Genomic DNA, 60,948 nt, shown 5'->3' with positions numbered 1-60,948 from the left:
ATAATAAATATATGTTCTTCTCTTCTTGCTTATAATTTATCGTTCCGTAAACCTATGCTAAATAATAATATATATATACGTGTCACGTAAATTTGTTTCCGGCTTTGCGTGTGTGTTTGTCATCCGTCACACGCAACCATTCGATACATAACCCATTTCCGCTTTTCGTTCATAACGAATACATAACACAAAAATCAGTTCATTTTTTGTTCTTTCGTGCTCCGTTTACAATTTTGCCAAAAGTTTGATAACATTTTTGTGGGGGAGAAATTGTGTTTTCCTTTTTTCCTTTACGTGCACAATGTAACAAACCGCATTAAAATAGTTAGTGGGAATAAAATCGATCTTCTAGAGATAGTTTTACAGTTTTAGCGTACACATGTTTGGGGATGCTATGGAAACTTGCACCGTACCGTTTTTCAGTCCCAAATTCAACATCCTGAAGCTCTAATTTTCCGATCCGGGCACAAACTTACATGGAAGAGATTTTCTACCTTGTGTTTATCTTTTCCCATTATCATTCGTTTCCTAATGGAATTTAATTTGATGTGTGTTGAAAATGGATAACCTCTATTGATTGGCAAGCGGTAAAAACTGAAAAGAAAGTAAATATAAACAGATAAAACGGTAGAACGATAAAAACAGTTAAACAAAATCAACAATATAAAACAATACACAAATGGTGTTGCTAATATGGTATGTTTAATGAGAGAAAAAAATTAGGCAATAATCCTTAAAATAGTAACTGCTTTGAAATAAAACAAAACCATAACGTAAATTAAAATAGTAAGTTTGTAACATGATTTAAAACAAGCTACGGTAAAATCGGGCAACATTTTCCCAGCCTTCTACATTCCGGTGGCCAGTAAGCTTAACGGACATTTGCAATTGCTTACGCTAATAATGAAACGAATCAATCGAACGTAATAGATTGCTAAAGCAAACAGATGTTCACGCAACGAATGCAACTTTTCAAAGCCTTAAGCACTTGTGAGGTTTGATCTACGTCTCTTTCGTCGGTTTCGTTCCTGGTTGCTTTTTGCCCACTGGTTGCTTAATGTAAATCCTTAAGACGATTGATTTGTACATTGTTCATTTGGGAGTTGGTAGATGTTTACGAATCCTTTTTGCTGCAACGTAACTGTCGTTTGATTTGCGTCTTTTGCAACCACGAGGGATATTTCCGTTTGTTACTTGAATCAAAATTGAAACCAAAAAGTAATTTTTGCATTTTTTTCTAATAATTAGTACGAAAAGTTACACACACACAACCAAGGCATCAATTATATTCTACCAATATCCTACCTGGAATGGTTTGTATATTTTTTTCTTACACGTTCATTTGCAACTCTCTCTCTCAAGGTCTTCATTCTTCATTGCCGTTGGAGCGATTTGATTCATTATCCTTTTCGTTACTGTTGGTCCGTGTGCTATTTACGCCGTTCTATCTAATGGATGTTGTGTTTGTGTGTGTGTGCGTATGTTTTTTTCCTTTTGCAGTTTTCTATTCCATTTTTACCTTTCTGTTTTTCTTCGTTTTAGTTGAAAAGGTTTCTTAGCGAAAATATAAGTATATGCGTGTAATGGAATCCTGACACACTTGTACAGTAAATGCAGCTGCGCTATTTTGATTCTATAATTGTTGTTCGGTTTCTATTGTTCGTTTGACCGGCTTTGTATTTTTTGCTGTTTGTGTGGGTAGTTATAGTTTATTATTTTATTGTTGTCTTCAGGATTCGGTAATTCGTGAGGCCATTAAACAAACTGCAGATATATTAAATGCTCATTAAACTCAATTTGAAAACATAATAGAATGTAAAAAAAAATAAAACTTATAAAACATGCCGCAATAATGACCGCTTCGGACAGAAAGCGTAAACATACTGGTTGTTGATTAAAACAACAAGAAAACATATTAAAAACCAACTCAGAATTTACTGAAATTGCGTACGTATCTTTTATGGCAGATTAACACACGTAACAAAACAAAATGCGCGATGAAACTGCATCGCTGCACGATGGAGAGCCTCATAATTAGGTTTACAGCATATCCTCATCGCCATTATGAAATGTACAAGCAATATCGTTAAACCGTGTGCACTGTTCAATAGTTGTATATAGATGCGATTTTTTTGTGGTTTGGTTTTGCTGTTTGTGTTTGTATGTGAGCGCGTGTGTGTGTGTGTATATATAGGATTTGGTTATTTATTGTTATATTCTGCAACACACAACCAACGCCACCACACGCCTGTTCCGCACTATTTAAATAGGTGTAGGAATGTGTGTTGGTGCATATTGGTGTGCCTGCGAATACCAGTTCACTGTAGAGAGTATTTTTGATAGAAAAAAATGCCTTCCAAAAAATGCTACTTGAGTTCGTGAGTTGCACGTTTTGCTTATTGACGTGGGAAGATACTTCCCTAGGTTGACGACAGACGCCGCCTGTTATCCTTCATTCCGTTTTCGAATTACTGCGGTTTTGCATATTTTTAAGATGTGTTTCTCTTTAATATCATAACTGATTTGCCTGAAACAATTGTCCCTTTGCTGGAACTCGTACAAATGCTTTCACCTCTCGCTACTCGGCTGTACGGCCCCATGCGATAGACGCACTATCGTGGCGCAGTGCAGTGAAAGGAAATACTTTTGTAGCTTGTCTCGAAAAAATGCCATACAAAAATGTTTGTATATTATTCACATTCACATTCCTTTTCAGTCAACTTCTTGTTCCGAGGTGAACAAGCTTCTTTCCGGTGCGCTTTTTGTTTTCATAACGGTTCTAACAGAGCTACCATGCGCTATCTGATTTGCAAATTACAATCAACATTTCCTTTTAAACCGTAGTAATATCTACGCAAAACGATTAAAATAAAGACGAAACATTGGACGTTTGCACTAATGTTTTCACTTAGTTGTTTTCGCAAGTTACAATCTTGCAGTTACACTCGAAGGAGAGATTGTAAAAAAAAAAGGATAATGGCCACAACGAACGGCAAAACAAATTGTACGAATCGGTTTGAAAAGAAAACAGCACGGTTATGGTAATGCGAGCTTTGCTAGCACATTTTACTCCGTAGCGGAAGCGGTGACCGCGGCACCTTCTACATCGACAGCATCGCCATCGTCATCTTCCGGTGTTGTTTTAAGCGTCGGCAACGGTTGCAGCGGCTGGAATGCGGATCCTAGCGATGGTTTCAGCTGGAATGCGGTAGTGCACGGTTTGAAGCAGGCCGTGTTTGTACTGGTATCGGCTTCAGTGAGTTTTAAATTAACCTACAAAAGTAAGCCAATTAATGTAGCCACCTCTTCCACCAACTCGTTCACCAGCAAGCTGTTACCTTTTCACAACCATCCGGTGGTTCGCGGGCTAGGAATTTGTTGATCCTAGGCGATGCACTCGTCGTGACGGCACCCTCATCCGGTGACGTACTCTGGCTACCATCGTCCGAAGACAGCGTATCCCCGAGCGGTGTTTGCGTGTTGACCGAGCGCGTATCACCGGGACCGCCGACCAGCGAAACGGCCCCAGCACCATGGAACAGATCGGCCAATGGTGCACGATGTCCTTCCGGAGTGCCGCGCGAGTACTGGTGGAAGAAAATATTGGGTTTAATTCGTTGCTCATCACTTTTTTATTTCCCCGATCTATACGCACCATCTCCAGCTCGGCCCGACAGCTATGCTGCTGGCCAGGATACAGGACCAGCTTTTCAATCTCCTGGTTCAAACCTTCGACAGAGTTACGCATCGGCCGTATGTGTACGGGCGGACAGGTACGTGTTGGTATCGACACTGGGCTTGCTTTTGCTAGGTGGAAAACAAAAAAAAAAAACAACAGAAAATCAATTCTCGGTTCGCATCCCTCCCTGTAACCGGGCTTACCATGATTAGGGCTAAGCGTCTGGGAGCTAACGGAATGTTCACCGCGATGCGTACGCTGCAGTCTTTGTCGTATCACTTTCTCCATCTTCAGATCAGTCGGGGTCGTCGCATCGGTACGGGTAATTACCGGCGACGACGAGGTGGACGACGGGGACGGACCGGCCACGTCGGACGCCTGTGCCGCGGACAGCATCGTGCCGGTGGTAGCGCGCGTTCGCTCGAGAAACGATTCCTCCGTCTGGGTTGCTTTGTCCAGCTGCAGAAGGGTCGGCGTTATCAGACTCCAGGCCGGTGCTGGACGTAGATAAAGTGCATCGAGCGATGCCGTGCGTCGTATGCAACCATCGTTAAGAATTTTTCCTAAAAAAGTAAAAAAGTAACTTCGTTTTAGCAGTTGGTAGTAGCATTTTAAATTTATGTATTTATTAATTATGCATGTAAGATAAAGAAAGAGCAAAAAAAAACACACACATCTCACAGCACCCTCTAGCAGAGAAAAACCTTTTTTGCACGCTTACAGGGATAATCGGTCTAAAAATATGCTCAAACAATTTAGCTAGAAAAGGGTTCGAAGAAAGCCACCCTCTCGGTAGAATGATTTATATAGCCCCCCGTTGCACACGGCACACAGTGTACCGGCATTGCATTACGACGAGTGCCATGATTTCAAGGATAACTGTGCTAATGGTATGCATGCGTACACGCGCACCGGTGTTTCTCGGTGTCGGTGTAGTAGTTACTACACGGAACGGCGCTGCGAAGCAACTGCACTTCTCGACGACCACCTTTATGTTCAAGCACCGGGACGAGCAAGCGTGCACCGGTGTGCGCATGCAATGGCAGGAAATGAAAAACCGAATCGATTAGCAAAACCCGGGGTTGCGGATGGTGGTGGTGGTAGTCAGCGCACTCGCGTTTAACAATCCACCACTACCACCCGGGAAGGTGCGCTCGGGGATGTGGGTTCCCGAGCTAGGGGCTTTTAAAAGGTTTTAATACAAAATACAGTCTTGTTCGGGCAAATCGTTCCCCCCAAAAGCGTAATAGTATCCTTCTCTGTGCATGGTTGTAGTGATGATAGTACGTGTATACGCTCTCACACACTGATACGCGGGTCGCGTACTCCACCAGGATATGTGAGGAATCGAAGAAAGGAGACAACCAGCTTTGCCAATCCGAAGCGGTGGGAAAAGGATCACATCAGGTTGTGCTTCATTCTGCCCAACGGAGAGGACACAGCGTAGCGCGCTACGATACGCGCGTGCATTCAATTTTGAAGATCAAGGACACTATTTATGCGTTGATTGAATGAGTATCCTTGTGGTAAGCAGTGCTCTTTGTTCCGTTCTCTCTCTCTCTCGATTGTTCGCTCGAGAAACCGATATTAACTGGAAGTTCCGGTACGGAGTTTGCCTTTGTGTTTTGCGAAATCAACAACAGGCGCTAATGAAGGAACTTCTTCTGTTAAAGCTCCCTTGCCTTTCAAGGTCCAGTACGTGCTTGCAATGAGAGGGTTTGGTTTCCGTTTTTTTCTTCTGTCCCAAGGGGTTGAAAACTAAAATGCCCTTTTCCTTCTTTCGTCCTTTAACAACTTTGGGTGACATTTGCAAACAGGGCCTAAAATAAAACAGAAACCCAGAAACGAGACTATCAATGCTTGACATTTTCTCCGACAAGTATCGGGTTAGGCGTTACTCGGAAGGGTCACACGTATTATTACACAATTTCTCGCGAGGGTTTTCCTTTTCCAAGTTCAGCTTCCATCCCACCTAGGTACACCAGTGGTGGTTCGGTTCTATTTCCAGTCGAGCATAGAGGCCTCACCGCTATATAAACGCCTACGTCGCCGCTTTTGTGAACCACCGGGTCCCCGTTTAGAGCCAACACGGTAGGCCCACCGGGTTTGTACACAATTTCCTGCCACAAACACACCGATACGTTTTGGAGGGCCGGCCGGGGAACAACAACAGCACCAGCAGCAGGACCGACACCACACCGCCGAGAGATGGAGCGTTTGTTTGCGAGAGCAAGAGAAACCAACCGGAGCGAAATTCCGGATCGCTGAACGTACGGACGGTTTTCATTGATAAATAACATGAGCCTCTTGGTCGAAGTCCTTGCGTACAGCCAGAACGGGATAATATCGGTCCCCTCCTTGCGTCGTAGCATGGCGTTGCGGTGCGTAACAATTCTGTGCGTTTGTGTCTGTGCGCTTTCGCACTAGCAAATGCCGGAATTGGATGGTTTATGTTCAAAATTGTTGGAAATGTTAAAAATAAATGCTAGCTGGAAAGCTGAAACAATGTATCAATTTGATTGATGGATTGTGTGGATTATGTATGGTGTGCGCGACTCTGCAACAGAAGTCAATGGCACGTACGCTGGTATCGTTGAGAAAAATGTACAAAGGAAAAACATTATCTCAACAACGAACTGGATAAACCCGCAGTATTAATCTAATATAATTTCCCGAAACAAGGTTTGCGAAATATTCGGTAGCTTCTTGGAAATTCCTTCTTCTGTTCAAGGCAAACTAGGTACTAGGCGTCTCCACGGCACAGGAATCATTATGTGAGCTTTTCCTTATTTTACGATATAAAGGACATTTCTGAATCAACAACATTGAGCAAGCTTTACTAATTAGCTAATAAGTAAGTTGATTAAATACGTATGTAATATACAAAAGCACAGTGAATATGTTTTTATTGTATAAAAAGCAATCCAATTGCAATCCATATTCGGTCATGCTTCCAGTAACGATCTTCCCACGCACAGCACGATGCACTTCACCACACTGTGCGTAATTTTTGTGCGTAAAACATTATGCGCAGACGTTAGATATTTCTAGTTCCACACAAAAAAAGGACAAACATTAATGTAAAATGCGACCTGTACATAAGATGTCCTGTTGTTAAATGATAGCATATCACGCTGATTTGCACAAATCGAGCTGCAGCTGAGAAAATCTGAGCTTTCGAACGGTAATGCGGATTGCATACTTATAGGCGTATTACTGTTACTGCTACATTTAAATATTTCCCACAAATATATGTTTTTTTTCTGATATGTTTTTGGTGATAAAAGTGTTACATTTCATTAAATTGAGAAGGCACAGCTTTGCTATCCTATTAGGATAGGCACGGCAGCTCAGATACCGGTCGGTAATGCCGGCTGCCTCGTTCCGACACTACGTAGTGGGCCGTAAAAGCGGGGAAAAATTACGCCGCGTAGTAGTAGAGTGGAAAGCCCGGGGCAGCGCGGAGGATGGTACTCGCTTTGGAGTTTTGCAAGTGCTACTACGATGTCGATTGATGCGAATGATGGGATATGCACCTTGGGTAAATGCGAGTACAAATACCGACATAGCACCAGTCAAAGAGAGCCTCCTCTCAAGCGAGAGCGAAAGGAACATCCCATTTTGGTGAGTGTAGAAACGGGAATGTTTTCCGAGGACGATTTTCGCAAAGGATTGTGGCTTTGTTTGCGTAGCGGACGGACCCACACAAAGAAAGGGGTTGGTTTTAGTCGACAAAGGCCGAGGAGATGGTTTGCTAAAAAAATATACCTGTATGTAGGAAACGCATAAGAATTGGGATGATACATAGCGTCGTTCATACACAGCTATGGTTCCTTGGATGCATGAATTTTCCTCCTCCCATTCCAACACCCTCTTTATCGGCCGATGAGAAGAATTCATTCATTTCCGCCTTTGCCGGGATGTTCCGGAAGGGATTACGGGGAATAAGGGGGATGGGAAAGGTTTACCTTTGCACGTCAGTGCACCCGGGCTCCGATTGCCACAGATGGCATGTTCCGGTGAGATGTGCCGGACGGGTGGGGACAGCGTGGCCGACAGGGACTTTCCTGCTCCGGTGGCGTACGATGTGCTGCCGCAACCGGAACTGGCCGCACCGCTAATGTTGCTGGGACTGCCGGTTTGTTGGCCGGTAGCGCTCGTACCGGAACTTCCACCCGAACAGTGAATGGATCCGGTGCCTCTCAGCAGCAGGGAGCTGACGGGCACGAATGCCTTCATCGGTTCGTTGTGTTTCCGCACACGGCTGGACATGGTTGTGCTGATCCGAAACAACCGGTGGACAGGTGGGTTTGAGTGCGTGTATGGGTTGTTGCTGCTCCTGTGTTACTCTGCTTTCCACTCCCTAGCGGCCACTGCCTCCGATCACCATTGGCCGTCTGAGTTGCTGCACCCGGGCACGGAACCATGCACGGTGCATCCGGAACCGGGTGCAGGGGTTGCTTTTCGCGCTACGCGCAACCGGAACCAGATTTGATGGACAAAGAAAGCTTCAAGATGCACTTCACTAGTTCCCTCCAAACACCAAACACAACCGTGCCCTTTCACACTGCTTATGAGACAAAATCAATGTGCAGCAATGCACCGGAGAGGGTCGCCCTACACATTCACACACACACACACACCCTCACACTCAGTGAGTGGAAACGTGAAATACGATACAACACACACGCCTGCACAACTGCAGATTCTCGAGATTCGGAACAATTCACTGCGAGCAAGATTTCAGCGACGAATTACGGTACAAATCGCACAACATTTCATTCTTACCACAGATTAGTCCACCAGTTTGACTTCACACGAACGTTTCCAACAAGTGAAGGTTCCGAAAAACTCGACACAACTTCTTCACGCGACCATTTCAACCTCTCTGTTCCAAAGTGGTGTAGATTATATTGCCATGATAAAGTGTTCGTAACAAAATCCGAGCCCTTCCACAGTGCGATGTGTGGTGCTTGTGTGCGTAAAGGGCTGTTGTTTTGAGTATTTATTTTCATTGATTGTCAAGCTGTGTATAGGCCAGAGTTGAGTACTGGGGGTTTGTCTCTCGGTACCCAAATAAACAAAATGTTGAGAGCTGGTCTGATAAAGAGAGAAAAGTAATGTACTAAATAGTTTTAGTACATGATAGGGGTATGTTTTTGTAGATTCCTGTGCGGAAGGCGCATAAAATATTTCTGGTTGTAAAGGTATTTGAGGTGATTTCTAGCTTTCTTTGACTTTATTCACCCGTAGCTGTATAGCCAGCCCTGCTTACGAGGGATGGGTCCGGATGGGATTTTAGAACGGTTCTGTTTGAAACGTATTTTTTATAAACATTTATACGAATCATGCACATTTTTCGCTCTGATAAATGCACATCACCGGAACGCCATCTGAAGACAGCACAATCTGCGTTCACGAGCGGGAGATCACGACACGATTTGGGTGCTGTAAAAATTGTTCCTTGGGTCCATCTGTTTTCCGCTTGAAGGGCTCTCACAACTTTTCAGCTGTCAACAGAAATGGCAAAAACAAGCACCTGCCATAAATAAAAAGGGATAAGCACACAACGAAAATTTTAGCGTTAACAACTTGTTCAGAAAGAGCATCGGATTGTTCAGATATCGCTGTACTAGTTGCTTTCGAATCCGGCAATTCAAATACCAGATTGTATATTGCGAATTGCTTGCAACTAGCTTGACGTTCGTAACATTCAAACCGGGTCCGCATGAGTGATACAGGTTGGTGATACACAGGTGAAGCAGAATTGTAGGAATTTCAAGAATGTCTCTTTCGTGATGCACAGATAAGGAGAAAATGGCTAAATCAGATGAGGTAAAGCCAGCGGCTGAGCCAGTCGAACCAACCAAACCACCGGATATTGATCCGGAAACGACTGCATCGGCAGCCAACGCTGTGGAGCAATGGCGTAACTACCAGCAGGCTTACAGTGCCTACCAGCAGCAGTGTGCAGCGTACCAACATTATGTACAACAGACGCAGTTCGCTCAAACGGTAGAGCAGCAACAGATGATTTACAATCAGTATCTAGAGCAGCATCGTCACTATCAGTATCAACTGCAGCAGTACGAGCAGTACAAGCTCGGGAATGGTTTGGGGCCATACGGTGGCACCCTTAACTGGCAATCGGTCAATCCGATGCAATCGTTTCCGATGGATCCAGGTATGATGCAGCCCGAATTTCAGCAACCGATAGGACCACCGTTGGGTCCGTTAGCGATGAGACCTGCTAACGGCAACTGTCCAGTAAAGGCCAAAGGTGCACCGGATGCGAAACATCGACGTGATGCAAAAACGAAACCGAAGCAAAAACCTCCTGTCCAAGAGAAGAAGAATGAGCTGCATACGAAAACCGTCATATACTGTACGTATAATGTAATATATCGGTCTTTGTTTCGACCTTTCTCACTAGCGCTCCCATTTCAGTGAATCCGGACGATGAAAAGCTACTGCCACAGGAACTAAAGCAACTGTTCGGAGACTTTCACTGCAATCTCTGCCGCACGCGCATGAACTCGCACATCTCGGCCAACATCCACTACCAGTCGAAGGCACACGAGAAAAAAATTAACCAGTGGTTAAAGGAATATTGTGTGGCCACGGGCACACCGATGCCGGTACGGCAGCGGCCAGCACTAGAGCTGGCCGCAGACACGGCGTCCATCGGAAAGTCGGTGTTCCACTGTGAGGCGTGCGATCTGGTACTCACCTCGGTGCAGCACGCAAACCAGCATTACACCGGCAAACGGCACTGGATGGTGGTGAATGGGAAAAAGCTCCCATCCGGCAACGGTCATTATAATACCGAGGGCAAATGGATCCGAACGTAAGTAGCTGTGACCCGGGAACGAGTGTATGGAGGAGAGTCTAGCGGGCGTCGTCGCTACAATCTGTTACAGCACAGTCTGTTCCGCAAGAGCATGTATACGATTTGAATTTTTGATGGTATGTTTTGTTGAAAATCAACCATTTTTAACCATAAGCGACAATGAAGCTGATTTCTTCAGTTTGGGAAACTGTGCTTCACTTTGGGATTATGTTTTTACAGTTTACTATGCATGCATTACAACTGATCTGCTTGTTTTTCCTAAAAAGTTCATTCAAATAGTGCTCTTAATTGAATTGGACCTGTATACTTTTGATCGCTTTGATCGCAGATTGCATGCATCCAGACAAATATATTCGTCAGCTTTACAGAAGGGGCATGTTCTAGGAAACAATCAAGATAACATATCATCAAAAAACGTTGTAACACTCTGATCGGAACAGATTGTCGATAATCCTACTGAACAAAGGTTCTATTTCCATTTTCAACCTCGCTAATGATCGTTACGGTACACGCAGTTACGATCGGGTAGGTTAGACTTCCGCAATCGAATGGAAATTGGATCCACTTGTTCCCAACAGGACAATGGGCGGCCTGGAATTCGCGTCGATAATCTCAACAGCTCTGTCTTATTTTCCCTTCCCACGATCGTACTGTACTTCGTGCCATTTCTCACACCCGTTGCTCATCTGAATCTTACGAAACCGATGCATTGTCGGTTGTCATTATCCATCTTCCTTCCCGTGGGTCTGAGGGTTGTAGACAAAAAAAAAAAAACACTCAAAAAACGGAAGCACAAATGTACGAACGGTGAAGCGAAAAGGAAACGGGGATGTGCAGTATTCCGTTTTCCGATTGGGCACTCCGTGTGCCGGGTGTTGATCCTATTCGATACCGCTTTTGTCACGGAATGAGCCACTGGAAACTCCACGATAAAACGATGGAATAGGATCAGTAATGAAAGCAATCCGAAAACGAAAGTGATTGCACGATTGGAGTCGACCGCGCACGTGTCCAGCACGGTTCAACTAGACACACAGACAAACACACACACACTCACATACATGCGCGCGTTTGCGTTGGGTGTACAGGTGGTCCAAAACCAACTCCAGTCCACATCGGCTGGTATAAAATAGCGGCAGGAACTGAACGACCATCTTCTTCCCGCCGTGATGTATCTTTATTTCAGCGCATCGTTGGGCGTATTCTTACGGTGAGATGTGCTTCGAAGCGAAACAATGCTGCAGCTGGTGTGGTGTCCTGTGTCTCTTAACAAGCGCTAACTTTACGCCAAAAACGGTACTGGGAAGGTATATATTGAAGTAGCACACGGATTAGAACAGGTGCGGGTGAATGGGGGAAATGCTGGGCGATCGTTTTCCGGCGCAAAACAATGGAATCGATCGGTGTCATTTGGTATCTACAGTGATTTCTTTCTTATCACAATACATATTATTATTATTGCTCTCGGGAAGATATTACATTTTAAATGAATTTCCTTTTTTGTTGCATCACTGTGTTTTGTTTTGTAGCACCAACATTGTGACGGATGTGGTGGTGCCCTCTGCTGCTGAAACGCCATCTATCGAAGCGCCATCCACTGCAAAGCCTTTGATTAAGAAGCGACTACTGGAACCGCTAGATGCGAACGAAGATGCGACACGCAACGGAGCGAAGAAATCTCGCCTAGAACCACCACCGGAACCACCCCAGGAGCTGATCGCGCAGGTACTGGCAGCTGATACAAATTTCGCGAATGATGTCGTTATCCCTCCGATCACCGAACCGTCGCCCGTCGTTGTCACACCGGAGGTGCCGAAGACCGTGCTCCCAACGGCTCAACCCATCGTAACGATCAATGTGGATAGCGATGACGATGTGGTGGAGATGATCAAGGCTCCCTCTCCACCCGCAATGCCCGTTACATTTCCACCGACGTCGGCCAAGGTTGCAGAAACGACGCTCGAGCAGGAGCTTCGCAAAAAGGATGGTCTCACGTGTGTGGATGACACGGGCACGTTCTGTTTGATTTGCGAAACATCCGTCACATCGCGCTCGGAGATGGTGACACACCTGAAGGGCGCCAAACACGTGAAGAAAGCACGTGCGATGGGTGTAATCGTGCGGACCACCCCGTACAATGCGTTCGACACAATCCTGCGCAGTCTGTCGGTGCCGGCCCGCCAAACGGACTGGTCCCTGTACCGTATGCCGTCGGGGAAATTCTACTGCAAAACGTGCAACCTGATCGTGTCCGACGAGAAACTGTTCGGTCAGCATTGGTACGGCAAGAAGCACAAGTTGAAGCTGCGCCAGGAACAGCAAGCCGAAGAGGAAGCACGAACGGCAGCCGTTAATACTACCACGATAACGGGCGGTACAACAACGACCACGGAAAGTCCGTTCGTGGAAGACGATCATGATGTGGTGATACCGATGGCAGCTAGTTTGTCAAACCTGGCTGGACCGGGTCATAGCGTTGGTGGTGCGACCGGAACTGGTCGCAAAAGGAGACCATTCAGCAAGAAATGGTTATACTTTTACCGGAAGGCAAAATGGGCCCAAGTTAACAACAAGTAGATGAATTGTGCGAGTGACTTTCAAATGCAGTAATGTGTGCTCGCTTTTTAAAAATAAATAACATATTTAATTTCTCGTATCTAATATCGTCATGTTTGACGTCTGGCCTTGTTAACCGGATGACATATTTCCGTTTTTCATAGTAGATTCCGAGAGTAATAGAACAATTTTCAAAATTTTTGATAACAAAAAGAGCCATTCGTATGAAGATACCAACTGGACCTTAGCATTACAATGTAACACGAATTTATTTTACAACGCCCAAAGGGCAATCAGGATGGTTGGAAGTAAGTGAAAAGCCATCGAATTCACTTAAAAGCCATTAACTGCTAGGCCTGGGTGAAATTTGATCAAAAGGAGAAAAAAGAGGCTAAAGGCAATCTCTCTCCATTACGGTGGACGAGTGAAGAGGTTCATACTTCCGAACGAATCCATTTGCTTTCAAAGTGCATTGTAAAATGTGCTTGCAGCATGTAATGTAACACGGTGATCATAATAAAAACTAGAACCTCTTTTCGGGTGCTTCAAATTAAGAGAAACACAAAGCTTTATTTCACCTACACATGCGGTTAAGGGAAAGCAAAGCAGCAGGGCAGAGAAAGCATTTTTGCTACACCACCTGTACACCCGGCACACGGCACCGTGTTTGATTTAATGCATTATATTTCGTTGGGGTTTTTTTTCTTCAAACGTATAAAAATGTAATGAAACACAGCGAGTGTGATGGAGGTATGAAGAGGATAAAAGCTTTAACCCGTCAGTTCCATTACACTTCCGAGCTTGTTGGTTGGTTGATATTGGAGGTTTATTGCCGTGTCATGTGCACCCTGGCAGCGAGGCTAGTGGCAATGACGGTATTGTTATTCCTGCCTGTGACGAATGTGACATATTTGGGGGTACGGTAAATTAACCCCGAAGAAGCTTTTTCGGGGCACTGTAATCCGTGGATCCGTGGCTGTCAGGATGGATTACACGGTGTTAAGTTGTTCGTGAAAGTTGTTTTTATTTTACTTTGCAAACAATTATGAGAATTTCGCTGTTTCATAGAGTTGTGCGTCGAATTTGGCATGACACGCCACTATGCTATGATGTTATGGTTTAAAAAGGAGTGGCTTAGTTGTTATTAGGGGACGGGGACTAGTGTAAAAGGCAGCAGTATGTCGCTCTGTTGAAAGCATCACCACCGATACTGGTTTGAAATAGAACGTCACATTAATAAGAGTCTGTATCTTTGCACAGAGTAAATCTTCTATTCTCAAATCGACAGTAACGATTGTAACTGGGGGCTGTGTCCAAAACCAACCAATGTTTGTCCAATGTAATCCCTAGCAAGATCCCCAGTTTAGTGGAAGTCGAACGTTGAAGCGGATTTCGGAATCTAAAGGTAATAAAAGCAAGAACATAAAGCACGCGAAGCGCAGAAGAATTAGGGCAGATATGTTATGACCATCCAGTTTCGAAAGATGTCTTTAGATGCTTTTTTTGTTTCCAAGTGCATGCTTTATCGCCCATCGCCTAGGCAAGACATGTGTTAAATTCGAATTAAAGCATAGCATTTAAGCTAGTCCTCGCTAGTTCCAACTGCTCCAGATGTTTCCACCCGAAGATGGAACGCCATGATGGCGGAACGATGGGATGAGTGCATTTGTGGAATGTAATAGAAGACCGTTCCATTTGCTGATGCTGGTGATAAGTAACCCGTATACGGTTGCATGTCCGGGTTGGTGCAATTTGTGTAAAGTGCTACCCAGCTCTATCCGATGTTTTACTGCCATTCCGATGTTTCTTTACCACCATCTCAGTCATCTCCAGGCGAGCTCACTTTTCTGCTGGCCCAATAAATCTACCGATGTACTTGAGGAAATCCCAAAACAAACCACAAATTAATTCTCCTCTAAGGTGCATCAAATGCACCTGATACACCGCTAGAGACAGCTCGACCCGTTGCCGATCATTGCCCATATAAGGTGCTAACGTTTTCATCCATCAATGGAAGATTTGCTGAATCAATTTCCTACCCAGCTCAGGCGGCTGCTGCAGTTGATGAAGCGGTGACTCATCGGTGACTGACTAATTGACGACTCACTCACAGCTCCTGTCAGCTAGTTCCGGTGATTTCTACGCCGTGTACAACCCCCAAACGTAAGCCATGCTTAAGAAGCTGTCATCAGCGAAACAGATAATGAAGCCGTCGATGAGTTGCACTTTTGTCCTTGAGCGCGGCATGAACCTGGAGATGCGATGTGCTAATTTCGTTGCAATGCGCTCCTAGGCGTCATCTGCCCAATTCACCGTAGAATCGTTGTCTTCTGATTACGTCCAATTCCATGTTTCAATAAATTCGCGAAGAAAAATGTGTAGCAGCGCCTTCGCGACTAGCCACTAGTCCACTTTGCATAGCTATTTCGCATTCCTCCAGTTCAGCCGGGAGGTGTGTCCTCCATGCACACTTAACCGGTGGGGGCTTGTAGTGCATTTTAATCGTCCAATCGGAAGATTAGTATGCAAGCGCGTGTGGTGTGATTCATGCAACATAAAATCAGCTGTTCAGTGCCGCGGCTCTCCACTGGGCAAGACCTTCAGTCGGGCGATCGGACCAGAGTACCGTGAGTCAAAGTGGAATCTGGAAGTGAGGTGGGAATTTTGTCAACTCGCGATATTTCCAACGCGATAAAGACGCATTATTATAGGTGACAAACTAGTAGATGTTCAAGAAGTCTTTACCCGAAATGACCTTTGCGACGTATGATAGCGAACAGGTTTCTGATATCCGATAGCACATTTGGATTTGTTTTGAGGTGTAGAATGAAGAACCGAACAATATTCCACCGTGCTGCTGCCTGAAGCTGAGGCCGTATTGTCGTTAGCACATCGGATGCTGGATATATCCGGCTAATCAAGCTGAACCCGGTGGCGTATTATCAGTTTTGTGAACCGGTTCCCCGATGTGGGTCACGTCGTCCACGGAGGCTCGCACTGTTGTGTTCCTACACCGGGTTGTATATGCATCTGTTGTGACTCACTCCTGTCTCACTGTGGTGCTGTCGCCCGGTTATTGAGTCATATCGTGTGGGGCTCCCTTCTATATCGGGTTTTGCTCGATGGACGTTTTGTTTCTCTCGCTATCTCGCTTGTCCTGTGTTTCGAGTGGAAAGGGATTGCTTGAGTCGCGTGGCACCAAGGTACCAAAAGCATGCTGCATGCGCCGTAAGATGATGCGTAAAACATTTCGATAATTGCTCCGCTCGATCGTCGACGCGGGTTTGATCGTGGAGAGTTGCGTTGGGTATTTCCTTCTACCTCGACGGATACACGGTTCGTTGACGACGTCCTCTCGATCGATTAGTAAGAGATAGACGTTAGCGTTAGCCGAGCGGAGTATATACAACTCCTTGACGGGTCGCACAGCGGCACAGTACTCAACTGACTCTGCGACCTCATAGAACTCTGCAGCATCTTTAAGCGGCGCCTTATCAGTGTTACCGTATCGCAAGTGAATATTCTGCACAACGACAAACCACAGAATGGGAAAAGTTGAACAGAAGCGTAAGGGATGTTTCGCCCAGTGCATGGAGCCGATTCTTTGTAGGTTAGTAGAATTTTCCTCGGAACGCACCTTGGAACCAAAGTGAAGTGGTAAACGCATGAGAGTAAGTGGAGCTAAAACAAAACGTCTCGTTTGCTTGTATCTTCCAGCTGCTACGGCTGCATGGCACGGTTGCTGACCAACGTGTTCCTGGTCGTGCTTACGTGCTTTCTGGTGTACGTCGGGTTTCTGCACTTTCTACGCGGGAAGCAAGCTAGTGAAGCGTTCAAGAATGCATTCCAGGACTTCGTGGGCATCTTCTGGAGCAGTTCAGGAGGCCAGTGATAAGTGGATACAAAACAAACAAAGTGTTTATCGTTCTGCATTATGGTGCGTAAGCAGCAGTGCCGTGTGGCAGCGCCTTTGCCTTAATTATTCCATCACGTTTTTAAGTGATGCAGGAACGGGAGAACCTGCAAATGACGGTGGCCAGAGCACCTAGAAAATGGAACCCCATCTCAGTGACCAGTTAACCACGTGTGTAATCATTCTTCTACCAAAGCTATCTATAGAAACCAAATATCTTATATCAATCTCGTCAGACGGTAACATGGGCGTATCGATAGGAGAAGTTTCCACTGAGTGGAAGCCCAGTTGCAGTGTTTAGTCACAGTGAGATGCATGCTTGCATGTTTTCTTTTTTTAAAACTCGGACCACATAAGGCCCAAAGAGACAAAGAGTGTTAAAAATAGCCCCTGGTAACAAAAAAAAAAAAGACAAACACTTCTGGCGCCATTCCGTGTGATTAAGTTGTTTGTTAAGTGTTTTGTGATAGTCAATATTGTAAACTCACGCAAACGCGATACTCGTCAATAAATTCTGTTAAATTCTAAATGAATAAGTCGTGTGTGTTTTGTTTGCTTGGAAACGTATTCTAACCGTATAGATAACTCTCGCTTATCGGAAAGAAAGTTCCGTGAGCTGTTTGCTTTTCCAGTTAATCATTCATCAATCAAGTAAATAATTGAAAGATAGTTTGAGGTTAATATAAATTGGGTTTAAATGTGAAACACGTTAGTTAGTGTTGAGACGACCTCCGGAGGTGCAATATCCAGCAAGCGAATTAACTGAACCGTAGTTAAAATGCCGCGTTGCAATATACTAGGCATTTCGTGCCGTTGCTTGGAACCAGCTGATTGTGGGTTAGTGATCGAAACAACAACATTGCAGTGAGAACAAGAACAGGTTTTAAATTTTTGATACAATAATTTACAGTTGCTACACCAACGAGGGACGCATTGTGTACTACATTATAATGTGCTTACTGATCCTCTCGCTGCTGAGCTTTGTCCTTAGTTGGTTCGGTTTCGGTTATTCCTTTGGGTTAAATAGATTCTTCTAACAAAGCCCTTGGATGAGTGTCCTTCACTGGCATGCGCGCGAAAATGAGCGAATATATATGAAGCGTAAATAAAACATCGCACAGACAAGTATTCGGCAGCTATTCGGCGTGCAGAAATTTGTTCTGAAAGAGGAAACTATGTGACACTTTTATTGAATACTCTCTCGAATTGGATATCACATTTGGGTTCAAAAACTGTGTAAGTTTATTATGGTGGTGAAATATCAGGGTCTTGATGTAAGTCCAAGAAGTTCTTCGGTTGGTACATGGAAACTATCCTAGTGTGTGTAGTGTTTATAATATTTTATCGGTTGTACGTCTTGTTGAGTAATATTACCATGATCATTATGTCTAGACTTATGTATGATGTACCCAGTGTCAATTTTTTCTATTAGAACTTGATGGCAGTATGGAGGTTATGTTTATATTAGATATGTTTGGGATGGCCCGGTCGACATACGACAGGACCGATCGAAAATCCCATCTGCACCAATTCTCTTTACGCAGGATTGACTATTGGATATGTTTTATATAGTTCTATACATGATTGCCCTCGTCCATGGTTGATCTCTGGGAAAAATCTGGGTTCCAATTGCGCTAGTCAATTTTGCTGTGTGTGACAACGTTCGGCTTCGGGTGTTTTATAACACCAGAAAGTGTTGTGGAGCAGGATTAGATATTTATTTCCAGTTCTGTAGAAGTTCTTCTGTGTTGGCAATTGAGAAGTACCTGACACACCCAAACCTTTTAATTCGAATCTTTGTATACGAAAACCACAGCGGTACAGCGATCGGGCGTGTCGTTAAATTCTGCATTGTCATCTAAATTTTAATGCATTACTCATCGTCATTCATCAACATTTCAATTCATCAATGTTTAATGCATTTGCATTCCAATTCAATAGATCTCACACTTTGTCATACGATAATCGACAGCATTTTAATTCACACCCTTCGCATGGGCCCTACACTGGTTTGCACACAAACGCAACATTGCGCGGTGCCCTAATGAATCATCCATATTTGTTGTTTTTATCTTCATTTGCTTCTGTCGATTCTGTTGATTCCCCCACGTCCGCGAAACATGTGAGAGGAAAGTTAATTTTGGGCCTCCACCACGTGTGCGTTGCAACGAACGCAGTGGATTATTTTCTATTATTATCCGCCGTGTAAAAACCTCCAACGAGGAGTTAGTCATATTGGCAAACTCGTTTAAGATTTGAGCATTTCCGGCGAAAATAAAAGACATGGATTTTATGTGTACGGTAGAGATCCCTTCACTGTGTCTTAGCTTCCCTTTGGGTGAACATTGTTAGAGCGCGGTAAACTTTCTGGGAGGGTTTTGTTGCGTGTGTCCATTATGCGTCCGTCTGTTTGGTGTGTGAATCATACCAGAAAGTTAACATGTTGCCTAACCTCCCACCGTTGCCAGATTTCACCGTTATGGGCATTATGGGCGATTTGTAATGCGCCATTGATATACACGCAAAAAAAAACCTCCCCGAATGATGTTGCGCCGGATACATAGAAGTAGCAAAAAAAAGAAAAATTAATAAATAAAGCAAACATGCTAACTTTTCGTACGTTTTGGGAAGAGGGAGAAGACAAAATAAACACAAAACTCCATTGGAAATCGAAACAAAGGTTACCAAATGGGAAGGAAGGGGAAGAACAAAAAAAATCAACAAACAAAGTAAACGAACCACTCACAGAAAAGCAGAGAAAGAAGGAAATCGGAGCGAGAAAAGTTTAATTTTCACCCACCGAGGGAAAGAAATGGCATGGCGAGGTCCTTCACCATAATTCACCATCGAGTAGGCAGGTTTGGCATTGACTGATTTCTATGTTTATTTATGAAGCTGTCACGCCAAGGCCGACCTTACCTGGCCCCACGTTTTTCCACAGGTGGCGTCTGCTGGATTTTCCTCCATTCTGTACACGCCTGTACATTTTTTTCTCTTCTCCTTTGTTCTAACGGAATAGAAGTAACATTACCACCCGCTGGCTGACACCATTTCGCTTCGTCGGGTTTGCTCATTGCCAAAAACGAAGCGAAAAAATATGGCCCCTATCCGTTACGCTAATCAACGGAAATCAACCGGCACTGGGTAGTGCACAGGATGACAAGTAAGGATGATAATGGTAGATATTTGGTTTATTTTTTGCCTCTTCAAAGAAATTGTTTTTAATGTATACAAAAGGAAAGCAAACAAACAAACGAACAAAAATTGCCACCCAACCGCCACAGTTCGGTACGGTTCTATTTTCGTGACACGTTTGCAAATATTTACACGCGCACGCTGTCATTCGGACCAAATCGACAGTGATTAGGCTGGGATGGCGCTCCTGTAGGAGGAACAAGGGTATGATTAAAACATCAATTTTCTCCTCTATTATCATGTTGTTTGCACGCACCTCTCCCACCACCGCATCTGGCCGTGTATGGTGAATGTTTGATTAGGGCAATTAAAATTGTGTTTCTGTCGTGTTTTAATTATTATTAGCAAATTGTTGTTGGCATTTAATGTTGCGCGCGAATGCTTCAATGTGATTTTTAAACAACTCTCTATTGAATAGCGAGTTCGTTAGTGTACTGAAACAATGATTTATCGGTAAATGATAATACATTTTTTGCTCAGTTCTTACTCATGACTGTGAGTTGTTCTGAATTTTTTTGCATTAGCCATTTCATTTCGCCAAAATACACAACTTTCAACCACCACGATGCATTACGTCGGTAAATTAAACTAAAATTTTCACCCCTCGCAACATTTCCGGGGCAAAGTTGTTACCCAACTATCACTCACTTGCCTGGGATCAGTTTCTACCTTTTTGCACTGCCACCTTAAATTATATTTCTCAAAATCACCAAAGTTTGTTTCCACCCGGCTCTAATTTCATCTCCATTTAAACTTTGCCGGTGACGTACGGTGTGCATACGATCCGTACGGAACATTTGCCAGTTTTTCCACCTTTCTTTCGCTGGAACGAAATGAGACGAGATGTGAAATAAAATAGCAAAAAGTACATTCTTCACAGCCGTACACAGTTTTACAATTATCAACCGAGCGCCGGTTTTTCCCTTTCCTTTAATCGCACTGGTTCCTTCAACACACCTTGCAAGGAACGGTGGTGAAGGAACCCGGAAACCAACGGTTTTGACTGTAGAAAAAAATAATTCGTACTACAACTAAGTGAACGGGCGAGCTGTAAAATTGTAGAAAAATTTAATTTACTAACGGTACCATCATTACGGAGTAGATGGTGGAGCCTTGTGGAGCCAACTGTGAGAAATTCCTTCGCGTACGTAAAATGGCACCGGTGTGCTGTGAACCGTGTTTCCACTCCCATGTGTTCGCTTTTGTTTGCTTTCCCGCCAAACAAGTGGAATGCACGTGTGCCGAGGTAGTCTGTTTCATCAATGAAGAAATTTATTACATTCCTCATCGTCTGGCGGCATTGTTTCATTCATACTTATGTTTTTTTTTTTATATACAATCAGTTAAAATTGTTGTAGGTTGTATAGCAGAGTTAAGTACATGCAATTATCATTTCCAACAATTTGTGTCCTTTTTGCAGAAGCGTCAATTTTGTTGATAAAACAGCAATAGTTTATGAAGACAATAAAAACAAAAATCTAATGCATGATGAAAATTTGCCAATAATTTTTTGAAATGGAATGAGAATAGAACAATACATCAAAATAAAATAATGACCTAATAATATGAATAAAAAATCTAGAACTTAATTAGTCATATAATAGGAAAATAAACAAATAAAAGAGTAGAAAATAGATGAAGACAAATAAAGACTAAAAAGAGCAAAATAAGACATAGAAGAGGAAAAAACTCGGTGGCCGTACAGTAAGTAAAAGAAAAACATGAAAAAATAACAACAAAACAATGAAAAACAGTTGATCTACCAGTAAAACAACAAAACTAATAAGATCTAAAAAATAAAAATATAATAATAATATTAAATCATATAAACTTTTAAATATTAGTTACCTATTGATATAAATGAAAAGTAACGATACTCGTATATGTCACTATTCCGTTGAAACGATTAAAAACCCGGACGAGAGGAGACGATGGGCGCTTAAGCGTCCATCGCATGCTGACCATAGCGTACATCTTTAATAAGTTTAGTGACCACAAAAAAAGTACACACCGAGTAACCTTTTCAAGTGTACCATTGTAATTTGATAAACCTCCCCATTCAAGGATCAACTCAATGGCAGAATACGATATAAGCGTTAGATAAAACATGGTTTTACTGAGAGAAAAAATCGCGACAACGTGGAAAGCGATGAAACACGGCGTTGTGCCACAGTGAAGGCTCTCATTTGCTTCGGTGCCTTCAAATGAAGCCGGTATTTTTAAATGTAATGTAAGCCAGTCGCCTCGTCCCCCACCGGTGCATTCGGTTCTCGTTTCCCTTGGTTGGGAAAACCATTCTAACGATTACCTTCGTGCAATTTTCTCGCTTTGCCATCTCTTTTTTTTTGCTGCCTGCACGGTTCCCTTACTAAAACGTTAAATACCGGCAGCACCATCATGCTGAGCAGGGTACACTGTGCGCGTCGTTGGCGGTGCACCAACGCTTACACATACCGGGAATCCTTACCAACAAATAGTATACAGACCGAGACACACAAATGAGCACGGTCACGAATGGGTATTTCGCTTAAGGATGACGGCGGCGTTTGGACCGGGGTCCGTGTGTATGACGTTGCCGAGGACAGCTGGGACATGGAAGACATGTAATTTGCTAATGGTAGAGGACGTACCGGGAATAAAAAAAATACACACACATACTTACATGCAAAAGGAAAAGACCCATTCGAAATCCTTACCGGGCGAAACAGAAGAGGCGACAGGTGAAATTAGATAAGACCGGCCATGCCACCGATGACGACGAACGCTAGGGAATGTGTTTAAAATTAATCGTACAGTCATCCTAGACCTAAGCGTCTACGGAGCTAAATTCCCGACCTTACGTTCCTTCCTTCTCCGCACAAGAATAATCAGACCCGGAGGAAAATGGCGCAAACTTGACGATTACGAACGATGTGTGTTCATCCTTTTCGCAGGAAGAGGAGAGCAAGTGTGCGTCTTTACAGGACGCTACAGGACAGCCTACAGCAGAAATAGAATAGAAACGATTGCTCTAATTGCTTGGAAAAGCTCGGTGAAATTACAAATTGACCCCGTCCAGGTGGCGTGGCAACGTGTAGGAATGTGCGCAATTTAGCTTCAGGCAGATGGCAGTTTACGTGGAACGAAGCAATGAAAGGGGGTCGACGGGTTGGTTCAAGGATCAAATTGAGGTTTTCTTTTTGGTGTTCAACATCATTAATGAAGATGTGCTGAGAATTTTCTGCGCAATTCCTTTACATTACACAATCGGTGATTGGTGTGACGATTTAATGGAAGATGAATATTGATGATACATTGATGGGGGAAGCCCTGGGATATATTGCAGGACTTCGATTTTGTGAATGCCTCAAGGAGTCCTCAGACCGAATCATGACAGAAATGGATTGATAAATTTTCATGGTTTTGTTACTAGCTTTAAAAGAAATCTAGAAGGCGCTGGAAGGCTCTTTCGAGGATAGATGGATGAATTCTTCATACATATGTTACTTGGATGCAAATGTTACTTAAACGTCACTCCTCGGTGATCTTTCCAAACTGTGCGACTAAATGCAAACAGAACCATGTGATCATACGTTAATTAATATTACCGTCAGCCTCATTGTAGATGGTGGAGATATACGGGGTGGCATGATGCTGGGTAGCTCTGGGTAAATCTATGAGTCACTGATGGCTGATGACTATTCTCTTGGTGAAGGGAGTTAATGTCGGAGTCAAATCGTAAGAAACCCGTGAAGAGCTCTAAAGAGATTAGTTTGAAGGACCCAATTGCATCACGGTGCTGCAGTCAAGCACAGATTTTATGAACTGATTGTCAGGGTACGTCATGAGAATGACACGTTAACCTTCAACGTATTATAAAGATATCCTCAAGGTAGATAAGCCTCATAAACGGCGAATGATAGGCGATGGTTTGAAGCATTTTCCGATAAATTGACACAATGAAATGGAGTTATTGTAATTGTAGTTAACTTAAGAGTAAAGAAATAAAAGTATAAACAATAACTATTCGGATAAATAAAAAAAAAATGAATAGAGTTGATGTAACTAATAACTGTAACTATATGTAACTATTTAATTTAGATTTATTGTAACACAACAAAAATGGAATAATAATATATCAAAACTACACAATACTTTTCCTCAACCATCAAACAAAAATCATAATTTACTTCTTTGTTCGATAAGGCCGTCGTCGTCGTCGGAAGCTTTGCAAACCGATCAACGATTCCTCCTGAGATATTGTCCCGAAAGCCGAGAACCTATGCCTATTAACCTTCAAACTCCAACCAGCTTTACCGGCTGACGGCAGTATTGGCATTCCAAACTCGAGGCAGGAATGGATTCTATTGCAAACGGATTTGTATCGGCTTCCCGAAATGGATCCCCGGGGACACATAAAAAAGAACATGATGCCCACGGAATTAACCACGCTGGAACGCTGGAACGTTGGGAATTTCCAAGCAGGTCTCCGGTATAAAGGCGACATGCAGGGAAGATTTCGGATTTCTTCGACACCACCGGGCACGGACATTGTGTCTAGGTACGGCGCGCAAAGGGTTCGTCACCGAGAAGTGGTTACGGTGTGTACATACTGCAACACGGCGCTTAACGGCGGAAAGGTCTCACCCGAAATGTCACAAAACAAAATGCACAAAGTTAACAAGCGAGCGTAATTGAATTGAAGGTGTGTGCGATCGGTTGGCCCTTTCGCGCCATGTGCGCTTAGCTTCACTTCGGTTTCGATGTAAAAATGCATTCCACCACCGCTGGCATGGGTTGATTTGAATTTCTACCCCCCCCAACATCTTGCCAGTGCGGACAGCGCGGCAGATGCGTGCAGGTGCAGGACAAGGAGTGGCACGGTGAGCGTGTGTTTGTGGGAACCGTGACGCTGGTGCATCGGAGTGCAATTGGCAGTCCCGCGGCATGGAAGACGGTGTTGCAGTTCCATTCGCGGAAGAATTGCACCCGGGTGCTATTCGGAGTGTTGTGGCGGTTGCGTCGTGTAAAGATTTAATTGTGCTGTGTAAAGGAAGGTACTTGGCACGGGGACATTTTTCGCGAGAAGACTGTTGTCTTTGGGTGAAATTTGTCCCCAACTGATAACCGATACTCGGTTGGACCATTCTCGTTAATTTCGTAGTGCATCCCCAGGCGGTTAAGCATCGCTCCACCGAATGGCAAACGAACGATGGCACACCGCAAAGTGTCGTGTGCTCGTGGTCGTGTCGATAACGCTCACCCTGCTGGTAACGCTCGTCGTGACGCTGTCATCGGGCGGCACGTTGGCACATCGCGACGCAGCTCACGATGATTCACTGCCCGAGTGTACGGTGGCCTTCGATCGTGGTCTTGCCGTTGGTACGCGGCGTCAAACGTACGGCGGGAAGACGTACTGTGCCTACGAGGGCATACCGTATGCCCAGCCTCCGGTCGGTAAACTACGATTTGAGGTTAGTTTCCCCTTGCTGGCCGCTGAGTCGCGCAAAACCGTTTTGTTCGCTGTTGACTTGTGCGGTGATCGTTGTTTTCTTGGCAGGATCCACAGCCCTACCACTTCGAGGGGGCTCGGCTGTTTCGGAACGTCTCAAGCGCGTGCCCCCAAGCGTACGAAGCACCCGCGCATTTGGATAAGCTGCAAACGAGTGAGGATTGTTTGTATTTGAACGTTTACACTGGGACCGATGGGACAGCCGGTGCGCTGTGGCCGGTGCTGCTCTGGATTCATGGTGGATCGTTCGTGGTGGGATCGTCCGAGACGGACATCTTTGGGCCGGAGTTCCTGGTGGAGAAGGTAGGTGAGAAGGGAGGTGTGTTTACATCAGCGGTGCAATTGAATGAACTCCATAGAATAAGGGTCCTGAAGGGTTGCAATGGTCCTGAGATAGATTCCCCAGAAATGCAATTAAATGTGCTTCATATAAAAACGATTTGAAGCGTTTGATTGATGGATCATTGGCCACCATGCGAGAGTAATAGAATAAGTCCAGCATTCTAGCGCCTGAAAGTGTGCAATCCATATTATTACCTACTATACTATACTAATATTATTTAATGCTTTATAAAACTTACGACTTCCTAAAGAATTGCGTAACAAAAATTCCTTGCGTAAGAGTTGTACCATTTAAAAATCAGCAGGAATTTCCGGTAAGCCAAAAAGCTAGCAATCCGATTTTGAGGCTCGCTCGCTCGTTACAGTACGCGTCATCCACGATAGGCTTTCGTGGCACGCGTGTAGGATGATCAGCTCGGTAGGATTATGACTAATCGCAACAATCGCTCTTCCTGCAGGGCATCATCGTGGTAACATTCAACTATCGCTTGGCTGCGCTCGGGTTCCTCTCACTTCCGGACCTCGGCATTAATGCGAATCTCGGCCTGCTGGATCAGCTCGAGGCACTGCGTTGGACCGCTCGCCATGCCATCCATTTCGGGGGCGATGCGGCACGGGTCACCCTGTGCGGGTGGAGTGCCGGTGCCGCCTCGGTGACGTACCATCTCTACTCACCGGCCGCCAAGGGCCTGTTCCACAATGCGATCATCATGAGCGGCAGCATGACGCAATCCTGGGCGTACGCTTTCGATCCGAACCGGTGCGGGCGCGAGTACCTGCGGACACATGACGCCACCAGCCGCGACCAGCTACAGTCCCGTCCGCTCGCCCAGCTAATGTCCATGGATCGGCGGTTTCACATAAATTTCTTCTCCCTGTACTACTACTGCTTCCTGCCGACCGATGACAGTTATCGGCCGGAGCCGGACTTACGGATCGTTGGACGGGATCCGTTCGCCCGGGTACGCACCGGACCACCGGAAAGCGATGTCCCGCTGCTGGTCGGTTACACAACGCTCGAGCACGGTAATCTTTTTCTCGAGCGTGACTTCTCGCACACCTCGCCCAACTTCCCGAACGACAATGTCACCGTTCACGCGCTGCTGGAAGATTACCTCGACCGGCGGGTGCAGTCCAACAGGTCCACGACGAGGCGTCGCTTCTACCAGGAGCTAGCATCGGTGGCGGACATTATCTACGGCATACAGTACTTCACCCGCCACGCAGCGGCCCATCAACGGGCGCCACTGTATCGGTATCTGTTCGCGTACGATGGTGCGTTCGGGTACGCGAAACACTGGTACTACCGGAACGAGATAGTGCGCCCGGATTTGCCCGGACCGATGCACGGTGACGAGCTGGGTTATCTGTTCACACCTTACATCTACCGCGGGCGACGGTGGCAGGATATCGATGGGAAAGCGTATCGAACGGAACGCCGCGTTCAGCGCCGGATGCTACGCCTGTGGTGCAACTTTATCAAATATGGGTAAGTTTTGCGACTGTGCACCGGGCGTGACCTGGGAGTTTGATATGCAACTCATCAATCATTTCAATTCGACACGGTGGGAACTGTGTGCATAGCGGGATTTGTTGCATAACTTTGGTAATAATATTTTTAAATAGCTTTCCAAACGGCTAGACTAAAGAAAAGCGCCTAAAAGTATGCAATCAGCATGGCAAAATGCATTTGCTTCGAAATATTTGTTACCGTTTCGAAGGCAAAAGTTCAAATTTTACGTTTTTCTTACCTCGAGAGTGTTGGAATATTCCTCAGAAACGGATAATCCTAGTTTTAGCCATTTGTGCGCCCTTTATCCGCACCTGTAGTGGTGATCACCACCGATGTCTCGCACCCAGACAACATGTCAAAGAGCGCCCCAAACAAACAAACCGACCAAACAATCCGACAAACTTTCACAAGTAATTGAACGCATCATCACATCACAAACGCCCAGCATCGGAGTGTCTCCCCCGAAGTACACTTCGTGACAGATATTTAATTGAATCATGTGAACTCGAGACAGTGTCGTTTCGAGAGTAATAGGCGTACCCGGTGCCGTGGGGTTAATTTCGTGCTCGGAACCGAGCTGCTACCCCGTGTGGCCACTGGATGCTGGAATTATATTTGCTTTATTCATACTCGCGCTTTATTTGCGCATTTCAAATGCAAATACTGTCTCCCGGCGTCGGTTGACAGGCGAAGTATCGAATCCATCCATCAGCGGTTGAAATTGGAGTGACAATGCAGCGCCACGTGGGCGGGATGCTGCAGAGTGTAATCAATCATCGACCGGTAAGCCATCGGAGTGGCTGGATGGTACAGTGTATTGTGGTACTCACGTGCCCTGTGATGGTTATGGTTTTAATCAAGCTGAATGAGAAGCTTACCGTTTTTACCGCACAGTGTGAACCCCCTGTCGCTTCTTTAGTTTCGGTGGAACATCTCAAGAAGGATCCAAAAGTCATTAAATTTAGGGCGAATGGGTATTAAAAAGATTCATACAGCGATGGCGTTGTGAATATTTTATTCTGTAGGGGAATGTTTGTCCAAATCGCTGTTATTTTGTGAAGTCAAGTTCGATTGAGGTAAGGGTTGAAGAATGCTATTCAATTTTTATTTTCTAATATATTACATTTAAAAAGATAATATTACATTTACGCCAATAGGTGTTGTACAGTGGTGCGTTTTGGAATCATCGCTGTGTTATACATGCTGAAAGATATACAATAACTTATCTATAAGTGATAAATTTAAATTTCAAGTAAATTATCTGAATTGTTTATCTAAATACCTAAAAAACCTTGTTTGATCAGTATTTGCATCCTAGTAGCCCAAGTATCAATTACGTATTCGCATTTGATTCAAATATTGCATACCTTTAGGCTCTTTTAAAATTAACTTACCGTCTTTGCTAAAGTGGTAATAGTAAAGACGATAAAAGTATTGTTGGGAAGAGAAATCTAAAACATGTATCCTTTTGCAAACCCTTCAATCCGTCCCGAAGCGTACAATTGTGAGTTAATTGCATTTACGAATTAATTGTAATTTTTGAAGGACCTTATAACGTTATAACCATGTGATGAATGGATTAAAAAGTACAATCTAGTACGTAGTCCTTAAGCTAAGCGCTCTTGGCAACAAATTATTAGGCGCTTCCGGGACGACCATTGCTCGGTAGCTCTTTATGAACCCATTTCCTACGTTGGCAATTTTTAAACGGATTGTAGTTAAGAGTTGTTCCGAGAATGGTTACGGTTGGATTCGTCTATCTAAACTACACCCTAAGCCGGTACCGACATGAACGGGGCACGATTGTACAGTTCCGCCTGTGGTGCAGGAAATAATTTGAGTCGCCCCGACTACGATTTTCTCCGATGCGTCAATTTAAATGCGACTTTTCGCTTCGTCCCTTTTCCATCCCGGTGGTGGTTGTAAGGGTTTGCGCGCTGTTTAGATAACTTATTTTGCATTTATCGAAAGAGACGAAAACAGCGGGATAAAATAAACGAAGCGAACGAAATCAAACAAAACGAACGTTAATACGATTTGCGCCGCGAATCAATCGCTGATGGACGTTGGCTTCATACGTTAGGGGATTCGGGGCTATTGAATGCTTCCGGGCCGGGAACAGCGGACAACGAAAATTGACCTTCGTTTCGCTTGACAGATGAGTGGTATCGTGCAAAAACGAACCCCAGAAGGGATTTGTCGTTAGTTTCGCCTACTCAATCGAGTAAAAATGTTAAGGACAATTCAGAATCACCAATTCAAAAGGGGTAGAATTGAATAATTTGAATGAAGATTTCATGGTGCTAGGTTTTGAATATCAGCTACATTTTAACAATTATCAACCCATCTTTGAGGTAGTTAAACACAGTAAGTTTAGGGGTTTAAGCTAAAAATTTGCCTACAATTTGGTGTAAAAGACTGTTCTTATCTTGATAATTTGCGATTCAAATAGAAAAAGAAAATTGAAACGTCAATAGAAAATAAGAAAGCAAATTGCAAACCAAATCTAAAATAAAACATAAAACACCAAACAAGATGGTATTGCACAATACAACAAAAATGAAGATACAAAAAAGATGCTTTTGGGGCAAGCAGTCAACGTTACGCTAAGTGAAATGAAACTCAGATCTGGATTGTTTCAATTTGTGATCAAACGGCAGAGAAAAGCAAACAGAACAAAAGCCAAATTGTGCTAAGGCTTCTGCTACCTTCGTTGGAGGCGGTTCGAGAAAAGGAAAGGTTTTTTCTGTGTCCTAATTTTATTTGCACCCCATCGAGCCTGCAGGAAGTGGGCCCGTACCTTAGTTAATTTAATGGACTAGTTTAGGCTGAGCCGGAAATGATCATCTGCCCAAATCGGACCGCGTGTTTGCATCCCAGCAGGTTGCTTCTTCTCAGCAAAGGCCTTTTCACCTTATCCTAGGGAATTTGTCCCTATCAATTTACCATTGTTATGCGCCTTACTTGCCGTACGGAGGCAATTTAGCACGAATGCCATCGTTATTACCTTTTGTGTAGGTTTTGAAACATTGGGGCGGGTCTTTGGGCGTTTTTGTTATTGCTTTCGTTCGATGGCAAATTAGTCATCATTTTTCCTGGCCCCCGAAAAAGGGGGCACCCGAAGCAGTTGCATGCCGCCGATCGTAATGGCGTCGACAGGCAGATCGGCGATTTTTCAGTTTTTTCTTTCGTTTTTGCTTCAAAAAGAGCAAGGAAATCACTGCAAATTGGTCAATTTATCTGTTCCGCTTGTTCTCGTCGGTTCTACCACTTTTCGTTCGGAAACATTTCTTCAAACACTGCCACTCATCCCGCATTGTTTCCAGCAAACGAGCACGAACGGGTGAAACGTCGACAATTGATAAATTTCATGAATATTCAAATCGCTTTCGAATGCACCCGTTCAATCCGTTTCCATGCATGCATGTGTGAGTGCGATTTGGTTGTGGGGTTTTTTTTTGTGGGACGATGAAAAGCTTTCTCTTTTTCGGTGGATAGTGGTTAACAATGGGGTTGAGCGGCTGAAGAAAGCTTGTAAGACGGTTGTGGATTCGACTCAGCGCTACACACTCGATTACGAACCATTACACAAATTTGTCATTCTTTTCCGAGGGAAATCTTACCCTCAATCTTCGTTTTTTTGCCGAGTTGAACATCTTTGTTTTTTGATGCTCTTTACACTAAATTCCGTAAAAATATAAGTAAAGTGCAATTAATAGTGAAAGACAGCGAGTAAGTGTCGCTTGTCGTAAGCATTGCATACTTTTAGGCGAATTACGCTACTGCTTTAAAGAGTCGAAGGAATGTAATGCACTTTCTGGTTTTTTTGTTTTGGTTTTTGCAATATGAAATACAATTTTAACTTTATGCTACGTACTGTACACAAATCGGAATAGATTTTCAAAAATTCCTATCTACCATCTGAGCTTCCGGCTGGCTGAGATGGAGTTGCGATGTTTTTCTGCGATTTGCTCACCGAAAAAAAAACCTCCCCCGGAAGTGGAAATGAAAAATACACTTCACTCGTTAGGTTCTCCGCATCGACACGAGATCGACTTTCGGTGTCGTATGGTGTTCGGAATGTGGGCCGGGTGGATTGTGCGAGCCCGAAGTGTAGAATGTTCATATTCCGCTGTCACCGAGAAGCGATTTCTTATCTAATCCGATGCCTTTTTTTCTCGACAGAAATCCGACCCCAGCAGCCCCGACGGCTGGCAATGGGACGAATGGGCGGCGGGCGGTTCGATGGTATCCTTACAATGATCCGATTCCGGAACGGGCACACCACTATCTGCGGATCGATCGGCGGATTCAGCTGCTGCCGGAAACGGATGGCGAAAACCCGTTCCATCAGGTTTGGGAGCGCGTGTTCCGGTGTCTGTACGAGTTCGATTGTGAATTCTTAAGTACCGACAAACAGCCGGAGGATGTTTGATAGTGAGTGCGTGTCACGACTTATGCGTGTGCGAGCGAGCGAGGGACACGGTATGGATGTTAGTGATGTGAAAAACAAACCCACAATCTCCATTCCATCGCCGGGCATGTTAAGCGTGATAAAGAAGGGCGTGTATGAAGGGCCTTTTGTCGATCGATCGGGCCCCCCCCCCAACAAAAAGGACGCTATGCGAAAGGGATCTTTTATGCTGTCCGGAATTAGGATAATGCGTGCTTTGTGTTCCTGCTTCCCTTTATAATCCTCTCGCCACAGCTTACCCCATTTTCCGCAATAACTTCAGGTGAAAACATCTAAAAAAGCGGAAAAGCCGATCATGACAATGAAATGGTAGCCCGTGCCGGTTGTATAGGTTGAGTTCCTTAGGATGATGTAGTCAAAATATAGGTAAGAGACATGCTGCAATTCCAATATGAATGTGATGCTTTCTTTATTGTGACTTTCTTTTCAACATTGTAAAGGAGATTGAGCATCAACAAAAATGGTAGCTTGCATAGCTATCATTTGCGACTTCTATTTATGTAGTTTGATTGCTGTTATCAATGTGTGAGTGTAATAAAGATACTGAAGGAAGTAATCGAAGTATTTGCATTTGTTTTCCTTCGTTTGTAGCTTTGTTTTGTAAGGAATATGTTAAGGACTGTTCAAAAGAAGCTGCCGCTTATGAATAAAACTGTTGGAGACATAAAACCGCCTAAATGTAGGCAAAGGAAATACAAATTACGTAATAGGAATAAATTATGCGCTCTGACATTTTGCCATAGTTACTATTTACAACGTAAAAGTTAGTTTGTTGCTTATGGGGGGGGGGGGGGGGGGGGGGGGGTATTATTGCAGAAATGAATAAACACGACAGTATTGAGAAACAAAACTAATTAAAAACAAGAACAAGGAAATCATTGGAATGCAAAATCGATGGAAAATTGCAAACTCATGCGAATTATGTAGCGGATATTAAAATTGCGCCGTCAAACGCTGACAAAAGAAGACAAAACAACATAAAAAAAATCGGTCAGTTAGCATAAAAACGAAGCGATTTATCTGTATCGAATCGAGAAAGCGATGATAAGGGTGAAAGAGAAGAAGCTAGAATTGATATCCGTTTCGTAATCACACGGTTCACTGTGCACTCTGGTGGTTGGGTGGTTGGGCATGGTCAATAGTTCACAGTTAACCGTTCAGGCGACGGGAATCTACAAGAAACATTTTTCATAAAGAATGATGCATCAAGCAGGTCAACCTTAGCGAGTGGCAGGAAATGGGAAGACACATGGCACTGGTGGATTTTTTTATTTTCCCTTCGCTTTATGCAGTGCAACTCCGAGTGCAGGTGAAAGTTCTTCGGCCGCTGGTACGCTCATCGAGCATCACAAACGGCCACCCGAGCGCAGCGTAATCGGAAACTATCGAAATGGAACCGGGAACGATGAGTGGATCGACTGCTTCACCTGCGGCACCACTGCGCCCCAGTGACGTTCATTTGCATTGGAAGTTTGGCAAGGTGTAAGAAGTGCAGCATCGTGTGTAGCCCGTAGGATTGGTGTAATTTATGGATGAACTTTGATTCCAATTTATTCGTACCTTCGTACTCGGCACTACCCAGCTGCTCGAGAAATCTGGATCGTGTGCGATGTTAAGGGTGCATTGGTTCCTGCAAGCGTTGCCACGGTGTGTGGCTTATTATGGTGATGATCATTCTCAGGTGCACCAGTCACTGGGTGAGTGTATGATGCTACCAATCATAAATATCGGTCGTGTATGGTTACACTAGCACCTCGTTACAGGTTACAGATAAGCTATAAAAAGTGTCCCAAGCCAATCATTCTTACGTGTACTCGTGGGCTAAGAGTTTCCCTGCGAGAATGCATGCATTGATACTGGATGTTACTGGAAATGTTTATCCCAAGGCAGACCTTCGGGGAATAAAGGCAAATTGCTAACTTGCCAACGGAATGTGTATCAAGGATTAAGCTTGTACTAACAAACCTCTATAAAAAGGGTCAAGTGAGGCAGAAATAACATTACGGTAGAGACTTTCTTTGCTGTGAAAGAAGTTATGAATATTATTAAGATCAAGGGAAATATGATTTCTTCACAGCATTCTATTCCTGATTAAAGTAAGTAAAGATGTTAGTTACAAGATGTTGCTGAATTTTCCACGAGTTTCCATAGTAACAGCCTGAAAGTATGCAATCTTCACGGAGAGTATTCCTTTTAAAAGGTGGGTGGTGTGTTGAGGATTCGATTCTTGGCCTTACTCTAGCTTATTATTGAATATTTCATTATTATAAATATCTAAAGTAGTAACTAATTACATTGTCTAATGTTAATATATATGACCCTTTGAAAAAAAGTGACAGTAAAGTAACCTGAAGGATGATATGTAACGCAATTATTCCCCGGAGCTATTCGGAAGTTAAAGATGCAACTAATGAACCTTCACAGATGCACCTTTGCTCACATGTTTGTGTAGCCAGGATCATAAATTATCCAACTAGCGTGCCACACAAATAACATCATCTTCCAGCTGTCCTGGAAAAAAAGCAAGCCACACAGTCGACTTCTTTCGTGTCTTCCGTTTTTGGTTCTTCACTTTCCAGCAAACGTGTTTTTCAAATCAGTCTTCGTCGTCGGTTCTCCATCTAGCCGGGGAAACTATCTTATCGTGGTGACACGAGTAAGAACTGATGCTACCAAAGTAACATTTGACCTTCCTTCTCCAAGCCTCCAAATTTCCCCAGCAGCTCTCTCGCATTAAAAAGAGAATGGGAGCTAAAGATCTCCGTGTGCGAGCACATGCTGGAGGGTTGGAAATGATTTATGTGTGTTATTAGTTTTCATGACTTCATATTGAAGGTGTCTCGGTTGGAGGCATGTCGTTATGTCAGATGGCACACATACGTACGGTGGCACAGCCGCAGCCCACTAGATCCGTGCATACGCCGCAGGAAGCTGTTTGACAGTTGTTGGCGGAAGTCGTTCTTCGACATTCCACTGGTGTACGAGGGTAGTCGAAGGAAGCTAATGACGTTTTGGGGGCGTTTCTCGATGGCGCGAAAGTTTCCTCCAAACTGCGTTCGAAATAACGTTCACCCGGGATGGGGTGATATAAAATATTTAGTTTGTCAACTTTTCATTCGATTTTCGTGAAGTGCCGCTTAGGCAAGTACTTGGCAAGGGAAGGTGGCAGGTAGAAACGCAATGAAGTTGAAGATTGCGAGCGTTTTTGTTTGCTTTTCCAGTTAACCTTTCCCGTTACAATGACACAATTCGCCAACCCTCGATAACCTTTTGTCAGCTGATGGAGTTTCTTCTAGTGGATGCTTCCATTTTTTTTGGGAGCTGTTGTTGAATCGTTCTTTACCTGTAATGGTAACTTTTCGAAATAGAGTTGGCCACTTTTTACATTACGTCAAGTGAAGAAAAATTGTAACAGTCGGCATTGCTTTAGGGACGCCGAAAAGTTGAACAATTCTGTGCAATCAATCCCGTTTGGCAGTTTTGGGGAATGATTTTTTTTGTGAAGGAACAGATCAACAACAAAAAAATAGAGATTGTTGGACCATCCAACCGGGAGGTTCCAATACTTCATCGGAAAACTCTCCACTGGGAGAGCAGCGTATAAATATTCATCACAGTGGGGTATCGCAATGGGAAATGCTTCGGATATAAATCGTTACGCCTGGATCCAACACTTATGCCTTCGGTGAGTCAATCAATCAGGACGCCTGGTTCTGGACGCTCTGGAGTTGACTGCAAGAGCAATACTTTCGGTGTGCTGGAAGCTGTGTATATCCATGGGCACCTTTATGCAAATGGCCGCAACCTTCCAGTACCGCTTTCCAGTATCGATTGCAGGACGGTGAGTTATTGAACTTTTTGGTGTGTTTTTCGTACCGGATTGTTTCGTTACTGGAGGATGATTGGTCATGGTTCTTAGCATAGCAGCATTATGGCGAGGTAAGTTTGTTGAAAGACGCAAGAAAAACGAAATTGAAAACCACAAATGTTTTTAAGTAGCTTATAAGATTTCGTCTAGCTAGATAAATATTAGGTATTATAAAATTAGAATTTCCATTGCAAATTGTTTGAATCAAACTAAAAGTTAAATAAGAACGGTTGCGTTCGGGATCTATGGATCAAGTTTAAAGGTTTACAGAGATTTTGGAGTAACGAAACAGGGACTCTTTTTACGAAAAGAATCTTAATGTCCGTATGTTAATTAGGTGGTGAATGTTGTTTTATTGTTAATTGGCTTTTGAATGTTTAATATTTTAATTCAATTTACTTTGCAAAACTGATTAAGAAAAGAAGTAGCGAAGCAAAGTTAATGATAAAACATTCTTGTTAATTGGATAGCATACTTTCAGGCGTCTATTACCTCGACGTAGTATCACCAGACATTTTGATAGCGATTTATTGACTTAATTTGCTTATAAAATGAAGTTACAATAACTTCTTTTTTTTGCAATGTTCTGATAGTTTCAAAGTACTATTTATCTTTCATTATGCATACGAAATTTAAAACAAAATGAAGAGACTTTTATCTTGTTGCTTCCTAGCGCCAAAAAGCCAATCACTATCAATCAATCACACGGGCTCGCGTATATTGTCACATATGCGGGGCACTGGTGGTGTGCAGTGCGTAGCAAAAATCCATTTGTTTGCGTAACTTTATATCACAGTTGGTTGTTTTTGGTAAAAGTGAAAATAGAGCAAAAGAAAGAAGTAATTGAACACTCTGATAGCACTGCTTGGAAAAATCGAAACAAAAAAACATTACTAGCATTGGCTAGCGTGGTACCGGTGATGGAAAAGGGTGAGTACAAAGAGATGGACATTTTTTCTGCTTTTAATGATAAGATGGATTGCTATATTTTGCATTTTCACTCCCTGCACATGCTGTGACCCCCCCTGGGAGGACAAAATGCAATTTTTGTGTTATTGCATTTCGGCGACTAATGAATAAAATAATTTGACCTGCCTGATTGTAGATACAGGCGAGTGTGTGGAAGAAGAAAGAAAAGTGACATGTTGTTTTTTCGTGGAAATGTGTGGCAAATAATGAAGAATAATCGTTTGAAATTTGAAAAAAACGGGTAGCAACGAAATGGGAGCACGTTATAAAAAGAGATACAATTTATTTACCGTTCCATTGCCAGGAAAATGATAGAGGACGGAATATGGAGTACTTACTGTTTTCGAAAATTCAAAAATGTACAAACTTTAGTTTTTGCATTTAAATTAGAGAGAAAAGCTTTGTTAAAAGTTTCCTATATTTTATCAATATAATTTAGTTTTCCCAAGCATGTTTGAGAGGTTTCATGACGATTTTAAACACAGATTCTTACTGAACTATGTCATATATAATTTAATTACTTTATTATAAATTCTGAGAGATACACACAGTATTGAAGAAAATAACCCTAGAATGCATTGTGTTTCCAAATAATACTACCGCGCTGGTACTGTAACGAATAAAAGGTTCGTCTTCACACAGGTATCACAGTTCCAATTTCCCAATGTGGCGTTTTTTTTTTCTACAAGTGAAACAAACCCACGAAAGAAATGAACGGTGAAGAAGTAAACTAACCTTCAATTCTATCAAATATTTTCCCAGCAATCAATGTACCGCTACGGATTCGCTTTACTTCCCTTGTGGAACGGTCGTTCGCATCCGAAACCATTCGCCAGCGTCTATTTACACCTAATTTTGTGGATTTCTACGAACTGTGAACCTGTACCGGGGAAAATGGCGAAGCTTAGCCAGTGAAAAAAGACACTACGGAGGGAAAATAAACAGTCTCGAAGCGCCGAAGGTAGCCAATCCTTAAGTGTCCGTCGGTGAGCTGGGATTCGCATTATCCTCCACCCAACCCGGTGGTGATGCTGACGGAATTTGTGAGTGTGTGTGTGTGTGCTGTGCTCGATGACGAGGCCATTTCGACATTTTCATTCGGCATTCGGCGGTGATGGGGGCCGATCCTCGCGGGGGTTGATGATTGAATTTGCATAGATTTTCAGGCTAATTTAATGGAAGCTATGCTCTCGAGGAACGCTCATCGTTCCACCGTGGAAGAAAAAGAAGGGTCCCATCATCCGGGTGCTACCGCTGTTGCTTCTAGGTGGGATCTCCATATCGGTGGGATAGTATGGACCGAAAGATCTCCGTAAAAGCACACCCGTTTGCTGACTTACTGCTCGCGGTTTTCATTCTTTGTGACGCGCAAAAGGTGCGAGCGAGGGTTTTTTTGCGAAAATAAATGGCCGGCTGGTGTACGCTGTGGAATAGAAGCGCAAGCAGAAGTACGAACGCAGGGTCGCAGGGTCTTGATGGGATGGCAGGGATGGATAATGATGCTATTAAGCAAACATTCAAGTCGATCGACTTTTATCCCTTTTGCCTTCCCTTTGTCGCAGTTCCCCGGAACGTCCTGCCCCGGGACGGCCACTTGAAGAAAAAAAGCTTGCACAGGTACTCGTACCATCCTCATCAGGCATTCTCATCTATCATTTGCATAAAATATCCTTCACACTTTTCACTTCTCAACCTCACGCAGAGTTCGTTCCGAGACAAAAAAAAACAGGTGAAAGTGGCGCGTCCGTTGAGCCCGGAAGGATGTCTTCCTTCTCTCGGCGAGCTTTCGTTACCTTCCACGGGGTTCCGATACAAAGGGAGCGCCTGGAACGTGGCCACGGAAACGGTTCACGGTACACAAAAATCCATTCCGTGTTTACTCGCCGGCTAGGGCCGGTGCTCGGGATATCGATTCCCGACGTGTTTGGTAAGTGATCGCCCACACAAAAAGGATACGCTTTCAATGGTTCGCGATGGCGAGAGGACAGACCGCCTCTTTCTTTGAAGGAACCTTCCATTTTTGTGTGTTTGTATGAGGTTCAAAAGGAATCGAAAGCCAAAGTGTTTGGTTAGCATGCGGCCATGTCAGTGCAAGCATACCCAACCGAGGAGCACATTGACCGGCAGACAACCTACGGGACCGCACTCTCCGAAGACTGTCGAAAAAAAAAAAAACACGGAACGAACGTACAAAGGACAGCAGATTCTGTGCAATCTAACTATTTCGATTGTATCGACACTTGAGACTTGCCTACCCGTCGCAGGCTAGGCGAGTCTTTTCTTTCGAGCTTCCCCAAGTGCAACCCGTCCGATGCAGCCGAGAATGTGCAAGGTTTCGACCTGTTTGCATTCGGGGACAGCAAGACTGAAGAAACAGAAACGATCGCGAATCGATTTGATGGCGGTGCTTGTCTTGAGGACAGTGTCTTTGCGTTCCTCAGTACCAAGCAGCGTACCAAGCAGTCAAGTGGGACAGGTGTGGAAGCAGAGCGGCCTTTCGTTCGAACCGCAACCGAGAAACGAGTAGCATGATTGAGTTGTACTATTGGTTGAAAGCTTTACTTTGCCACTCGTTGGGGGATATGGTGAGACGGGCGAGGATAGAGAACTCGTGTTATCGTTTGATGATGACTGCAGCAAACCCAACCGGTAGCAATCGTTTTTCGATCGGATTTATTTATTTTCCTCCTTTACGTTCGTATTTTGTTTGTTCGATTGGCGAGATGAAAAACGCATTTCACTCCCTTCTTTTGCAGCGATGAGTTTAAAATTGAATAGCACCGGGATTTGGTGTATTCTTCTTAAATAATAATTTAATCATTTTCGCAAAGAAAAGTGCCATGATCAGTCCTCTAGCTGAAGCCAACCGTGTCATTGTTCATTTGTCTCCAAAATTTGCTCCCTCTCTCTTTTCTCACGTGTATTCACTTTAATTTACGTCAACTATTATCCACCCAGCCGGGGAACCCTCGACCGCAGCATAAATGCAACCTGACGTGTACTGAAAGACAACACCTGACGTCTTGCGGTGGCATCGCACCTTCGCGAAGGGATAGGGCGAAAAGTGGCTGCGAACGAAATTTGTTCCACGTAAACGGGTCTTACGTCTTAAGCAAGCCATTCAAGCCCGAGCACCCGAGAAACACACGAAAAATTAAGCCCACTCTTCATCAGCTTCTCGGGACATTTTCGAGCTGCTGGCAAACTGTGTCGCACGAGGGAGCCTTAAAAAGGAAAACAAAACCTCCGTTTTGCACATTGACACCACAATTGTACACCTCTCGCACGGAGTACACGAGTCGGTAGCAGATGAAAAAAAAAACAAACATGGAACGTACACCACCGACACCGGGCCCGGTGTTATGCTGTCGCGACAATGAAGTTGCCATATTTTCATAAATCACTTTTCTCATTTTTAGCCGCTTCCGGTGTTTCCCGCGTAACGGAATGCTGGTGCGGCGCGGCAACCGTAGCTGGTGCAATTGCGAATGAAGCATAAATGCGACCATGCGTTGTCGCCTGCGGGATTACGGGATGTTAAACGCGCTTTATGTTTCCATTTTTTTTGTTTGTCGAGCATAAAGGTCGACGATAAAAAAGAGCAAGCAAACAAACAGCAAAAAACACGCTACCTTTGGCACCGTGTTTGTGTAAGTAAACGCATAAAGTTTTGTTCAAAAGTTTTGTTGGGCATTTTTTTTCGTAACGGTCACCCTTGTTTTTTTTTTGCAAGATCAATTTCACCAGCCAGAAAGAATGTAGACTTGTCGGAAAACGGGAAAACTTTTCACTTGTTACCCATCCCCCTCGGAGGGTGTCGTGTGGTCACGGTCACACGTTTCACTAGCAAATGTGTATGCGCGGGACCGTTGGTGAAAATTGTCTGCAGCGTAAAGTATGCAATGTTCTTCCGGAGCCTAAAAATAAATTCGTGAACAAGCAGCATAAGTCGTCGCTATTTTAGCCTCCTTCCTCCTTTTATTGCAAGCGAAACTTTTCCCGCCACCGTACGACACGGGGAAGGCACTACAGTATATGCGTGCGGCAGGGCTTCACCGGCTAGCCGGAACGGTATTACTTATTTATTTTAATGCGACACTTGAGAATCATTATAAATCGGATTTAATTTACTCGTGCCATATTTTGTGACACCGTGCCTGGCTCTTCCCTTCGTGCTGTCTCTTCTTGGAGTGGAAAAAATAGCAAAAAGTGTAAGACGATCACAAGCAAGGGAAGTATGCTGACAAAACCTCGCCACACCCTTGGTTTGTATGGAGCTTTTTGGGTAAAAGTTTCCTTGTCTAAATGTTTTAATTTAGTTTGAAAAATAGCTTCTCAATTTTATGACTAGGGCAGTAAGAACAAAAAAGAAAATAATATCTTGTGGTGAAAAGAGCGTATAAAACACACCTCAAAACGATACTAAATACCACGTCGAGAAGGTCGAAAACGGGAAGGAACCATAATCCATATATCAAAATAAGCTTAATTTGATAATTCAAATCCCGACAAAATCTTGCAAAATCTTTCCCAACCACGCTACCCGGTCTGGGAGTGGAAGCGGAAAAAGCTTAAATAATTAATTTTCACGAATTTATGAAGGTACAGTGGGAAAAGTTTTCTCGAATGTCTTTTGCATTCCAAAGGCTCCTTCGTTCGGGTTCGGGAGCAGTGGAATGGTGGTTTGTGGCAGTCGCATACGTACGTATATCGCCATTATGTTTGCATAGCAACGCATCGGTTGATTTGAAACCACGATATGATCATAATACCTACTTTGCATGGGGCATAAATTCCATTCCGTTTGCTGAAAGGTACAGCACCAGCGCCTGAATTGCTGCAATTCACGTACACGTTCTGGGAAAATTTCGATCGTAGCCGACTTTGGCACACAAAAATAAATCCGGAAGCGTGGTTACAGCTGAAGGTTACAACCGTGGCATTATTTCACACGAAGATGTGTAGAACGAAGCGTAAAATGGTCGTGTTTGCCTTTTGCCGTCTGTGCTCGGTGTGTGTTTCTATGCACGTGAATGTATGTAAATCAACCAATTATGGAATCAAACTGCAGCTGCGGTGGCGCGCCGTTTGAGCGATCCGCTCTGCCATCTAGACACGTTAATGTTAATTTAGCATCCCGTAAAATGGCTACCGAACGAGGATGGGATTTAAATAAATAATTTAACGCATTTGCGTGTGGGATTCGCGTATATCTTGGAGCAGCATGTGTGCGCTGGGTGTTTGAGTAAAAGGTGCAGCAATGCAACGTTGAAATGAGCTAAACCGTACTCATGGTGCATGGTACTCAGAGAAAACGTGGACCTGGGGTGGTCAGGCCTGTCTAAAAGTGTGCATACTGTTTTGTTGTGATAATTCTGATGAAAGCCACTTTGTGACCATATTCCAAATCATTGCAAAGGAGAAGAAATCTTCTATGGAAGCTTGGATTTTAAGTCCAATGATTAGCCTAATGAAGGAGGACACCTGCATCCTGCATCAAACCACTCTCGCCGTCCATTATGATTCCAAGGCAAACGATCCTTCCGGATGATTGCTTGATGTTCAGATGCGGCTGGCCATGACTTGTCCAAGAATTTCCTCATTGTTTGAGTCGACTTTCTTAAAAAAACAAAATCAATCTATTCTTTCTAATGCTTCTAATGCAGTTTTCCAGTATGATAGTCGCTCCTCACTCTCCCACAGAGAAAAAAAAAGAAGTATAAATCAAAGGAAAGTAAACATCATAACGTAAATCTTCTGGTATAAAACTTTACCATCAATTGTGGAACGTCAAACAGCGTGCACTAATTGAGCGTTTATGATGCATCGTCTTTGCACCGATTCCTGGTCCTGGTGGTAGTTTGCTGAGCGTAGCAAATATCTAGATCCGTTCTCCAAGCTGCAGCACACAATTGCTTATTATTGTCTTCTGGTGCACTGATTGTGCATGTGCGAGCGAGCGTGTTTTCTCCAGCCGCGAAAGTACACCCGAAAGCGCCGACAAACGCCGTGATGAAGTATTGTTTGGAGGGGTTTTCAATTATTTTTATTTACTCTTTAGACTGTTCCATTTGTTCCAGTGCACCAGTTCCATGCTCGGGATGGTTCCAGCTGAATGCACCGCATTTGCATCGGTGACGAATGTGCGCTAACGTTGACGAATTGTCGGTTTTGCGGGTACTTGATGGATCCCGTAATCCGGGCGTAAAGGTTTCTTGAGTGCAGCCACGATCGCTCTCTCCCTTTTGCACTGTGGGATAATCGCCATGGTTTGACAGGACAATAATTTATATATAAATATATGATTTCCATTTTTCATTAAAAAACGGGTTTTAAGCTTATTTGAATGTTATTAATAATTTATAGCACTGTTGGTTTTTCGAAAATATTTGTATCGCTTTAATAAATTAAAAATATCTCACTTGCTTTCCCGGTGTGACACCGCGCTTAGAAGGATTTATTTCAAACAAAACAGCACGGGCAGTGAGCATTGGCTGGAGTTCGGTGTCATCGCCATCCAACGTGCCATCCATGCCGTCTTTCCACGCACTAGAAGCGACAGGAACAATTAGTTAAAGTCACTCTTTTGCCATCTGACGTTTATCTTTTCCACACGACAAAGCACTGATTGCGCGGCTAGTGTTTTGCGTGTCTAGTTTGTGATGGTGCCGTTTTTTGCGAGAACACCACGAGCCACACTTTTTACCCATGCAGCACAGTGGACTAAGGCGAGGTTGCTAAGTGAATCAAATGTTTCATTAACAATTGCACTTCGGTGGGAGAACCGTTGTGGCAGCCGACCGTCCGGGACGCTTTCCAATTTCTATTTTCTTTCGAGGTTCTTTAGCTTAGCAGTTAATTAGTTGGTACAGTTGCATCATCAACGAATCAACAAATTGCACTCGGCACAAACTGTGGGAGCGTGTATGGTTTTTATTTTACTTTGCACCATACAATCAAAATGCCAAACAAAACCACCACTGCTTTCGGTTCAAAAGCGATGTCAGAAGGTTTTTAGGTCGGTTGGTTTATGGATGCACTTGACGCCCGTAATGCATTTTCGCTGTGTCGTAAATTATCCCGAGTAGAAGAGAGCGTACCGGAGAGTGAAAGCTTGCGGTATTTGTGGAATTCGCATCGATCGCGCTGGCTTTCTGCTCGAAAGGAGTGGATGAAACGGTAATAGAATAACATTAACAGCAACAATGCCCTCCATTTACACCATAAATCGGTAAAGTTATGCGTAGCTGACAGAAAACTCCTCTGTCCTGTCATAGTTATTCACCCAGCCCGCTCAATTAATCCAATTGTCACCTTTTGTGGTCGTTAATTAATTGCTCCCAAACGAGAACCTCGAACCTCGAGTTTAAGGGCAACCGGCAATAATGTTGTTGTTCATGATGATGATGATGATGATGATGATGATGTGGTAATATTCGGTATGAAGTATAAATCGCTCGACCCCGTGGAATCCACCCCCAAAACAAAAACCAGGAAAAAAATGGTAAGAGAAAATTGAACTTATTCCAGAGCTGATTGTTTGAGCCGAAATTCCTTGCCTTCACGTGGAAGAGCGCCGTAGTCGGGCATGATTTCGTCGTAAATCATACTTTAACAATCTTATTTATGGGCTCGTGAAAGCTTTTATGGCTCCTCATTCCCTTATTACATGCAAAGTAAATGGTGTTGGCGGACGGGGTGTCTCCCGTCAGGTGAGTGCGTTTGCTTCCTGCAGGGTTTACGCGTTTCCGTAGTTAGTGTAAGCGTGCGGAAATTGGAAAATAATGAAAACAATTATGCGAACGGGAAAAAAATAGAAAGGAGACGGAAAACGATTTGGGGAGAAAATAAAACAAACGCACTTGTGAAGTTATTCGATGAATGAAACAAGTTATGACAAAATATAGACAAAAAGGAGAGTTAATAAATTGAAAAGAGAGGAAAACTGAAGATTTTAGAAATGAATAACGAAATAAATAAAAATAAATAAACATAAAGCATTAAAGAAAGTTAAAGTATAAACTAAACCAATTTGTATTGCTTATATGAGCAAACGGAAGATGACAACTATCAAAAATCCAATTTTGATAGATTTTACCTTTTGTTGGTCTAGAATAATTACGATTACAGAATTTTATAGGAAACCTTCATAAATGGCTACTGCGTTACAGCCCTTTGCTCAATGGTCAAACATTACGGCACGATCCAACCCTGACCATTCGGGCGGCGACATTCGTCGATGGAGGTGCCTGGTGTTTTGTACCCCATAATGATATTACTCCCCATCAACCAACGCCTCTTTCTCGTTCCCTTTCACACCTTATTCCTGTTTCAGTCACTCAAGCGTATTTTTCCTTGCGTGTGTGCGTCATTTTCACAACACTATTACTTAATTACCCGACGCAATCAGTTTATTAGCGAAAGGATGGGATGTTTAGCGGTGCGTGAGAGGACAATTGGATTTTTAAAATATATGACACCAAGGCCATTGCTGACCGATCGATTTGATGTTATTTGAATGGACGGTAGAGGCGGTGTGGCAAGGCGAATGGGAATAGATTGAATGCCGTAGATAGGCATTTCTAATTTTCCACCATGATGAACAATTTAATATGTAGCAAACGGATGCGTTCGTAATTTAAATAGATGGTTATTACACTTTTGTGGTTGGATGAGCGTTGTTAAGCTATTAAAATAATGTGCTGTAATACATTAGAGACATATATGGTTGTAATTACATATTAGTTTTTGTTGCTTAGCAGAGTACGAGATTCAAGAGGAGTTTGACCGGCATGTTTTGCGACACTGATAATAATGTCATAATATTTTTCATAACAATGTGTTAAAGTAAATGGTTAAAGGTAAGGCAAAATTCATGTTAATGCATGTAGCAGGCTAATTTCTACTACAAACACAATTATTTTCCGATCAAACGTGGCATGAAAATGTCTAATTACAACTTTATCCATCGTGTGGGTGACCACTGTCCTTGCCAAACGGATGCCGAAACTCTTATGTATATAAACACATCCCATACACACACACACATACAGTAATTGGCGTAGTTGCTAAATGTGTTCCGTGAAAGTTGTGCAAAAGTTCAACACAAATCTCATCGGTGCAACAGGTTAAAGTAGCCCCAAAGGGAAAGGGGAAATTGGAGTCTTGGAAAGAACGCCGAACACAGCTTGGCCACAGTTATCATGTGCAAAAGACACTCGATGAGCTTTCCACGGTTAGGGGGCTATCGTGTACTTCGTTTGGATGAAATAGCTTATCAGTGAGCACGTGCACGTGAGTTGGTTCGGTGTGGTCAACCGGGCAATTACGTGTGTAATGAAGAGGCCTCTCGCTGACGCCAGTTTACCGTCAGCCATAAAAAAGCCTCTCCACGAGGCGTGAGTACCGAGTGTGCACTTTGATTTGATGTGACCCGAAACTCGTACGATCCTAATTAAGGGCATGGTGGTCGTGGTTCACCCGTACAACCGTGGACCGTGTGTCATATTTCGAATGACATTTATCATAGCGATGAGGTACGGTCCAACCATACGCTGTCCGTGTCGCCAGATGAAAGCACTGAGTGACTGCGGCAAGTGGGTTGAATTAGGGCTTGCAGTCGGCTCAGCACCATGAGGCCTTTGAGCTCATTTTAGTAGGACGTTGGACGGGCGCGTAACATGTCCCATTTCTCATTACTTCTAGTAAGTCGTTAGATGCTCGTTTGCGATGCTGTGCGACGGTTTCATTTGTGATGAAGTCTTTTTTCTGCTTTGCTAAACGCTTTCACCGAATGCAAGGACGAAGTGAGGCCGAGCGTAATGAGACATAAAAGCACACCTCGAAATGATGTGAACAGGCGGTTTTTATGAGTGAAAGAAGGCATGAGAGTGTGTACGGCCATTGTAACCTGAAGGCATAAAACATCTCCGTCAAACATGGTACTTAAAAGCAAAGAATGGAGAGGTGGAGACAATAAAAGGTTAGAGTAAGACAGATTTCTGAAGTTTAATTCTATTTACACTCAAAAGAAAAGGTTTTCTAACGACCTTCAACAATTCTTTTTAGTTTATAATTTATGTCAATGCCTTATAGTCGTCTATAAATAATTATTTTTTAAACTATTGTAACAATACTTTCACGGGAGTAGCACGTTTTTAGAAGCGTAATGTGTGTTGCATACATTTAGGAGTAAGAATGGTGTACGCTGTGTATACCTTGTGCACTGCCTACTGCCTTCCTTCAATTCTACCGCTGCCACAGGCGTGAGTTTCAAGACTAAATTCCAAACCGATAAAGTGATATGATCGAACAATTAGCGATGCTTTGTGCAAGTGTCCTTCAATGCCCTAATTAAAACGCCAATAAACATGCAGCTCTTCATTTATCGAACAGCACTCGAACAAACTAGAATATCCAATCATGTTGATTCCTGCTGTCCCGTACCCAATCGACCCTAGCGACCTGAGCAAGGATGCTAATGGTGCAGCAAGTGCGATGATTGATTGCGTGGAAGTATGTAAATATTATTGTTTTCCTCCTGCTAACCAAACGCTGTTTGCGCTGTGCTGCTCAAGATAAGCGAAATGTTGTTGGTTTGATTCGTTTCGTTTCCTTCTTATTGCATGCCGAAAACAAATTTGCATCACAACGAAACGCGCTGACCGGCGGGGCAAGCTTGCTGGAAGGTTGAAAGAGAAGCGTCTTCACAATGCGCGCGAGGTGTGTTGTGCTGGTGGATTGTTTGTTTTTCATTGCTTCTTCGCACTGAAAGTAGTCCAGCCGGACTGGAAGATAGTATTTCACGAATGGACTGACGCTCCAGATACTGCACGAACGGGATGCAAAGGATGCAGGGTAAAACAATTTATTACCAACGGTGTGCTGCCCCTGGTGAGCGATATTTTGCAATAAAGCTCACGTTGCACATTCTCGCACACCTCGGTACAACCGGTCCACACGCACACTGGGCGGGCCATTTTGCCGGTGTGGTGTTTCTAATTACCACCAACTTTTCGCGTGTGTTTAGTTTTTGTTTTTGGTATTCGTGGAGGAAGTAAAATAATTTTGATAGTAGAAGAACAGCGGAGCGAAACAAAACAAATGCTGTACATTTATTTGCTGTCCGTGTTCCATCGTGCACGGTTGCATTAATTAGAACTAGAAGCACTCAATGCTGGCAGTACACAATAAAAGAATGCAAAAAAGCTCATTTGTTTTCCACTGTCAGTGTGGAAGGGCAAACAAAAAAGCTCTTTACACAGTTTCCATTTACTCCACGCCGTGGCCACCCCGTTTCACAATGGTTCAATGCAATGGTGACAAAACCGCGCTAGCGCACTAATTGGTTTTGAAAAATGACTGTTTTTGCATTAGCGTGCGAAAAAATGTGGAAAGTGTTTTTAGTAGCTCGTTTTGTTGTTTCGCTGTTTTGTTGATTCGAGAAGAAAAATGTAACCCCCAGCCCCGGGGGTGACATGGTGTTCATTTAGCGGTGCGTCCCGGTAGTGATTAATGAGGAATTTCTTGGAGGATTTTTTGTTTTGCTGTGCGTCGCTTAATGATTTAAAACCAATAATCGTCTGGTCGAGGGTAGTGGTTAATACGGTTGGTTGTTGTTTTAAGAATGAAAAGAATATCCTCTCGATTGGGCGTGTAAATATGTTTTGTAAGTCCCTATTTATGCGATAATAAATTCGGGACTCTCTCGCCTCTTCTCGCCTTTGCTACTTTGGCGACGATCTGAGCATGAATTTGAAGGATCTTTAGCTTATTGTCTTAAATAATTCTCAAGTGTTAAACCTGGCGACTTCTCTCGATTTTTCCGACATCAATAATCTTCAGCAGCATTTTTGTATAAGGCTATTTAAAATAATGGTGTGTTAATACAAAAGGACGTCTCGTCAAAATAAAAACCCGTCAAAACAAATGTTTCTTTTTCACGAACGGACTTTATTGTGCACCTAATAAAGTACAGCAATTTGTCAGCATTGAACCTTACCCTAGGCCCACCGACTTTTTATGTTACTTTCGGAATTCTTTTTCTTGGAGGCAATTTCGTTAATTTTTCCTTCCCTGTTTCTAGCCTTTAAAGCACCACGGCTAATACGGAGTCGGTAAGCTAACCTCAGTATTAACGCTTCCAAACGTCAACCATCCCCATTAGCATTCAGCAAACACTCCGCTACAGCCCATTGGCGAAAATGGTAATTATGGTGCGTATTTTAGATTTATTCTAGCCGAATTAACTTAATTAGATGCATCGTGGCTTCAACCGGTTTTGCTCACCCGGCTAGCCTCGCGGAAAAATGTTCAATGAATCGTATCATCCCGGACAGGCTTTGGCCTAAGGCGTTGTTTAAGGCGGTTCGTACATACGCTGCGCGGCCAGTGTGTCTGCATAATGAGCGTCCATTGTAGCTGCAGGATAATCAGTTTTCGATAGTTCCGAGTGGATCAGTGACCGATCGCCAATGACCTGGCGGGTAAAATTGTTCACATAAGGAAGCACAGATAAATGCAATTTAAAATAGTTTAAAACGCGTTGTTTGGGTTTTATATTTTGCAACTGCTTTAACTATTTAACGTTATTCCTAAATGGCATTTAGCTTAAATACTGTTCATTTATTTTGCTCTATTGCTGATTGTTGTTCTATTGTTCAAATGTTAGTATTATTTTTATTTAATGCAATGTTACTTGTGTTGTTGTTTTAAAATTAGTTATGCATTTATTGTTATTATTCTATTATATATTTTAAATTGTTATGCCAGTACACAAGCAAATTCTACTCGAAGAATTTATTTTATCCAGGAAACTTCTGTAAACTATTTTCATCTTTTGATTTCGGTTCGGATTTTCGAATTGAAAAATTGCTAAACAATATGTGAGTGTATAAAATATCAATTTCACCTTTGAATGGCATTAGCAAAATTAATGTCCCTCATTAATAAGGCACAGTTACTATGGCGACCTCTAACAAAAAACAATGCGGTATGTCACACTGTGCGTTGGGGAAAAAGATTTCTGCGTTGATTTATCTTCGGTGGTTCAGCGCTTGACTTTACTTGAACTCACAGTTCAAAAACAGAAACTCCCGCACAAGCAAACCCCTGCGCAGTTGGCAGAGAATTTTAATCCTTAAATATTGCAACCCATTCAATTAGCATTTATCGTTAATTTTTATCATCCATCGCCGTGAAAGGTTTACCACTGGAGATGCTCCCGTTCGGGTTGATTGATGAAAACGAGCCTCGCGCGTAAAGCAAACCCCGGCATTACAGTCGAGGGAAGAGAGGAAAAAACGGTACACGTGGGTTTGTCGTATCGATTGATCGTCTGGAATGGTGGAATGGTTTTGTGTGTGGAAGAAGCCGAAGAAAACATTTCCGCAAGCTATCGTAATGGTTGAGGTCGCATGGGTGATGAAAAACATACCACCCCCACTAAAGGTAGCACCGGAGGGTGGGAAATGATCAGATAAATGGAGCAATTTATAGGGTCATTAATTTTGGGCCAAATTCGAATTTCGAGTAGCATGAGGTCTGAGTGTCGCTACGCCCTTTACTGAATACTGCTACTAATAGTGACGAATTGGGTACCTTACTTCGAATGTTGGGAGAACAAAAACAAAAAAAAAAACACTGCTGGGTGACACATACCGAACGGGTGGCGTTGGTGGCTCAGTTTTTCCAACCCATCCAATGGCGCACTTTCCATCTTCCAGCACGATTTAGGAGCTATTCAAAGGAAGGATGAAAGTGATTTTCCTTGTACACGTCGTTCCCGATTGCGAGCTGTTGGGGTGGTGTTTGAAAAATTAGCACCGGAAGCCATTTCTCGAGCCCATTCAGACCCGGACAGACTTGTAACTTGGGGAGCAGGCACACATTTGCCTGTCGGAAAGTTGTTTTTTTTTGTCTGTATGGGTGTGTGTATAAATATATTACATTCCGCACGTCATCGACCTAACGCAACGTTAACGGGATGAAGATGATACGAGGGCACCTGCCCTTTGCAATAAAAGCAGACATTTTCCATCACGGAAGGGGTCTTTACGGGCGGGTAACTGTTTGCTTCCGCATAAAAGCACGATAAATTAGCGATTGATCTTTGATACACGTAGCTGGTGCGTAGATTAGAGGCATTCCCGTCACCCAGCGGGATAGATTTCGCTTCACCGTTAGGTGGGCGCTGATCGGACTATGTAGAATGGTTTCGCGTTTCTAGTGGCCGCGATGCCATAAATATCAAATTTGCCCAACCCAGCTGGTTGAGTTTATCACGACGGTGGTTACAAAACGGTGACATTAATACGTTTTTTGGCTCGTTTGTTAATCACTTTCGCATTGATTAGGGCCCACGTTTGGGGGGGGGGGGGGGGGGGGGGGGGGGTGTGATTAGAAAGCCAATGTTTTATGGGGCACAAGCACCATGCTTTGCATCCTGATCCACTTTATCGTGAGAAAATAAATAACGTTTACCTTCCGCTTGGCAATCGTTGATCGTGAAACAATGTATTGGTTTCCAGCAAGAGATTAGTGATTGAGTAATGAAACTCTCTACAGTATTGCGATCTGTTTGGAGTGGAATAAGCTATAACTGCCCTAAATTTAGGTCTTAATAAGGTATGCTGCATTACATTATCTCAGTGAAGAGCTATAGTCTCTCGTATAAAAGAAAAAATATCCTGTCGCTTTGATATTCAAACTCCTTGTAGAGATTCAACATTTTCTCACTGATTGGGTGGTTTACTCTGAAGTCTACCTCATCTCTTGGAATTTTGACAAAATGAGATTAAATTAAAAGGTATGTACCTTAAATGATGTCCGTTCTATAGAGCATAAAGTTATTATAGTATGTGGGTTTATGCAAGGATATTGTTCCATTGTTTGTCGGAGATGACAGTACGATACCCTGCTATTCCCGTAAGGAATACATCAGACCACAACCCATTTAAAAATATTACTGGTGAGAGTGACATTTTTTTAAAGCAAATTAATTGTTCTGCGCAGAAAAATGTGTATTGCAAACACGGTAAAAGTTTATTAATAAATCTTTTCAATCACAAACTTTCCCCATCACCCGGCAGGCACAATGCCGTACGTAGGTATTATCCTTTCGCACCACTCCGAACCATTGCTGTGTCGCTTCTAGCTGTCAGGACCTTTTCAATTATGGAAAAATATAAAATTAAAACTAATTCTCATCATAACCTTCCTCAGCGTCAACGTTGCGACTCTCTTTCCCTCACTGTCCGTATAATCGTATCGTATGGTGTGGCGACTTTCACCGAGCCAAACCACAGCATCCAAGCATTGCGATTGCACAGTCCACACTCGTATACGGTCACCGTATGGAAGGGCTGGAATGTTGGACGGATTTTTATCATTAATTCCCACTGTCCTTCTGCATTAGCAGAATCACCACGTAGCATCTGCGTCGGGCACGGCGTTGTCCGTAGCAACGTGGAGTTATGCGATGCTGTTGTTGGGCACACCCCTCGCACACTTCACGCCGTCGCTCCGGGAGACGTTTTCCCAAGCGAGTTAGCCAGGATGTAAAGAACGGCCACGTATCAGTGAAGGGTTTATCTAAACCGTTTTGATGGATGGCGCCCATCCAATCGGTGCAAAGTTGGCGCCGGACATAAATATAAACAGAACCTAAATTAAACTTTTCTAATTTCATACTTTATTTACTACTGCTGCTTCTCCAATTATTCAGCCACACTCGCTCGACTCGGTAGCAAATGAGGTTACTGGCGGCCGGCGCCGGACACACACATGCGGCCAAGAGCGGGGTAATTTATTGAAGGTGATATTGCCGAGGTTAAGTTGGAAATGGTAGAAAAATGTGAGAAGGAAGAGAGAAAAAATACATGACGTTGAAAATTGAAGACCTCCGACACGATAAGGGAATTCATCGGCTGCCAAGAATTAGACATTTTCCGGTAGGATACGATGCAGCAGTGCACGGAAAGCGATAGCTGGCAGGACCGGGTGTGATGTGAAATATTTATGAAACGGCATAGTGTTTTTGTTTGTAGCTTCCCGTACGTTTGTTTATGTGACTGGATGTGGTTGATATCTGTGGTGCTATTTATCACTGCAATATTAAATTACGAGCTGCAGTGGGTAGCTTGAGTGACGGTTGATGTTTTTTGAGCGCCATTTTAAATGTGGTCTAGTGTCTATTTTGACAAGGTTTTTTTAATGTTTCATTTAAGTCAAGGTCTGTGTAGGATAGAGGTCGAGTAATAGCCAAGATAGAGGTTCGCCATTTTGGATTGACGTTTGACGTTTGGTCGCCCGTGTAAGATTCCTTGCGTCTAGCCTACTTGTTTACTATATCGCGAAGTTTCACAATTAGCTTGGTCGTTTGTGAAACACAAAACCAAGGTCTGTGTAGGATAGAGGTCGAGTAATAGCCAAAATAGAGGTTCGCCATTTTGGATTTCATTTGACATTTCGTCGCCCGTGTAAGACTCCTTGCGTCTAGCCTACTTGTTTACTATATCCCGATTAATCAACACAACTACACACAAAACATTTGAATGGAAAAGGGCGTCCAAACGTCAAATCACGTGTAACGAACTTTTGACTACCTGTCAAATTGCTCTATATTACTCGACCTCTATCCTACACGGACCTTCATTTAAGTGTTCATCAAGAAAACATTTTATTACATTACCTTTTTGACGCATGAATCTAATTTGATTAAGTCTCACGTATAGTCAGTTCAATTAGACTTTAATACTTACACATTCTTTCTTCATAAAGCAATCAATTTCTTAACATCACAAGCCACATTACATCGCATAAACTTAATGTAATACAATGGTACTCAAATAAATGTTATCCATCAGTTTCAGTAACCAAACAATAAGTAATTGCTAATGTGTTTCACCTAGATAAACAGAACTCTCAGAATACCTCTTTCAATACTGCCCACGTAATGTATCGTCCCCCTCAGCCATCCCTCACTCCTTCTACCCCTCCTACCCGGTACATAAAAGGCTTCATCATTATCACCTACTTCGATGGGTCGTATTATCTACGTGCATAAACATTTATCATACGAGGGCACCCGAAAATGGTTGCATTAATGAAATTTAATTAAAAGATTATCGGAAAGCTTCATAAATATGTAATCGATGCCCTCGGGCCGGCACATTACGAGGAGGACGGGTAGGATGTGTAGGCAGTTGTTTGCTTTTGCTGCTGTCACTAACGTCCGTCCACCTTTGTGACGGTTCCGGCCACCGTTGTCCGTGGATGAAGTTTAGGGTTTCCCGTCTATCGTGTGCAAGATACATTCGGAAGCGGGCGTGAGACGGTACGAACGTATGATTTCCGGAGTGGATGGGAAGTTTAATGGATTCATGGATGTATGGTTGTGGGCTGGTGTATGCCGCCGCTAGTAATAGTCCGGTAAGCTCTCACAGCTCGGTTGAAACTTTTGCCCACACCAGGCAGGTGCAGCAACAACAACGGGGGAGGGGAGAGGCAAAAGTTCCATATTCTTTCCATCGTACTTGATGGACTCGCCCAAACCGCCTGTTGTACGTAGGAACTGATAAGATAAAGTCCTCCCGCCGGAAGTGAAAGTGCCCAATGGGCTGGGAAATGACGTACCGGAAGTTTGACGTCCAACCTTGAAGAATGCTCGGCATTGCCGGGGGCCGGGTGTTTGGAGAACGGACGAAGTGGCATCGCTCGTCGACAGGCTAGCCGTATTAATTGAAGCATCGAATACCTTTATCACGGAACTTTTCGACGTGTTCCGGCCCTGGGAATCCTTCACGTACTGCTGGGAGGTTGCATCGTTAAATTGTTTATTTGGATACAGGGCGTGAGGAATAAAGGGGAGAAAGGACAAAGGGATTCGGGTGTCGATAAGGGAGCAAACCAACTCACTTTCTGGAGCTTTTCCGATAGGTAGTGGCACGTCCCTATCGCCCTCATCCGCTCGTGGGTAAAGATCGATAGGGTGATTAACTATTCCATCGGTGTAATCCTATCCGGGCTATTGTCAATCTGTCAGTGTTCGGGCGTCGGGAGGGTGAGAGATTCGGCTTGATTGAGATGCCACACTCACACCCACCGTTGGGTCGAGTTGCGACCACAAGACGTGATGGAAAATGGATGTAGCTGTTGATTCCCGCTCCCGGGCCGTAACGTTTCGTCTCACGTTGCTTGTTTAAACATCTGCAGGATATAACAGCCCATTGTCCATTCCACCGTTTGCTGTGTGTGGATTGTATCGTTGCCATAGTAATTGAAGGAAGTGTAACTTTTTTGCTTTGCCGGAGTAGTTCCTTGAACCGGGCAGTAGAAGCCTGCGAACGTCCTGGGGCAATGGGGATATTAAAAGGTTGTCTGAGTAGTTTGAATTTACTTTATTTTATTACGGTATAGCTATCTTACGTCAACGATAACGTTGCTCGGATTGATATCATAAACAGTTTAGATCTATTATGAAGAGCCAGTAGGCCATGGGTTGCCATAAGAGTAATATTGTGGTTAATAAAATAATTGTTTATGCTCTAAAAATACTCATGAAAAAAAACATCGATCGATATTAGTATATTCAAGACCGACTATTGTGGTAACCAAACGCCTGAAGGTATGCAAAACGATGTGCATAATAATCACATTTAAATGCATCGTTAGCCGAATACGTATAAGTATCTTATAATAAATATTTCCTTAATGAAATATTTCTAATATTCCTCGTAACATATGGATAGAATAACATTTCCGCAAAGACATCTATAATCCATCCCTTTCACAGCAAACACGTGGAAGCCTTGCATTTGGTTTGGACATGTGTAGCCTAAGGGTGATAATAATATGATGATTTTAATGTGATTTTGATGTCTCCTGTATCGCAATCCGACGTGGGGAGGACAGCATCAAAATCGTGTTGCAGTGAGAAGTGGCAGTTGGAGGAATAAATGTGACAGCGCTGTTGTTAGTTTCGCTAGTTTCGCACATCCTTCGGAATGTCTCCCTTTAGCAAAGATCCAGATGTTTGATATTACCATTTATGTGGTCGGTTTTTGGTGAGCGGAGGTTTAGCTAGATTTATGCAGCCGACCACAGCAGCTTTGAAGGGTGCAGTTTGCTGCCCGTGACCAAAAAGCCTCCCTGCCTGTTGACGGGGTAGCTGATGCTGAAACGAATGGTCAGCAACGGTGTGATGTTTATTATTTATTCATGCTGGGGATTATTTTCGCTCCGGATGCGTATTATGCACGGACAACATTAGGGGTTCTTCGGGATACGGTGTATATTATTCGTGGTAGGTAGTTTGCTAGTGTGGGTAATGATGTTCCCGATGACAGTAATGCTGTTAGAGGATTAGCTGGTAACGGTTCTAGCTTTCGGGTGGAGCATGGCTTTTAGAGCTTGTCATAGTCAATCAGTGTACTTGAGAGCTATGGTCGAGTATGGGAATGTGTTGAAGAAGAATATGTTGTATGATTAATTGAAATAAAATTCATGCGGGTGAATTAAACGAGACATAAATCTGAGAATATGTTTGAAAAAATGTAATGAATAATCAAATTACCCGTTTTTTACCTAACAACCGTTGAGCAAATAGTGTATACAAGTACAGGTACAAGAGGTACTGCAAAACTCGAACTACTTATAGTTCTAAAAGCTACAAAGTCGTTAAAAAAAACGAACAGCGTGCAGATAGAGTTGACAAACAAACGCTCACGCGCTATATTTCATTTTATTTCGCGCTCGCAAAGGAGCGTGCAACCAGCGCTGATGAATATTTCATCAGTTAGAGCTACTTGTGTCTGCGCTCGCTCCAGAAAAGGTCGAGCTTTCATGCCCTGACTCCAACACAGCATGCACATACTTTACGTGATTATGGTCCAAATGTGAAAGTGAAAACTCATTTCTTGTTCTCGCTAGTAGCAGGCGCTCGTCTTGAAGTGCTGCTTCAGCAGCAGTCACTTCACCTTTCACTCATATTCACTCACCCGCAGTAAATAAACTACCATAATTGAAAGGAGCAACAGTGCAACAGACAAAAATAAATCAGCAACAGCAACCGGTCTTCAGCGGTATGCCAGAGGAAAAGGACGGCGTCGCAGAAATTCCATTACGACGACTTGACTGCAGGGACTGGCAGCAGCAGAAGAAGACGGTGTGGACCGTGTGGAGACAAGCTCACAACATCCTTCCAAACCCCCTTTCTCCGGCTCCCAGTGTGACACATTCCATTTCCGGCAAGGGACACAGCATCAGAACCTCGAGCCCAAAACGCTGGCGAGCAATGGTTGATTGAAGTGCCAAGTGAATGCACCGTGTAAGTGCATATGCATTATTCGCTCGCTGTTTTTCCAACGATCCTCCAACGCCAACTGCAGCCGTTCTGTTCTCGAGCTCATCCATTCACATTAGCAGCGAACGGTACGGCGTGAAGTGTGCCGTGTGCTGCTGAAAGATGCACCAGGGACTGGATGGCATCGGCAAGTGTTAAGCATTCAATTTGAATATGAATATTTAATAATGCCGCTTCGTGTTGCATTATTCAGCAAGTGTTCTTTGGTTCTAAAAAAAAGACCACTATATGCGAAGCGAAAGACTTAAAAAAAGGGCATACGAACGAGTGTTTTACACAGTGAACATACATGGCATGTGTAATGTACGACCGATACAAATGGTAAATGTGTAAGCAAGTTTTGACCGTTGCCGGTTTGACTTTTTAACGAGAGGTTTGTTTTAGTGGTCGCTTTTAGGGGGGGGTAAATTATGCTAGATGGATTCGGAGTTCTACGTAAACTTCATCGGTGGACAATGCTCTGCTCGATTTCGCTGTTTCGTAAATGCTAAACTCATAAAAGTTAAATTTTCCCTCGAAGCTTTTAGCTTTATTTAACAACGGCTTCCGCTTGTCACTTAAGTCGACCAGCAAAATGTCAATGTGCGTTACTAAATGGAGAAATAATGGCGAAAAGTTTGGCGAAGCAAATGCACGGAAAATTAGTTCAGCATAAAAGAAACATAATTTTCAGAAACCCTTTGCCAGTGTGTTTAAAGATCGCCGCACAATAAAGCTGGCAGCAAGCAAGCACTGCAAAACAATCCCCAACGCCATCGCGCCATCGTGTCGATCGTGGTGTGATTACAGCTTCCGGCCAAGTGCACCAAAACATGCACATAATTTTCACCAACTTTTCGCTCTCGCTTTATGGTTTCCGGGCGAGACCGAGAGAAGCCATGCGTGGCAAGCTAGAAAAGTGATGTTGTTTCGCAAGGAATTTCGCACCGAGCGTAAGCGAAGGAAGTACTAGGGGCAATGCAATGGTGGGATTTGTTGTCATAGCTCACAATCAGCGACAATAGTCGAACCGGATCTGTTCTGCAGTACCAATTGAGACGTGGCTGAAGTTTGACGACTGTGTCGATATAAATTAGAAGGTTGGCGATTGATATGTGTATTCGTTAAGAAAAACCATTGTAAAAAAGATGTTGTTTTTTACAAGAAAGATAGTAAAAATGTAATAGAAACTTCAAAAGAAATAGTAAACTTTAGTTAACACATAAAAGTGGCTTTTTGAGAGGAAAACTTTGCAAAATTTTAGTGTTACGAAAAATATTAAATTCAAATATACCAAAAGAACCAAAAGAAATAGAATTTTAATTATTAATACTAAAATCTCTAAACTCTAAACTCTGAATAAAGAAAAATTAGCCAAACTACAATAAAATAGTTATTATGATTTCTTGCTACCACAACTACCACGAAACTTGCAAGAAAATTTCCATGTTGCAAAGGAAAAGAATGCCCGGCACAATGAAAGAAACCAACAGTCTAGATGACCCTTTGTGCCGTATCAAAAAAGCGTTCCTTCAAATGCAAAACGAACCCCGCTAGGAAATGGGTCCACTTAAGGGATGCAGGATGCAGCACCGTTGCAATTGAAATCGAGTACACTCGGTGCCGGTACCGAACGCCATCGTGCAATTCCTGGATGAAGTGTGTCAGCTGCACTCTGCGTTTGCAACCGGTGGACGGTAATGGTGAGCTTAGTGAGCAACCATTGTAGTGAAATCGGTCGTTCCGCCACCGTTCTCTGTCGCTCCGGTGAATGCATCGATGCATGTTTTCGATTGTCGTCAATTCTCGGGTGGTGTGTAGGTACTGTGGAAGTACACGTACCCAGCGTGATAGCATCGGTACGTTATATGTAGATTTTAGTGTTACAAAGTCAGCGGTGTGGATCGGTTATGGTTGAATCGGTTGCGAAGTTAACGGTTAAAAAAAGGAGTCCAGCTGAGCGTTTCAAATCTTCGCTATCGGGTAGTTTTATTGTTATCTTTATTACCTACACATCTACTACCGTTTGTATTCAGTAGGTTTTTATAACGCTTTGTTTTAAGTTTATGAAAAATCCCATCACTAAAATGGAAATGCAATGAAAATTGTATTAAACCATTGAGTATTTAAATTTGCATAAACTTAAGGCTTAGAGCATAGAATTTTGGAGAGGGGTTTAATATGAAATAAATAATATGGTGTTCTCTTTTATAACACATTCAAGAAGTAAAAACACTCAACATTATTCTGAAAGATAACAAAGAGCAAGCTAGAGGCCGTTTGTTTATCTTTATCATTTGCCTGCCACAATAATAATACATACTATTCTTAATGTTTTTTCCACTACGTCTACAAAACGCATTTACTTATTGAAAAATCCGATCAAACAGCCCTATCCAACAAGTGCCAACGCATGATTTACCCTGCGGACAACGGAGCATCGAGCTTGTGGGAGAAGTTTGCCGAAGGTCAAACGAAAACAAAAACCCCGGAAAAGAGAATAAGCATTTCGAGATGCAATGGGTTTTGAAAAATGGTTTCCGCAGCGTTGGCCATTTTCTTTTCATTTACTTCACTCTGAACTGGAACGACGTAACAAGAAAAAAAAAACAGGCCCCGTACGACGGTGCGTTTTAAGTTTCGTAGTAGGCGGTTGCGTGTTGCGGTGGTACTTAATCATATTGCAGGCGAGTGAGCGAGCGTGAGTTTGTCTTGGGTTGCCGTTTAGCTTTTCATTTCCCATTTGCAGGCAGACCACATTCAGCAGGAAGCAGGGGGAAAGAAATCGTACACAAATTACGTCCGACGAACCGCAAAACCCTTAGCGACGTCCCCGAAAAATCGTGAAGGCGTTAAGAACACAACCGATTGCCGGATGGAGACAGTCGTAGAAATTGAATTGCGTCGCAGCCAGCACTCATTTTCCCAGCAGGCAGGGACCCCTGTTAGGGGCGTATCGTTTATTTGGCTACGGGATTTCTTGTTTCGCATTGCTTGAGTAAAAATAAAGGAATACCTTAGAGCGCACCGGGTTCTTGGTTTGCCTTACCAATCGATGATTACTATCAACCCCCCCCCCCCCCCACGAAACGGTATGACCCGACGGGAAGTCTGCACTTGAGGGTGCGTTTGTGTGTCGTTAGAAGCAATCGGGCACAATTTTTCGCATCACTCCACAGGGAAACATCAGCATCATCTACATTCTCCTCACCAGGTGCGGTGCAAAACCCTTAAGTGAGACGACGCTTCGAGGGTGCGAAATGACTCGGACCGACTCGTTACTGCACGCCACGTGGGTGTTTAAGTGATATTTTAAGACATTTTAATGGTTTAATGGCAGAGTGTGTTTCATCATAATTGTGCACCCCTCGTTTCTGCTTTTTTCCAATCCAACCGACTTGGCCTATGAGTGAGGTGGGCACAGTCGGGAAATGGGCGCCGAAGCACATGAAGAAATAATAATTTAAGCGTGATTGTACAAGCGTGAACGATTAAAACAATCTGCGTAATGAAAATGGTGGGATTCTCATGTAAGGCAACCGCAAAATTACGCAACATATTTCTGGATTATCACATCTAGATGGTGGCATCCTCTAGGGGATTAATCTGAAGCTCGTACCAATTAAAATGAAACCGCAGTCGGGAAGATGCGGAACTATAAATGGAAGCTTCCTTCATACGGTTCCGTCCACCGGGATGCAAAAATCGTGCAATATCTCATTAGAAAATGCATCCACCATCTTATGGCCGATGGTGG

At 43.5% G+C, this 60,948-nt stretch overlaps 3 protein-coding genes across 3 annotated transcripts; 2 read left to right on the top strand and 1 right to left on the bottom strand.

Annotated features, from left to right (window-relative positions):
* Positions 1–718: 718 nt before the first annotated feature.
* On the bottom strand, positions 719–8,592 carry LOC128309464 (protein FAM117B-like). The gene is made up of 5 exons (XM_053045863.1): positions 7,648–8,592; positions 3,883–4,242; positions 3,656–3,807; positions 3,339–3,587; positions 719–3,273 (listed from the first exon to the last, which is right to left on the bottom strand). Exons 1-5 carry the CDS (start codon positions 7,949–7,951, stop codon positions 3,067–3,069), a joined length of 1,272 nt encoding a protein of 423 aa, XP_052901823.1. The 5' UTR covers positions 7,952–8,592; the 3' UTR covers positions 719–3,066.
* Positions 8,593–9,244: 652 nt separating this feature from the next.
* On the top strand, positions 9,245–13,177 carry LOC128304817 (uncharacterized). Its single transcript, XM_053042057.1, has 4 exons — positions 9,245–9,420; positions 9,486–10,064; positions 10,127–10,526; positions 12,059–13,177. The coding sequence occupies exons 1-4, from the start codon at positions 9,408–9,410 to the stop codon at positions 13,104–13,106; spliced, it is 2,040 nt and encodes a 679-aa protein (XP_052898017.1). The 5' UTR covers positions 9,245–9,407; the 3' UTR covers positions 13,107–13,177.
* Positions 13,178–25,370: 12,193 nt separating this feature from the next.
* On the top strand, positions 25,371–32,522 carry LOC128309653 (esterase B1-like). Its single transcript, XM_053046091.1, has 4 exons — positions 25,371–25,646; positions 25,733–25,987; positions 26,485–27,515; positions 31,725–32,522. Exons 1-4 carry the CDS (start codon positions 25,371–25,373, stop codon positions 31,972–31,974), a joined length of 1,812 nt encoding a protein of 603 aa, XP_052902051.1. The 3' UTR covers positions 31,975–32,522.
* Positions 32,523–60,948: the final 28,426 nt, after the last annotated feature.

The sequence above is a fragment of the Anopheles moucheti genome, chromosome 2 (genome assembly GCF_943734755.1).
Source record: "Anopheles moucheti chromosome 2, idAnoMoucSN_F20_07, whole genome shotgun sequence".
Taxonomy (NCBI): Eukaryota; Metazoa; Arthropoda; class Insecta; order Diptera; family Culicidae; genus Anopheles; species Anopheles moucheti.
Note: the sequence above shows the minus strand (reverse complement) of the source record. Positions and strands in the feature narration are given on the sequence as shown.

Bases quoted from the DNA above. Each gene is read 5' to 3' on its own strand.
- LOC128309464 (XM_053045863.1), bottom strand. From the start codon at position 7,951: ATGTCCAGCCGTGTGCGGAAACACAACGAACCGATGAAGGCATTCGTG. The intron at 4,243-7,647 runs GTAAACCTTTCC...TTACTTTTTTAG, and splicing joins GGGTGCACTGACGTGCAAAG to GAAAAATTCTTAACGATGGT. The intron at 3,274-3,338 runs GTAACAGCTTGC...TTACTTTTGTAG, and splicing joins CACCGGATGGTTGTGAAAAG to GTTAATTTAAAACTCACTGA.
- LOC128304817 (XM_053042057.1), top strand. The intron at 10,065-10,126 runs GTACGTATAATG...CTCCCATTTCAG, and splicing joins TACGAAAACCGTCATATACT to TGAATCCGGACGATGAAAAG. The intron at 10,527-12,058 runs GTAAGTAGCTGT...TTTGTTTTGTAG, and splicing joins GAGGGCAAATGGATCCGAAC to CACCAACATTGTGACGGATG.
- LOC128309653 (XM_053046091.1), top strand. From the start codon at position 25,371: ATGGCAAACGAACGATGGCACACCGCAAAGTGTCGTGTGCTCGTGGTC. The intron at 25,647-25,732 runs GTTAGTTTCCCC...TTTTCTTGGCAG, and splicing joins TCGGTAAACTACGATTTGAG to GATCCACAGCCCTACCACTT. The intron at 27,516-31,724 runs GTAAGTTTTGCG...TTTTCTCGACAG, and splicing joins TGCAACTTTATCAAATATGG to AAATCCGACCCCAGCAGCCC.